This window comes from Capra hircus, unplaced genomic scaffold (assembly GCF_001704415.2).
Source record: "Capra hircus breed San Clemente unplaced genomic scaffold, ASM170441v1, whole genome shotgun sequence".
Classification (NCBI taxonomy): domain Eukaryota; kingdom Metazoa; phylum Chordata; class Mammalia; order Artiodactyla; family Bovidae; genus Capra; species Capra hircus.
The window spans coordinates 1-68,457 of NW_017189559.1; the positions used below are offsets into that span (position 1 = coordinate 1).

The following is a 68,457-nucleotide window of genomic DNA, read 5'->3' on the forward strand; positions in this document are numbered from 1 at the left end:
TGAAGGAACAAACTAGAAACACAATAGTCCCAAATAAGTGAAGAGGAAATAGGCAAACTACATGAAAAAGTATTTAGAATAATGATAGTAGAGATGATCAAAAACCTTGAAAACAGAATGCAGAAAATGTAAGAATCGATTAACAAAAACCTAGAAGAATTAAAGAATAAAAAAAAAGACAAACACTATTACTGAAAGTAAAAATATTCTAGAAGGAATGAATAGCAGAACAGCTGAAAGAGAAGAACGAATCATTAAGCTGGAAGATAAAATGGTGAAAATAACTTCTGAAGAGGAGAATATATTAAACAGAATGAAAATAACTGAGGATAGTCTCAGAGAACTCGGCAATATCAAACACCACCAACATTAGAATTATACAGGTCCCAGAAGAAGAACAGGAAAAGAAAGGGCATGTGAAAATTTTTGAAGAGATTATAGTTGAAAATTTCCCCAACATGGAAAAGGAAATAGTCAACCAAGTCCAAGAGGCTCAAAGAGCCTATGCAGGATAAACCCAAGGAGAAACACACCAAGACATATGCTAATAAAACTAAAAAAGATTAAACACAAAGAAAAAAATACTAAAAGCAGCAAAGTAACAAGTAACATACAAGGGAAATACCGTATGTTTAACAGCTGATCTTTCAGCACAAACTCTGCAGGAAGGGAATGGCAGGATATAATTAAAGCACTGGAAGCAAAAATCTACAACCAAGATTACTCTACTGAGCATGGATCTCATTCAGAATTAATGGAGAAATCAAAAGGTTTTCAGACAAGCAAAAGTTAAGAAAATTCAGTACCACCAAACCAGTTTTACAACAGATGTTAAAGGGACTTATATATTCAAGAAATACAAGAAAAGATTTACAAAATGAACCCCCCCAAAATTAAGAAAATGGCAACAGGAATATAGATATCAATAATTACTTTAAATGCAAACGAGTTAAAAGCCCCAACCCAAAGACACAGATTTGATGAATGGATACAAAAACAAGACCCATATACATGCTGTCTACAAGACACCCAGTTCAGACCTAAAGACACATACAAACTGAAAGTGAGAGGATGGAAAACTATATTCCATGCAAATGGAAAGCAAAAGAAAGCTGGAGTAGCAATCCTCATATCAGACAAAATAAACCTTAAAATGAAGAATACAAGAGATAAAGAATACTTAGGAATATATCTACCTAAAGAAACTAAAGACCTATATATAGAAAATTATAAAACACTGGTGAAAGAAATCAAAGAGGACACTAATAGATGGAGAAATATACCACGTTCATGGATAGGAAGAAATCAATACAGTGAAAACGAGTATACTACCCAAAGCAGTCTATAGATTCAATGCAATCCCTATTAAGTTACTAGTGGTATTTTTCACAGAGCTAGAACAAATAATTTCACAGTTTGTATGGAAATACAAAAAAAAAAAGAAACACTCGAATAGCCAAAGCAATCTTGAGAAAGAAGAATGGAACTGGAAGAATCAGCCTGCCTGACTTCAGGCTGTACTATAAAGCCACAGTCATCAAGACAGTATGGTACTGGCACAAAAAGAGAAACATAGATCAATGGAACAAAATAGAAAGCCCAGAGATAAATCCATGCACCTACGGACACCTTATCTTTGACAAAGGAGGCAAGAATATACAATGGAGAAAAGACAATCTCTTTAACAAGTAGTGCTGGGAAAACTGGTCAACCACTTGTAAAAGAATGAAACCAGAACACTTTCTAACACCATAACAAAAATAAATTCAAAATGGATTAAAGATCTAAATGTAAGACCAGAAACTATAAAACTCCTAGAGGAGAACATAGGCAAAACACTTTCTTACATAAATCACAGTAGGATCCTCTATGACCTACCTCCCAGAATACTGGAAATAAAAGCAAAAATAAACAAATGGGACCTAATTAAACTTAAAAGCTTCTGCACAACAAAGGAAACTCTAAGCAAGATGAAAAGACAGCCTTCAGAATGGGAGAAAATAATAGCAAATGAAGCAACTGACAAACAACTAATCTCAAAAATATACAAGCAACTCCTGAAGCTCAATTCCAGAAAAATAAATGACCCAATCAAAAAATGGGCGAAAGAACTAAACAGACATTTCTCCAAAGAAGACATACAGATGGCTAACAAATACATGAAAATATGCTCAACATCACTCATTATTAGAGAAACGCAAATCAAAACCACAATTAGGTTCCATTTCACGCCAGTCAGATGGCTGCTATCCGAAAGTCTACAAGCAATAAATGCTGGAGAGGGTGTGGAGAAAAGGGAAGCCTCTTGGACTGTTGGTGGGAATGCAAACTAGTACAGCCACTATGGAGAACAGTGTGGAGACTCCTTAAAAAACTGGAAACAGAACTACCTTATGACTCAGCAATCCCACTTCTGGGCGTATACACAGAGGAAACCAGAATTGAAAGAGACATGTGTACCCCAAAGTTCATCGCAGCACTGTTTACAATAGCCAGGACATGGAAGCAACCTAGATGTCCATCAGCAGATGAATGCATAAGAAAGCTGTGGTACACATAACACAATGGAGTATTACTCAGCCATTAAAAATAATACATTTGAATCAGTTGTAATGAGGTGGATGAAACTGGAGTCAATCATAAGGAGTGAAGTAAGCCAGAAAGAAAAACACCAATACAGTATACTAATGAAGAACATGGCATCTGGTCCCATCACTTCATGGGAAATAGATGGGGAAACAGTGTCAGACTTTATTTTTTGGGGCTTCAAAATCACTGCAGATGGTGATTGCAGCCATGAAATTAAAAGATGCTTATTCCTTGGAAGAAAAGTTATGACCAACCTAGATAGCATATTCAAAAGCAGAGACAACAAAGGTCTGTCTAGTCAAGGTTATGGTTTTTCCAGTGGTCATGTATGGATGTGAGAGTTGGACTGTAAAGAAAGCTGAGCACAGAAGAATTGATGCTTTTGAACTGTGGTGTTGCAGAATACTCTTGAGAGTCCCTTGGACTGCAAGGAGATCCAACCATTTCATTCTAAAGGAGATCAGTCCTGGGTGTTCTTTGGAAGAAACTAAAGCTGAAGCTCCAGTACTTTGGCCACCTCATGCGAAGAGTTGACTCATTGGAAAAGACTCTGATGCTGGGAGGGATTGGGGTCAGGAAGACAAGGGGACGACAGAGGATGAGATGGCTGGATGGCATCACTGACTCGATGGACATCAGTTTGAGTGAACTCCGGGAGACGGTGATGGACAGGGAGGCCTGGCGTGCTGCGATTCATGGGGTTGCAAAGAGTTGGACACAACTGAGTGACTGAACTGAAATGAACTGACATGAATGCATATATATGGAACTAGAAAGATGGTAATGATAGCCCTATATGCGAGACAGCAAAAGAGACACAGATGTACAGAACAGTCTTTTGGTCTCTGTGGGAGAGGGAGAGGGTGGGATGATTTGGGGGAATGTCATGGAAACATGTTAAATATCATATAAGAAACATATCACCAGTCCAGGTTCAATACAGGATCCTTGGGGCTGGTGCACTGGGATGATCCAGAGAGATGGTATCGGGAGGGAGGTGGGAGGGGTTTCAGGAAGGGGAACACGTGTATGCCCGTGGCGGATTCATGTTGATGTGTGGCAGAACCAATACAATATTGTAAAGTAATTAGCCTCCAATTAAAATAAATAAATTTAAATTTTAAAAATAACATTCCCTTAAAAAAAAAGGACACTACATAATGATCAGGGGATCAATTCAAGAGGAAGACATAACAATTATTAATATCTATGCACCCAACATAGGAACATCTCAATACATAAGAAAAACACTAACAGACAGAAAAGGAGAAACTGACAGTAACACAGTAATAGTAGGAGTCTTTAACACCCCACTAACACCAATGGACAGATCATCAAAACAGAAAATTAATATGGAAACACAAATCTTAAGTGATACATAAGATGAGAATCTGTCCTTGACTGACAGCCAACAGCCAGTGAAGGTTCAAATGCTCAACAAGAAGCAGCAGTAGGAAAGGCTGGGCACTAGGCATGTCATCAAGCTATGATGAGTGGCTGAAGGGCATTTTCCTGCCAGTTAGGGCTAACAAATATGTCACTATCAAAGTTCATACAGTCACTTTGGAAATTAATATGTATACAGACTAGACACATCAGTGTCTCCACTTGACAATGGAATGGCAAACTACTTAGTATTCTTGCCTTAAGAACCCCATGGACAGTATGGGAAGGCAAAAAGATATGACACTGAAAGAGCGACCCCACAGGTTGGTAGGTGCCCAGTATTATGTTGGGGTAGAGCAGAGATATAGCTACAGAAAGAATGAAGAGGGTGAGCCAAAGTGGAAATGACGTCCAGTTCTGGTTGTATCTGGTGGTGAAAGTAAAGTCAAATGCTGTAAAGAACAATATTGCATAGGATCCTGGAATGTTAGGTCCATGAAGCAAGGCAAACTGGATGTGGCCAAACATGAAATGGCAAAAGTTAATATTGCTATTTTAGCAATCAGTGAACTAAAATGGACGGAAATCTGATAATTTAATTCAGATGACCATTATATCTATTACTGTGGCAAAGAGTTCCATAGAAGGAATGGAGTAGCCCACATAGTCAACAAGAAAGTCTGAAATGCAGTACTTGGTTGAAATCTCAAAAATGACAGAATGATCTTAGATAGTTTTCATGGCAAACCATTCAACATCACAGTAAACCAGGTCTATGCCTCACCCTCTAATGCTGAAAAAGCTGAAGTTGAATGACTCCATGAAGACCTACAAGAACTCCTAGAACTAACATCAGAAAATATGCCCTTTTCATCATAGAGGAGTGGAATGCAAAAGTAGGAAGTCAAGAGATATTGGGAATAACAGGCAAGTTTAGCCTTGGAGTACAAAATGAAGCAAGGCAAAGGCAAAAGCAAAGCAAGGCAAAGAGTTTTGCCAAGAGAATGCACTGATCATAGCAGACACACTCTTCCAACAACACAAGAGAAGATTCTACACAGGCATTACCAGATGGTCTGTACAGAAATCAGATTGATTATATTCTTTGCAGCCAAAGATGGAAAAGCTCAATACAGTCATAGGAAAAAAAATAGAGAGAGAGAGATCTAGAATTGACTGTGGCTCAGATCACCAGCTTCTTATTGCAAAATTCAAGTTCAAAGTGAAGAAAGTAGGGAAGGACACAAGGCCATTCAGAAACAACCTAAATCAAAATCTTAAGATTATAAGGTAGAGGTGATAAAGTGATTCAAGGGGCTAGATCTAGTAGACAGAGTGCCTGAAGAACTATGGATGGAGATTCATAACATTGTATAGAAGGTGATGACCCAAAATCATTCCCAAGAAAAAGAAATTTAAGAAGGCAAAGTTGTTGTCTGAGGAGGCCTTACAAATAGCTGAGAAAAGAAGAGAAACGAAAGGCAATGGAGAAAGGGAAAGATATACCAAACTGAATGCAGAGTTTCAGAGACTAACAAGGAGAGATAAGAAAGCCTTCTTAAGTGACCAATGCAAATAAATAAGAGGAAAACAATAGAATGGGAAAGACAATAGATCTCTTAAAAAAAAAAACTGGAGAAGGGAAATTTTCATACAAAGTTAGGCACAACAAAGGACAAACAGGAGAACCTAACAGAAGCAGAAGAGAGGAAGAAAAGGTGGCAAGAATACACAGAAGAACTGTACAGAAAAGTTCTTAATGACCCAGTTAACCAAGATGGTGTGGTCACTCACCTAGAGCCAGACATCCTGGAGTGTGAAGTCAAGTGGACTTTAAGAAGCATTACTATGAACATAGCTAATGGAGGTGATGGAATTCAGGTTGAGCTATATCAATCTTAAAAGATGATGCTGATAAGGTGCTGTACTCTTTAGGCCAGCAAATTTGTAAAGTCAGCAGTGGTCACAGGACTGGGAAAGGTCAGTTTTCATTACAATCCCAAAGAAAGGCAATGCTAAAGAATGTTCAAATTACTGCACAATTGCATTCATTTCACATGCCAGCAGGATTATGCTCAAAATCCTTCAAACTAGGCTATGGAAAACGTGAACTGAGAACTTTCAGATGTACAAGCTGAATTTAGAGAAGGCACAGGAATGAGGAATCAAATAGCCAACATAGGCTGGATCATAGAAAAACCAAGGCAATTCCAAAAACATCACATCTACTTCTGCTTCATTGACTATGTTAAAGTATTTGTGTGGATCACAACAAACGGTGGAATATTCTTACAGAGATGGGAATACCAAACCACCTTACCTGCCTCCTGAGAAACCTGTATGCAGGTGAAGAAGCAACAGTTAGAACCGGACATGGAACAATGGACTGGCTCCAAATTGGGAAAGGAGTATGTCAAGGCTGTATATTGTTACCCCCTGCTTATTTAACTTATATGCAGAGTATATCATGCAAAATGCTGAGCTGGATGAAGCACAAGTTGGAATCGAGATTGTGGGGAAAAACATCAACAACCGCAGATATGCAGATGATACTACTTTAATGGCAGAAAGTGAAGGGAAACTAAAGAGCCTCTTGATGAAAGTGAAAGAGGAGAGTAAAAAAGCTGGCTTAAAACTCAACATTCAGAAAACAAAGATCATGGCATCCAGTCCCATTACTTCATGGCAAATAGATGGGGAAACAATGGAAACACTGACAGACTTATTTCTTTTTGGCTCCAAAATCAATGTGGACAGTGACTGCAGCCATGAAATTAAGGGACACTTGCCCCTTGGGCTTCCCTGGTGGCTCAGAGGTTAAAGCATCTGCCTCCAATGCGGGAGACCTGTGTTTGATCCCTGGGTCGGGAAGATCCCCTGGAGAAGGAAATGGCAACCCACTCCAGTATTCTTGCCTGGAGAATCCCCTGGACGGAGGAGCCTGGTAGGCTACAGTCCACAGGGTCGCACAGAGTCAGACACGACTGAGTGACTTCACCTTGCCCCTTGGAAGAATGGCTATGAAAAACCTGAACAGTGTATTAAAATAGAGATATCACTTGGCTGACAAAGTTCCATATATAGTCAAAGCTATGGTTTTTCCAGTAGTCATGTATGAATATGATAGTTGAACCATTAAGAAGGGTGACTGCCAAAGAATTGACATGTTCAAACTGTGGTGTTAGAGAAGACTGTTGAGAGTCCTTTGGACATCAAGGAGATCAAACCAGTCAATCTAAAGGAAATCAACCCTGAATATTCAGTGGAAGGACTGATGCTGAAGCTGAAGTTCCAATATTTTGGCCACCTGATTCAAAGAGCTGACTTACTGGAAAAGACCCTTATGCTGGGAAAAATAAGGGCAAGAGGAGAAGGAGGGACAGAGGATGGGATGGTTGGATGGCATCACTGACTCGACATGAGTTTGAGTAAACTCAGGGAGATAGTGATCAACAGAGAAGCTTGGTGTGCTGCAATGGGGTGACAGAGTCAGAAACGACTTAGCATCTGAACAACAATAACAAATCAGTCTTTTACTTGCCTAGTGGGACACAATTCATCTACAATCCATTATTAGAACCAGACAAAATGCTGAAAGTCAAGGAATTAATGCAGAGAATTTAGGTTTACCGGAGGATCCTCCTTTCTGCAACACTCACAGGCAGTGGTAAGACTAAGTTGTTCAAAGTATCTTCTCACAGTCTTGCTTAATAGTGAAGGCTTTAATAAAAAGAGTTTCCAAATGGCTCTCCAAATGGAGAATATGTTGACTCCACAATTTAGAGACAATGCCCCTCAAAAGCAGGAAGTAGTTTTGGAATGAAAATGATGCCCCTTTCCTTTGGCAACACAATTCTCCTAAAAGAAAAGGGGCGAGGGATGAGAGAGTCAATTCCTAAGTAGGTTGATAAGAAGTCTATGGTCCCCAAAGAGGAGCAAGGGGTCTGGGGCTCTCAAAGAAGAGACAGAGATCTGGAATTCTCAAGGAGGAAGAAAGGATGAACTTTTTTTCTACATTCCTTAGTCTTAGTAAGGATTATATAACAATAATGTATCCTGCTTGAGGACCTGTTTCTCCTTCTTGAGAACCTTCTGACTAGTCCTGTTAACTTAAAAAGTATATTATGGGAGTGGGTCTGGAAAAATCATTCTATTGTTAATTCTAATCCTGTCATCTTAAAATGAAAATTGTGCAAATGGGTCTAGTAAGATCTTTACAACCTTGAGACATTCTTTTGATTTATTGCAATAACCCATTAAAAAGTATACAGCTCCCTTGCTAAGAATAGTGAGGGGGGCCCTCTCTGTTCCCCTTCTGATGTCTATGTCAGAAGCTTTCTCTGTCCCTTTTTATACATTATTAAAACACTGTTAGACAAAAGCTCTTGAGCGATCAAGCCTACTCACTGGTCCTGAAGTTAAATCTTCTTCAGAGATCACAAATCCAACATTGTTCACTGTAAGCTATCATCTTGGGGGCTCATCTTCGTCTGGGATCTTCAGGACAAGGTAAGAACACTCAAGAGTTCTAACCCTCTGTTTTCTCAGTACACATGTTTTCTACTTTACTTCCCTAACTCTAGGGTGTGCCTGTGTGAATGAATGACATGCCCTGTGCAAAGCAAGGGACAAGCCCTGGTGGCTCATAATCACTGAAGGCAGCCCCAGAAAGGGCCACCTTGTCTGGGGTTTATACCGACCAGCCAATGCCAAGAGACTCCCAACATCCCTGCGAGGGGAGCAGCCAGAAATGGGCAAAGCGTGTGGACCGAACTTTCCTTTCTCAGTCAACTTTTCCTAGTCTCTTTGACCATTTTGTAATTGCGTGGGGAATTAGAACTACTAACCTAATCTAATTCTTAGAATATTGCTGTTCACTCTTGTTATCTCTTGTTTGATAAATTCCAATTTGCCTTGATTCATGGACCTAACATTCCAGGTTCCTATGCAATATTGCTCTTTACAACATCGAACCTTGCTTCTATCACCAGTCCCATCCACAATTGGGTGTTGTTTTTGCTTTGGCTGCATCCCCTCATTCTTTCTCGAGTTATTTCTCCACTGATCTCCAGTAGCATATTGGGCACCTACAGACGTGGGGAGTTCATCTTTCAGTGTCCTAACTTTTTGTCTTTTCATACTGTTCATGGGGTTCTCAAGGTAAGAATACTGAAGTGGTTTGCCATTCCCTTCTCCAGTGGACCAGATTCAGTCAGACACTCCACAGTGACATGTCCGTCTTGGGTGGTGCCACATGATCCTGAAGACATATATGCTGACAAAGCAAGAGATTTTATTGCAAAAGAGCACCCGGGCAGAGAGCAGCAGGGTAAGGGAACCCATAAAAGCTCTGCAACAGGAATCCCTTAGAAGAAAGATTCCTTCTAAGGCAGGAATCTCTTAGAAGAAATGGAGTAGCCATTATAGTCAACAAAAGAGTCTGAAATGCAATACATGGATTCAATCTCAAAAACGAAAGAATGATCTCTCTTCATTTCCAAGGCAAACCATTCAACACCACGGTAATCTAAGTCTATGCCCAACCAGTAACGCTGAAGAAGCTGAAGTTGAACAGTTCTATGAGGACCTACAAGACCTTCTAGAAATAACACCTAAAAAAGATGTCCTTTTCATTATAGGGGACTGGAATGCAAAAGTAGGAAGTCAAGAAATACCTGGAGTAACAGGCAAATTTGGCCTTGGAATACAGAATAAAGCAGGGCAAAGGCTCATAGAGTTCTACCAAGAGAAGGCACTGCTCATAGCAAACACCCTCTTCCAACAATATAAGAGAAGACTCTACACACGGACATCACCAGATGGTCAACACTGAAATCAGATTGATTATGTTCTTTGCAGCCAAAGATGGAGACGCTCTATGCAGTCAGCAAAAACAAGACTGGGAGCTGACTGTGGCTCAGATCATGAACTCCTTATTGCCAAATTCAGACGTAAATTGAAGGAAGTAGGGAAAACCACTAGACCATTCAGGTATGACCTAAATCAAATCCCTTATGACTATATAGTGGAACTGAGAAATATATTTAAGGGACTAGATCTGATAGACAGCATGCTTGATGAACTATGGACAGAGATTCAGGACATTGTACAGGAGAGAGGGATCAAGACCATCTCCCAAAAAAAGTGAAATGGCTGTCTGAGGAGGCCTTACAAATAGCTGTGAAAAGAAGAGAAGTGAAAAGCAAAGGAGAAAGGGAAAGATATACACATTTGAATGCCAAGTTCCAAAGAGTAGCAAGGAGAGATAAGAAAGCCTTCCTCAGTGATCAATGCAAAGAAATAGAGGGAAAAAAAGAATGGGAAAAACTAGAGATCTCTTCAAGAAAATTAGAGATATCAAGGGAACATTTCATGCAAAGATGGGCTCAATAAAGGACAGAAATGGTATGGACCTAACAGAAGCAGAAGATATTAAGAAGAGGTGGAAGGAATACACAGAACTGTACGAAAAAGATCTTCATGACCCAGATAATCATGATGGTGTGATCACTCACCTAGAGCCAGACATCCTGGAACAAGTAGGCCTTAGGAAGCCTCACTATGAACAAAGCTAGTGGAGGTGATGGAATTCCAGTGGAGCTATTTCAAATCCTAAAAGATGCTGCTGTGAAAGTGCTGCACTCAATATGCCAGCAGATTTGGAAAACTCAGCAGTGGCCACAGGACTGAAAAAGGTCAGTTTTCATTCCAATCCCAAAGGAAGGCAATGCCAAAGAATGCTCAAACTACCACACAATTGCACTCATCTCACACACTAGTAAAGTAATGCTTAAAATTCTCCAAGCCAGGCTTCAGGAATACGTGAACAGTGAACTTCCAGATGTTCAAGCTGGTTTTAGAAAATGCAGAGGAACCAGAGATCAAATTTCCAACATCTGCTGGATCATTGAAAAAGCAAGAGAGTTCCAGAAAAACATCTATTTCTGCTTTATTGACTATGCCAAAGCCTTTGACTGTGTGGATCACAATAAACTGTGGAAAATTCTGAAAAAAGAGATGGGAATACCACACCACCTGACCTGACTCTTGAGAAACCTGTATGCAGGTCAGGAAGCAACAGTTAGAACTGGACTGTTAAACAACAGACTGGTTCCAAATAGGAAAAGGAGTATGTCAAGGTTCTATATTGTCATCCTGCTTATTTATCTTATATGCAGAGTACATCATAAGAAATGCTGGGCTGGATGAAGCACAAGCTCGAATCAAGATTGCTGAGAGAAATATCAGTAACCTCAGATATGCAGATGATAACACCTTTATGGCAGAAAGCAAAGAAGAACTAAAGAGCCTCTTGATGAAAGTGAAAGAGAAGACTGAAAAAGTTGCCTTAAAGCTCAACATTCAGAAAACTAATATCATGGCATCTGGTCCCATCACTTCATGGGAAATACATGGAGAAACAGTGGAAACAGTGTCAGACTTTATTTTACTGGGCTCCAAAATCACTGCAAATGGTGACTGCATCCATGAAATTAAAAGGTGCTTACTGCTTGGAAGGAAAGTTATGACCAACCTAAACAGCATATTCAAAAGCGGAGACATTACTTTGCTGACTAAGGTCCGTCTAGTCAAGGCTATGGTTTTTCTAGTGGTCATGTATGGATGTGAGAGTTGGGCTATAAAGACAGCTGAGCTCCAAAGAATTGATACTTTTGAACTGTGGTGTTGGAGAAGACTCTTGAGAGTCCCTTGGACTGCAAGAAGATCCAACCTGTCCATCCTAAAGGAGATCAGTCCTGGGTGTTCTTTGGAAGGACTGATGCTGAAGCTGAAACTCCAATACTTTGGCCACCTCATGTGAAGAGCTGACTCATTTTAAAAGACCCTGATCCTGGGAAAGATTGAGGGCAGGAGGAGAAGGGGACGACAGAGATTGTTGCATGGCATCACCAACTCAGTGGTCATGGGTTTTGGTGGACTCCGGAAATTAATGATGGACATGGAGGCCTGGCGTGCTGCGATTCATGGGGTCGCAAAGATTGAGACACGACTGAGTGATGAACTGAACTGAACCTAACCTAATCTGCTGAATTATAGACTTCCAAGGGACTTGTGATCCATGCTGTTACTGTGTACTTTTACTTAGACCACCTGTATGGAAGCACCTAGCCTGGCTAAGAGCCAAAAGTTACTGTATGGAAGTACCTAGCCTTGCTAGGAGCCGAAAGTTACCAAGGCACATTTGGGAGCAAGGCAGAACTCTAGCTCCATGAATGTGTCTCAGGCTAGAGGGCACTCTCTTGGCTGCTTGCCTAAGGGGCCAATGACCTGAAAGTGAGTCTTTGTCATGGCTGTGTCTTGGATCTATATGCACAGAAGCATTGCTGGTGACCATGAGGTTTTTGAGGACACAGATCAGGAACTGCAGTATCTGTTCTGATTGGATTTGCAATGGGCCTCTTCCTTTGGTGGTGCTAGCTTTTAGCAGATGAGAGAAAGTGCTCCACTGGCTTCTGTCTCAACTCCTTAGATATTCTTTTGAGGAGTCTGTGGAAATGAACTGGAAGTATTGACCCTAGTAACTCGAGGATAAAAATAACTTTTTCCTTACTGGCCACCCTCCACTACCTCTTTTGCCATCACATATACTGATATAGTGATAACTCACCACTTCTACTGTGGTCAGGATTGTATTCAGAAATGTGCACAGGCACATGGAAGACAGATGCTTCCCCTAGCAGTCGTAGCTTTGGAAACATTCTGGGAAAGCTATACTGCTCCACCCCAGGTGGCATCAGTGGAAAAGGGTAAATCAAACAGAGGTCTTGGTGGTATGGAACTAGAAATCAATTGGGGATGCCGTCAGGTCTACTCCTGGTGCATTTCCACCCTACCTCGGTGGTAGAACCAGGAGGGATGAGTACGATGCCTGTGTTGGTAAGGGACCGACTAAGTCCAACCAGGGAAGGAAAGCTTCGGTGGAAAGTCTGTCCCCATCCCCATCTAGAGCAGGGAAGGACACTTCCAGAGGAGAGAAGCCGAGGCTGTGGATGCCACTTTTATCTCTCTTACAGATGGGAGCGAGCAGTTCCAAAAATACTCCTTTAAAACGTATTTTAAAGAACTGGGACAAGTTTGATCCCCAGAATTTAAAAAAGAAATACCTGATCTTCTTCTGTGATACTGAATGGCCATGGTATTCTTTGGAAGACAGAAACACTGGCCTGTTGAAGGGTTTCAATTATAATACTGTTTTACGATTAGTTGGTTCTATAGAGAACAAGAGAAATGGGTATACATGTCTTGAAGGCAAGGGAAACAGGGAACACAAAATAGCTCTCCTTCCTGTTGGAAGCCAAGCAGTTCCCATAACAGAACCACTTTGTCAGATGCATTCTTGAAGGACTAAAGTGAGCGTTCATAAGACTTTAAACTATGCTAAGTTGGCTGACATAGAACAGGGGGAGAAGGAAACTCCTGGTAAATTCTTAGATAGACTACAAGAAGCTCTCTGTAAGTTTACTGATGTTGATCCTGAAAGGGCAGAGGAGGAATGATCTTAAAAGAAGATTTCTCACTAAGTCAGCTCCAGATATCCACCATAAGTTACAAAAACAGGCATTGGAACCAAATAAGTCTTAAGAAAAACTGTTACAGCTGGCTCAGACAGTATATTACAGTAGAGAATATGAGGAGGAGAAACGACAACAGAAAAGAACAAAAGGAAAGGCCCAGGCTCTAGTGATGGCTGTGGAAACTTCTATAAATCAGTCTGAAGAGAAAAATGCCCAGAGGAACCCAGGTGAAAAGGGATGGGCTTGTTATTACGGTGGAAAGGAGGGTCATCTCATGTGAAGTTGCCCTCAGGCATCTAAGCTGCCCAAGTTCCATGTTCAGTTTGCAAAGGACCATACTGGAGAAGAGACTGCCCTCGAGGTGTAGGCCCCAGGGGTCAGACTCTCAAGACAATCAAGACTGAAGGTGCTTTAGGGTCCCCACACAAGCTCCCATCCTAATAACACCTGAGGAACCCCAGGTATTAATAATTGTGGCAGGCCAATCAGTCGACTTTCTTTTAGACCCTGAGGCAACTTTCTCAGTGTTGACTGAAGCCCCTGGTCCACTTTCCTCCCAATCCACTACTGTAATCGGACTGTTAAGATGAGCCAAATGCTATTATTTCAGTCATACTTTAAGCTGCAACTGGGACTCTGCTGTTTGCTCAGGAGTTTCTGATCGTGCCAGAGTCTCCCTCACCCCTTTTGGGGAGGAATATCCTGAACAAGGTCCAGGCCTCTGTTTTCATGAATATGGAACCTACTCTTTTAACTGAAGAAAACGTAAATCCTAAAGTGTGGGCTGATGGAAAAACTGTGGGTTAAGCACAAAATGTTCCTTTCCTTATTAAGCTCAAACACCCTCACTTATTTCCACATCAAAAGCAGTATCCATTAAAGCCTGAGGTTAAGGAAGAGTTAAAACCCATCATTGAAAATTTAAAGGAACAGGAGCTATTAATTCCTTGTAATAGTCCATGCAACACTCCTATTTTTGGTGTGAAAAAGTCAAATGATAAATGGAAACTAGTTCAAGATTTATGAATAATAAGTGCCTAATCCTTATATTTTGTTGTCTGAAATTCCTGAATGAGCCAAATATTTTTCAGTCATTGATTTGAAGAATGCTTTCTGGAGTTAAACCTATACTATACCATCCTCTACCTATGACTTTAAGACAACTGAGAGGATAATCCTCTTGGGCACTACAGGCTATTGGCACATTTGGATTCCGGGTTATGGGGAAATTGCCCAGCCTTTAATGAGGGCTTGAACTATCCCCCAAAGAAGAGACTGTCTCTATGACAGACTGTTTTTGCACACAGATATTGTCATAGATCCTAAAGCCTTAGAATTAACTATATAACTCAGATTTCAGCTTTTCAAGAGACATTACAAGAACTCCAGGAGGTGACCCCTGACCCAGCCTCCACAATCGTTCTAACTGCTGTGTCTGTGGAGCTCTCCCCTCCTCATCAATTGAAGGCTTAACATAGTTAGTTTCTCTCATTTAAGGAAAGGACTTTCTTCAAGTCTCCAAATACCTTCACCAACAACAATCATATGTGATGCCTCTTCTTGATCTGATTACATCTAACAAGCCTAAGATGGACTGATAACATATTGTACCTTAACTATGGACATAATGTAACTTTTAATATTGATTATGTTTTAACTTGGTTTAATGACTATTTTGCCTTATATCTGTAACTGTATAATGGGATATGTTTCTAACTGTCTGAAAACCTTTAAGTTACAAATAGTTGTACAGGCTCCTACAAGTGCCACAGCCTCCTCCAACTATTACTTGGGGCCCCTGGATCAGAGACACTCAATATGAGGGTTAGGTGAATATGTTACCTCCACAATTTAGGGATGACATCCCTCAAAAGCAAGAAGTAGTTACGGAATGAAAATGATGCTCCTTTCCCTTGGCAACACAATTCTTCTAAAAGAGAAGGGAGGAATGAGAGAGTCAATTTTTAGGTAGGTTGATAAGAAGTCCATGGTCCCTGAAGAGGAGCAAGGGGTCTGGGGCTCTCAAAGAGGAGATAGGGGTCTGGAATTCTCAAGAAGAAGGAAAGGATTAACATTTTTTCTACATTCCTTAGTCTTAGTGCAGTAGACCCGGGTTCTATCCCTGGGTTGGGAAGATCCCCTGGAGAAGGAAATGGTAACCCACTCCAGTACTCTTGCCTGAAAAACTCCATGGACTGTCTGCTGAGGAGCCTGGTAGCCGACAGTCCATGGAGTTGCAAAGAGTCACGACTGAGTGACTTTCACTAGTCTTAGTAAGGATTATATAACAGCAACGTATCCTGCTTGAGGACAAGTTTCTCCTTCTTGAGAACCTTCTGACTAATCTTGTTATCTTAAAATGTATATTATGAGAGTGGGTCTGGTAGAATCTTTCTATTGTTAATTCTAATCCTTTCATCTTAAAATGTAAATTTTGGGAGTGGGTCTAGTAAGATCTCTACAACCTTGAGACATTCTTTTGGTTTACTGTAATAACCAATTAAAAAGTACATAGCTCCCTTGCTAAGACTAGTTAGGGAAGCACTCTCCATCCCCCTTCCGATGTCTGAGTCAGAAACTTTCTCTGTCCCTTTTTATATTTTAATAAAATTCTGCTACAGAAAAGCTCTTGAGTGATCAAGCCTGGTCCCTGGTCCCAAAGCTAAATCTTCTTTGGAGATCACGAATCTGACATCATTCACTGTAAGCTATCAACTTCATGGCAAATAGATGGTAAAAAAGTGGAGACAGTGGCAGATTTTATATTCCTGGACTTCAACATCATTGCGGATGGTGACTACAGCCATGAAATTAAAAGACACTTCTTGGAAGAAAAGCCACGACAAACCTAGATGGCATGTTAAAAAGCAGAGACATCACTTTATTGATAAAAGTCCATATAGTCAATGCTATGGTTTTTCCAGTAGTCATGTACAGATGTAAGACCTGGACCATAAGGAAGGCTGAGTACCAAAGAAGTGATGCTTTCGAACTATGCTTCTGGAGAACACTCTTGAGAGTCCCTTGGACAGCAAGGAGATCAAACCAGTCAATCCTAAAAGAAATCAACCCTGAATATTCATTGCAAGGATTGATGCTGAAGCTCCAATACTTTGGCCACCTGATGCAAAGAGCTAACTTACTGGAAAAGACCCTGATGCTGGGAAAGATTGAGGGCAGGAGGAGAAGGGAGCAACAGAGGGTAAGATAGTTGGATGGCATCATCAACTCAATGGACATGAGTTTGAGCAACTTCCAGGAGATAGTGAAGGGCAGGTTAGCTTGGCGTGTTGCAGTCCATGGGGTCACAAAGAGTCGGAAATGACTTAGGGACTGAACAACAAGCCCATATGCACATATCCAACTTTCCCATTAAAACTGCAAAGCTCACTACATGGGGAGGGGCACTGCAGCATGAGTGAAACAGAAGTATTAGAGAGGGTTTTGACACATAGATACCTTTGGTCTTGTGTCTACAACATACAGGAACTGGCTCCCTGGGTTTGTCTGGCGAATAGCCTCTAGCAGGAGTTCATCATCTATGCAACGAGTATAAAATCCAGACAGAGGCTGGCTACAGCGGCAAATGGCAGCCTGTAAAGAAAAATGTGTCAGTTGAGTGATCATATTTACAGGTGGTCAAAAATCTTCCTTGTTCCCACGTTCAATGAGAAGAGGATGAGCCAACTCAGGATAGTGAAATTAAAAAAAAAATGTAGCTCTGAAATCCAACATTTCAGTAACATTGAGCTCAGCTTCCTTCCTCTCTCCCCACTCCAGCATGTGGGCTGTATTACTACAAACTGTTGCTCAGATAGTCTTTTCTTTCTTCTACACGGCTAAGATTCCCAACCCAGTCTTGACAAACCCAGACTACAATAAAATCACATCTTGAGATTTTTTAATAAAATTTTATCTATTTTTAATTTGTATTAGGCTAGTATTTTTTTTCAATTTTCTTGCTTTTTATAGTCCCAGTGATATCACTCATATACCAGAGGCTCACTTAAGAATTAAAGATAAAACAAAGATCTAGAGTTTCTTAAGAGAACAGAATTCACTCATTTTAGGAGTTAATGTCAAATCATAGTACTGGTTTAAAGCAATTTTAATATGAAAACAGCACAGCTATGTAGCAGGTACACCTAATAATGATCAGTTAATGAACTGCCTTACATTTTGGTGGTGTTGTTATATAGTCTGCTTACTTCGACAGTCTGACACAGACAACCACTTATATTACTATACTCTTTAGCATTTGCATACCTGAGAACTTGACTATTTGTCTAATTCCAGATCTCAGAGAGACCACAAGAGGAAAGAACTATTATCCCTTCTTATGGAAGGGGACTCAGAGGAGTCAAGTGCTTTCCCATAAGGCCCTAAATTATATGAAAAACAGTGAGAAAGAATAAGGAAATCTGTGTTATAGTGAGAGGCAACACTCTACAAATATTCTTCCATATGACTGTTCCCATTCTTTAACAGTTACTTGCCATCAAGCAGGAGCTGGCAGAGCAGGAAAGAAATAAATGAACACACTACAAATGCCACTTAACATCTGCATAGCACTTTAAAATTTACAAAGTACACATATATTTTTTCTGATGTGACCCACTTAAAACCCCTCAAAAGTACTAAAGTTCTGAGAAGTAACATGTTTGAGGTCACAAAGCTAGTAAGTGACAGTAGTGTGACTTAAACCCAGGTCTCCTAGAGCCAAGTTTAGTTCTCATCAGAGAAGTTTTGTCAACTCACATTGTTCTCTTTGTAGAAGTAGGAGAGCACAGGCACACGTTCTTTACTTCTGAATTTCGAACTTCCAACCACCGTTCCCAATGTAACAGATTTAGGAACCACTATTTCAGGAGGGTAGGTACTGCATATCTAAAAGAAAACAAACTCAATTTTTTAAATTTAATCTTCCTACATTTTTTTTTTTACCTGCTAGCAGCAACAGGTTGGAATAGCAACCACTCAAGCATTAGCTGTCCATTATTTATCAACTAGAATCATCGATTCCTCAAAAATAAGAACAAAAATATCCTTGATGTAAAAAGCTCTTCCAAGTATGCTATTATTTTCTAGAAATGAAAATATTGAGATCTATAAGGACAAAATGTACTTTAGGAATAAGTAACAATATAGGAAGAAACATTTTACACATGTCACATTGCTAGAGGAGTTGAAGCATGTCCTATATGACTACACTGGGAAAGGGCAAAAGCTTCAACTGTTGTCTGGTTTTCCCCAGACTTTACTCCTTTTCCCTTTGTTAATTTTTGCCTTCTATATTTTCACTGCAATGAACCACAGTCACAAGTGACTATATGCCAGGTCCTCCTAGTGAATCAATACACTTGAGAGCTTCTATATTTGGCCCAGAAATCTTTCTGGAGATCTAGGCTCAATGCTTGATATCAAATACCTGATTTTTTAAATCACCTTAAACTCACATCTAAAACTTAAGATGCTGTCTGACCCTCTTGTAATCCTTATCTTGCTAACATATCCATACCCACTTCGGTCATCTAAGCCAGAAACCAGGAAACCTGTGATGCCTACTAAACTTCCCCCTCTTTCTCCCAGCCACATTAAAGTGTCACCAGGTTCTTTAACTTCTACTACCTAAATATCTGTTAAAACTATCTCCTCCTCACCATCCATAGCCATTGCCTTACTTCAGGTTCTCATCACTTCTCATATCACTCTCCTGCATTCTTAACTCCAGCAAACCAATTCTTCATACCAATATCAAAGTTATCTTTTTAAAATACAAATATACTTACAGACATTTCCAGATCAAAATATTCTTGTGGTTACGGTCCTCAGGATAACGTTCAAATTCTTCAGTTTATCCCTGATCTGAGTTCACTTACTGACCTCTTTCCTTCGCTCCCTTATAAGTTAAGATAGAATCCCTTCTCTAGGCTATTCCCCAGCACTTAAGGCTCTTACTGGCATTCCAGTTTGAATTCCACATTCTTCACCTACGCTCCCATAGCACCCTATTCTTTAGACTATGAGAACTCTGAGTTGGTGTTTTAAATGCATTAGTTATTTAATAAAAATCTTGTTGAATGGCTGAATGCTGAATGAAAAGGAGAGATAATGGGTGGTTTTTTTCCCTTTTCAAAACTTTGTTTGCTGAAATACTTCTGTTTCAATTACGTGAACCAAAAGAAAACAGTAACAAAATTACCTCATAGTTTCTGTTGGCATCTGTTATGGTCCAGTACCTGTTAGGAATTCCCATACGTCCAAAATCTGATCTTTGGTCAATCAGCTTCCATCCACTTTCCCTCATGTCTTTTGAGAACTTGGGATTATATGAAAAAGCATACAGATCTTCAGGTAATTCTATAGAAGAAATATAGGCATGAAAACAAAGTAATAATGAATAAAACTTAACACCAAATAATGCAATAAAAGCTAGATTTTCTTCTCCCTAAGGGAGTATTTGTCATCAGCCTCTGAAAAAGGCAATAATTTGTGTACAAGGTTGCCTTTATTTGTGTACAAGGAATAAGAACTGAAATAATGCTTCACAATCTTCTTTTAAAAATATTTATATGATCCCAACACAAAGCAGGAACATTCTGCCTAGTTTCCAGTAAAATGCTGGATAATGGACAGAACTCAATTTTCCAGTTTTCACATGCTGAGAAAGTGGTCCTTACCAAAATTTTTAACTGATCTTCAATGTCCTAACTGCAGTATTTGTTGTAACATATAGAAAAACATTAGCAGTGTTCTTGCATTTTGTTTAGTCAAAACAAGTACTTGCTTCTGGCTGAAAAATGGCCATCTCTTCTTGTCAACCCCACTTCTTCTTTCACAAGATTCAACATATACTCAATAACTCATTTGATCAATTTATGTGGCAACAAATTGACTATGTGGCAATAAAAGAGAAACCCAAGTAAGACGGTAGGCAGTGAGAGAGGGCATCAGAGGAAAGACAAACTGGAACCACAATCACAGACAACTAGCCAATCTGATCACATGGACCACAGCCTTGTCTAACTCAGTGAAACTAAGCCATGCTGTGTGGGGCCACCCAACACTGACGGGTCATGGTGGAAAGGTCTGACAGAATGTGGTCCACTGGAGAAGGGAATGGCAAACCACTTCAGTATTCTTGCCTTGAGAACCCCATGAACAGTATGAAAAGGCAAAAAGATAGGAAACTAAAAAGATGAACTCCTCAGGTCAGTAGGTTCCCAATATGTTACTAGAGATCAGTGGAAAAATAACTCCAGAAAGAATGAAGGTATAGAGCCAGAGCAAAAACAACACTCAGTTGTGGATGTGACTGGTGACAGAAGCAAGGTCCAATGCTGTAAAAAACAATACTGCATAGGAGCCTGGAATGTTAGGTCCACGCACCAAGGCAAATTGGAAGTGGTCAAACAAGAGATGGAAAGAGTGAACACTGACATTCTAGGAATCATTGAACTAAACAACAGAATGAACTCTGTTAATTTCCAAGGCAAGCCATTCAACTTCACGGTAATGCAAGTCTATTCCCTGACCAGTAACGCTGAAGAAGCTGAAGTTGAACAGTTCTTTGAAGACCTACAGGACTTTTTAGAACTAACACCCAAAAAAAGATGTCCTTTTCATTATAGAGGACTGGAATGCAAAAGTAGGAAGTCAAGAAACACCTGGACTAACAGGCAAATTCAGCCTTGGAGTACAGAATAAAGCAGGGCAAAGGCTCATAGAGTTTTGCCAAGAGAATGCACTGGTTATAGCAAACACCCTCTTCCAACAACACAAGAAAAGACTCTACACATGGACATCACCAGATAGTCAACACCAAAATCAGATTGATTATATTCTTTGCAGCCAAAGATGGAGAAGCTCTATACAGTCAGCAAAAACAAGACTGGGAGCTGACTGTGGCTCAGATCATGAACTCCTTATTGCCAAATTCAGACTGGAATTGAAGAAAGTGAGCAAAACCACTGGACCATTCAGGTATGACCTAAATCAAGTCTCTTATGACTATAGAGTGGAAGTGAGAAATAGATTTAAGGGACTAGATCTGATAGAGTGCCTGATGAACTATGGACAGAGGTTCATGACACTATATATGAGACAGGGATCAAGACAATCCCCAAGAAAAATAAATGCAAAAAGGCAAAATGACTGTCTGAAAAGCCTAACAAATAGCTGTGAAAAGAAGAGGAGTGAAAAGCAAAGAAGAAAAGGAAAGATATACACATTTGAATGCAGAGTTCCAAAGAATAGAAAGGAGAGATAAGAAAGCTTTCCTCAGTGATCAGTGCAAAGAAATAGAGGAAAACAATAGAATGGTAAAGACTAGAGACCTCTTCAAGAAAATGAGAGATACCAAGGGAACATATCATGCAAAGATGGGCTCAATAAAGGACAGAAATGGTATGGACCGAACAGAAGCAGAAGATATTAAGAAGAGGTGGAAGGATTACACAGAAGAACTGTACAGAAAAGATCTTCATGACCCAAATAATCATGATGCTGTGATCACTCATCTAGAGCCAGACATCCTGGAATGGGAAGTCAAGTGGGTCTTAGGAAGCATCACTACAAAGCTAGTGGAGGTGATGGAATTCCAGTGGAGCTATTTCAAATCCTGGAAGACGCTGCTGTGAAAGTGCTGCACTCAATATGCCAGCAGATTTGGAAAACTCAGCAGTGGCCACAGGACTGAAAAAGGTCAGTTTTCATTCCAATCCCAAACAAAGGCAATGCCAAAGAATGCTCAAACTATCACACAATTGCACTCATCTCACATGCTAGTAAAGTAATGCTTAAAATTCTTCAAGCCAGGCTTCAAAAATACGTGAACTGACAACTTCCAGATGTTCAAGCTGGATTTAGAAAAGGCAGAGGAACCAGAGATCAGATTGTCAACATCCGCTGGATCATCGAAAGAGCAAGAGAGTTTCAGAAAAAACATCTATTTGTGCTTTATTGACTATGCCAAAGCCTTTGACTGTGTGAATCACAATAAACTGTGGAAAATTCTGAAAGAGATGGGAATAATAAACCACCTGACCTGCTTCTTGAGAAACATGTATGCAGGTCAGGAAGCAACAGTTAGAACTAGACATGGAACAACAGACTGGTTCCAAATAGGAAAAGGAGTACATCAAGGCTGTATATTGTCACCCTGCTTATTTAGCTTATATGCAGAGTACATCATGAGAAATGCTGGGCTGGAAGAAGCACAAGCTGGAACCAAGATTGCTGAGAGAAATATCAATAACCTCAGATATGCAGATGACACCACCCTTATGGCAGAAAGTGAAGAGGAACTAAAAAGCCTCTTGATGAAAGTGAAAGAGGAGAGTGAAAAAGTTGGCTCAAAGCTCAACATTCAGAAAACGAAGATCATGGCATCTGGTCCCATCACTTCATGGAAAATAGATGGGGAAACAGTGGAAACAGTGTCAGACTTTATTTTGGGGTGCTCCAAAATCACTGCAGATGGTGATTGCAGCCATGAAATCAAAAGACGCTTACACTTCTTAGAAGGAAATTTATGACCAACCTAGATAGCATATTAAAAAGCAGAGACATTACTTTGTCGACAAAGGTCCATCTAGTCAAGGCTATGGTTTTTCCTGTAGTCATGTATGGATGTGTGAGTTGGACTGTGAAGAAGGCTGAGTGCCGAAGAATTGATGCTTTTGAACTGTGGTGTTGGAGAAGACTCTTGAGAGTCCCTTGGACTGCGAGGAGATCCAACCAGTCCATCCTAAAAGAGATCAATAATGGGTGTTCATTGGAAGGACTGATGCTGAAGCTGAAACTCCAGTACTTTGGCCACCTGTTGCGAAGAGCTGACTCATTGGAAAAGACCCTGATGCTGGGAAAGATTGAGGGCAGGAGGAGAAGCAGACGACAATGCATGAGATGTTTGGATGGCATCACTGACTCAATGGACATGGGTTTGGGTGAACTCCGAGTGTTTGTGATGGACAGGGAGTCCTGGCGTGCTGTGGTTCATGGGGTCGCAAAGAGTCAGACACGACTGAGTGACTGAACTGGACTGATCTATGGCAATAACTTCCAGAGATGGATGGAGTATTCCAGAACCTTTTACAAAATGCTGGGGCAGCTAACAGATAGCCTCTGACAATAGAATACCAGCAAATTCTAAGAAATTATTCTAGGCCACAGGTAGAAGAAAATGTAAAGGGAAATATAATTCAAATCCAGAGGAAGCTTATGGGTTAGCCACCTGGAGCTGGGCTGGAAGATAAGAAGGTGAGGACAGAGGAAGTAGGGATAACTGTGTTAAGCACTCTGGTAAATTTCCCTAGTTTGTTAGTTGGAACCAAAGGTCGGGGTAGGAACAACAAGCAAAACATAGAGCTTGCAAGGCAACAACAAAAAATTTTGCTCCAAAGCAGTCTTACTTCCTGAACTGTGGAAAAATTTACAAGTTGATATTTAAGATGAAAGAAAGAGAAGGAAGTAACATCTGTCAAACATCTACAATATACCAAGTACTGAATGAAAATGCATGAAACAACTATCATGGGGAGCTTATACTATTACTATTTTTACAGGTGACAAAGCTGACTTCAAAGGTTATGCATGTTGCCCAAATACCATGGAGCTGTAAGAGACAGAGCCCAGATTCAAACTTATTTAGGTCTATTGAACTCCATAGCCCATGATCCTTCCATTATGCTGTTCTGGTGGAGGAGTGGATAATTAAAAAACTATCTAAAACAGATAAAAATACTATCATAACTACCTGGTTGAGAAAGCTTTAGCAGTGAAATATAAACCTCATGGCACACAATATCAGATTCTAAAACAAAGTGGGCCAACCGGAAATTCTTGCAGCGGAGGATTAGGGGACACCCCAGGCTAGTGACAGGCAATTTCTCCACAGTTGCAATATGATGCAGTGCAATCTACAAAACAGAAAAAGAACAACAACAAGTCAGTATGCTTGACTCTCAGTAATGGTAACAGCATAACCAGAGAAGTGGTCATATCTACAGCCTATGACCATCCATTGTAAGGTAAAACTGGGTTTCTGTCAAACAGAAGTAAATAGTGGTAAAAAAAAAAAATCTGCCTGCATTGAAGGAGACCTGGGTTCAATCCCTGCATTGGGAAGATCCTCTGGAGAAAGGAATGGCTATCCACTCCAGTATTCTTGCCTGGAGAATTCCATGGACAGAGGAGCCTGGTGGGCTACAGTCCATGCATTGCAAAGAGTCAGACACAACCAAGCGACTAACACTATCACTTTCACACTTTCAATGAAAAGCAAATTATGGTACTATAAAACTTCTCTCTCCTTAGGGATATAAGGTTAAGACATTTATCAGGCAATTGTGGTGAATTTGGGTCAGAACAGATGGCTTCTGGAACTACTATTATTGTTTAGTCTCTGGGTTATCATGTCTGACTGTGTCTGTGCAGAGAGTCGTGTCCATGCAGAGTCGTGTTCGACTGTTTGCAATTCCATGGACTATAGCCTACCAGACTGGTGGAGTTTAAAAATCATAGTAGAATGATTGTCACAGAGGAAAATAGAACTTCCTTTTGTTCTATCAAATTACTAGTTAAAATGATTAATAATTGGTATTTTGCTTTATTGCTCATGAAGTGTTCCATGAGAATTAACTATTTAACCCCTGTAACAATGCTTTAAGGTATAATAATCCCATTTCAGAAACAAAGAAACCAAAGCTCTGAAAAGCGAATTCTTCATCAAAGGCATTCAGCCAAAAAGTAGCACAGACAGAATTTGAACCATGGCAGTCTAACTTTGTTCACGGTTATTTCTCTAGAAATTCTAAAAACTCTAGTCCTGGAATTAAACTAGAGGAAGATTTATCTTCCACATCTTAGACTCTAGTGATAGTAAAGAAGAAATGAAGGAATTTTTTACCTAAGTGACTCAGGGAATAAGTAGAAACTATAAGACTAAGGACTAAAATAACTATACATAAGCACTGTACTGTAGTTAAGAAAGTTATTTCCCATGGGAGTACAGGTTAATAACTCTGATTTTTAAAAAAAATATGAAGAATTATTAAATCTTTAGTTTTATTATCCCTGCTCATGCTAATGCAGCAAAAAAGAAATGCATGGAAAAGGAACTGGTACAAGAAACTGCATACAAATAATGCAAGTCTCTCTTTATAATTTCAAAATGCCATGGAATCATAGTTTTACATTTTTAGTCTTTGATGTTCTCCCCTACTTGTGTCTCTGATGTTTCCTGCCACTAAAGCCTAAGTGTACTCTTCATTTTCTGGACTTCCTGACCTGCCTGGAATGGCCATCCTATCATCATTGTATTTTCTTTTCCTCCATCTCACACAATCTATGCCCCCGCTTCCATTTATTTTGAAAAGAAATATCTTTCAGGAAATCTTTTAATCATACCCATCATCTAAGAATGAGGTAGATGCAGGACTATTCACATATTCCAAGAAGGAATTTTTCATCTTAATGTCTGTCTTAACTATTTTGTCAAACTTAATTCCTGTTGTGGCAGTTTTGAAGGGTCAAAAAACTACTGATAATGTAACAGGAATTAATATATCAAATTTTAAGAAATTCAAAGCCCTCCTGATAAATATGGTAGATCTATGTTTGAGCAGTAAAACACCGACCACTGAGAACAGGTGCCAGGCAAAAAGCTGCTGACTTAGAAAGAGGCAGAAAGTGAAGCAGACTAAGGCTGGAAAGAGCTTCATTAACAGTACTAACTGGGTAAATATGCCTCCTTTGACATATAGAAAGTTAACATAAATTCTCCCTTCCTGATCTAGTTCATTAGATTTGAAATAATATCCAGTAGAAACAAATTTGGAGATGTATGCTGTCTGTAAATGCAGGTAGAAAGAGGAAAGGCTCATGACACAGTACTAAAGAACTGGTTCCCAAACTGTTAGAAACTAAAGAGTCCTTACTAAGTATATAATCTAACCACCTCATTTTACAGATGAGGAAACTGAAGGCCAGAAAGCAAGAGTCACTTGCCCAAGTTCATATAGCCAGTTAGTGTACAACTGAGTCCAGTTAAAACCAACTTTCCTGATTCTTCTTTTCTCAATCCTTTCATCATACCAAAGTGAACAAGATATAATGTCATATGGTAAAAGTCATGGTATTTTTTAAAAAGGAAGTATTAAAATACTTTTTAAAATGTATAGTCTGTTTAATTCATTTTATACTTATATAATAGTCTCTATCATGTGCCAGACATGATTTTAGGTACAACATTAACTTTTTTATTCCTATAACCAGGCATTATGATTTCCTTTATTTTATGGATAAGGGAAGTGAGCCTCAGAGAAGTTAAATAACTTGCCCAAGGTTACAAAGGTAGTAAATGTTGAAGCTGGGATTTCATTCTGAACACACTAGCTCTAGTCTTAATTGCTGTGCTATGCCATATACCAGAAGCATGTTTTACTTGTTACAGAGGTCTAAGCATAAATCTAGCTAATGATTAAGATTAAATGATGATACTCTAGGATAAGTAAAGCATAAAGTAATGTAAAGTAATGTTACTAGTGCTAAACTAATTAGAACTAATTAGAGAATATTATTTAAAGATGTAACAATACACACACACAAACACACACACCACTGTGTCTTAGGTCAGACAGCTGGTCTATATTATTGATACCCAAAATAGAGTCCATGGGCCACCAGCATCACCTGAGAGCATTTTAGAAATTTAAAATCTTAGGCCTGAGATTCTGCATTTTTAATAAGCTCCCAGGTTATACGGATGTTCTTAGTTGTTGAACCAACTTTATGTGTAGCAATTTTATGTGTTGCAAGGTTTTAAGTTACATCAGGATGCTTACCAAGTAGGCATCTTGAAAATAACTAGAGACCACTTTACCTTAAAATATTGAGGAAAAGTCTCATATAGTTTAAAATGACTATAGTGAACATCTTGGGGGAAGAGAAATCATATGATTCAATTTATGAAAAGATCCACCCAGAATAGAGTCTGTGAAGAAAAGGTTTTACAGCAATTTAACTGTAATTTCAAAAAACTGCCATGTGAGAAAGCATGTATACAAAATTCTTCAAGACTCTTTGATATTTCTTCTTATGAACATACATACCCATGTCTCTTTTCGGGCTGCACCAGAAGCTTCCACATAGATCAGGTGGGTTGCAGTAAGATACAGACTTCCATTTGCTGGTTTCTTACCTACATAACGATCCAGTAATTTCACGTTTTCTACCTGTTATAAGGGTGGGGTGGAGAAAAATGCTTAAGTTATCAACTCACCATCTGTGATTAAAGTGGGGTAACTCAAAGTAAAACAAATACTGTTAATTTACTACAAAATTTTGAGTTTTTCTAGTTTCTGTCATGGTAACAAACTAGTATGATCTGTGTTTCCTTTTCCTAAATCAACCATGAAGAAACTATAAAAGTGAGAGGGAAACATGGATTCTAAGAAGGATTAAAATTCTAGATGATGTTAGTATGATGGAGTAGATGTGTGTAAAAGATAAATAGGACATGGATGAGGTACTAATCTTATTGGAGAAAAGTAGCAGTTATTGTGCATGGAAAAATCAGTAAGGGTAAATAACATGAGATTAGATCTTAACTTTAAGATCTTAGGTTAAAGTGCAAGAAAATAGAATATATAAATTTCTAAAAAGCAGGAGAAATGTTGATTTATCCCAATGGAAAGTAGAAAGAAAAAACCCAAAAGAGTACCATAAATGGAAATTATAAAATTAAATGCCAGAAATAAGTCCTAATATAAGAGAAATTACAGCAAATATACACAAATTAAACTTAGCAATTAATAGACTTATAGAGTGAATTAAAACAAATACTCAACAATACTCAGTCTAAAAGATATATACCTAAAATAAAGAGATGTAAACAAGTTGAAAATAAAAAGATAGGGAAGATATACTGACAAATATGAACAAAGCTTGAGTAGCAGTCTTAAAATCTGACAAAATAGAATTAAGAGGCAAAGAACAGGACAAAATACATCTTGCATCATGTACTTGCTTATAGCAGAATTGCAGAGACAAAGGAAACACTTGGATATTTTAACACTTTAGTTAGGAATTGATAGATTAAACATACAAAAACAAAAAAACAAAAATGAAGAGAGATAGAGAATACTTTTACAGTACAACTATAAATTTCAAGTTATTATATATACAGAGAACTCTATATCCAACAAATAAAGAACATAAAATCATTCAAGGCAAATAACAGAACACTTCTAAAAAGACATCATGACAATGTCTATAAAGGAAGACTCAATAAATTCCAAAGGTTTGATATCACACAATCTGCATTCTTAAACCATAATACAATGATATTAGAAATTAATAACAGAATAATAGACAAAGTTAGCATATATTAGGAAACAAAATTATTAAATTAACCTTGGGTTAAAAGCAAGCCATAAATGAATTCATAAATATTTAAAATTGAAAAACAATAAAAACACAGCAAATGAAAAATTGTGGGATATAGCTGAAGCAGAACTAAGAAGGAAATGTACAGTTTTAAGTACACTTATTAAACAGAAATATTAATAAACTAATCATCCAATACAATGAAGAAAGCCAAAGAACAGAGAAAAAAGACAAATTACAGAAATTAATAATCAGATAATCACCCCAATATACACAGACACACCAAAAATAAACAACAGAAAAGATGAACAAAATTAGAATTTAATTCTTTAAAAAGCTTAATAGATCTTTGAGAAGACTGGTCAAGTAAAAAAAAAAAAGGGAAGAAGCAAATACACAAAATACAGAATGTAAAAGGAAAAACAATGCAACAAATTTCTTTAAATGAGAGTATTATGAACAATATGCTAATACACTGAAAAACCTACATGAAGTGAAAAAATTCCAAGGAGAATCCCTCAGGTCCAGAGGGATTTGCTAGTAAAATCCACCAAACTTTCATGAAACAAACTATCTTATCCAATTGATTCCAGTGTTAGAAAAAGAATGACAGTTAGTCTAATTTATCTATGAGGCTAGCATAATCCTCATTCTAAAACCAAAGAGACAACTATAAGAGATGAAAATTTGTATAATTTCACTTATGAAATATAGATGCAAAAATTCAAATAAAATTATTTAGTGAATCAACAGTGTATTTTCAAAAATATATTCATTTGATCAGGTATTTAACTCAAGAAAGTAGAGAGTTCAACACTGAAAAATTTCAAAGGAATATATCACATGAATAAATTAAAAGAAAAAAATCAAATGATTTACCTCAATTGATAGAAAAAAATACTTTTGAGTTCACTTCTATTTATGATGCTAACCCTTAGTGAATTAGGAACAGAAGTAAACATCCACAACTTGGTAAAGATTATATATTAAAAGCCTACAAACAATGTCATGTGTAATGGAGAAACTAAATGCATTACTTAAAAATCACAAACAAGATAAAGTGGACCCATCTGTCACTGCTACTCTTTTAAATATCCTGCTGCTGCTAAGTCACTTCAGTCCTGTCCGACTCCGTGCGACCCCATAGACAACAGCCCACCAGGCTCCCCCGTCCCTGGGATTCTCCAGGCAAGAGTACTGGAGTGGGTTGCCATTGCCTAAATAGAAGATTATAACCCCGTCAATAGCTAAATAAATTTTAAAAGAGAAGAGTGAAGAAAGGAAGATCTGCTCTACTAGATATTAAGATATAGGGTTAAAAAAAAAAAGCCTGAAATACTAGTACAAAACTATACAAATAGATCAGTGATAAAGGCTCACAGCTCAAAGGCAAACTTCCGTATGAATGGGCACTTCATATAGGATAAACGTGGCACTACTAATTGTGAACGAAAGATATAAGTACTTATCAAATGTGTGGGGAAAACTGTACCAATACATGAAGAAAAATAAAACTAGATCCTTATGTATTACCATATGCAAAAGTGTAATCTAGATATATCTATATGTAAGAAGAAAAACTATAAAGTTACTAGAAAATATAAACTATGTCAGATAGAGGGACAGGAAAAGACTTGAAAAATCAATCAGTAACAGAATGGAAAAGACTTGAAAAATCAATCAGTAACAGAATGGGAGAAAATATATAAAATGTCTAAAACTAACAACAGATCATTATCTAGACTATATAAGGGACTCTGTAACTCAATGAAAAAAAGACAGAAGCTCTAATAGAAAAGCGGGCAAAAATATAAGAACAGGCAAGTTACAGAATAGGAAATCCAATAGGCATACAACCATGAAGAGACACTCAAATACTGGTAATTACATAAGTGAAAATTAAAACTACAAGATATTTCTTTAAGTCTGTAAGACTGGAGAAAACTGGAAGGCTAGAAAATGCCACGTGTCAGTAGGGTGTTGGGGATAAAAGAACCCTCTTCTGTTACAACTGTCAGGGGGTGACAGGGTATAGACAGACTGAGACCACTTAGGAGATCAATCTGGTACCACATAGTTAAAGTAACAAAGTACACTCCATGATCCAGAAATTCTATTCCTAAAAACTAGTCCAAAGAAGTTTTATTATAGGTCCTAAAGAGGACACATACAATACAGAATATTTCCATCACAGGGAGAATAGATAACTCAAGATGTAGTGCAGCATTAAGCAGGCATTAGAAGCAATGGGTGGATTTAATTTAGATAACCATTATATCTACTGCTGTGGGCAAGAATCCCTTGGAAGAAATGGAGTTGCCCTCATAGTCAACAAGAGTCTGAAATGCAGTACTTGGGTGCAATCTCAGAAACGACAGAATAATCTTGGTTCATATCCAAGGCAAACCATTCAACATCACAGTAATCTAAGTCTATGCCCCAATCACTAATGCTGAAGAAGCTAAAGTTGACCAGCTCTATGAAGACCTACAACACTTTTTAGAACTAACATCAAAGAAGATATCCTTTTCATCATAGGTTATTGGAATGCAAAAGTAGGAGGTCAGGAGATACCTGCAATAACAGGCAAGTTTGGCCTTGGCATACAAAATGAAGCAGGGCAAAGGATAATAGAGTTTTGCTAAGAGAACACACTGGTTATAGCAAACACTCTGTTCCAACAACACAAGAGATGACTCTACACATGGACATTACCAGAAAGTCAATACCAAAATCATATTATGTTCTTTGCAGCTGAAGATGTAGAACTTTTTCTATACAGTCAGTAAAAACAAGACCTGGAGCTGACTATGGTTCAGATCATGAGCTCCTTATTGCAGAATTCAGGCTTAAATTGAAGGAAGTAGGGAAAACTAGGCCATTCAGGTATGACCTAAATCAAATTCTTATGACTACACAGTAGAGGCGACAAATAGAATCAAGGAATTAGATCTGGTAGATGGAGTGTCTGAGGGACTATGGACAAAGGTTGGTAAAACTGCACCAGGAGACAGTGACCAAAACCACCCCCTAGGAAAAGAAATTCAAGGCAAAGTGGTTGTCTGAGAAGGCTTTACAAATAGCTGAGAAAAGAAGATAAGTGAAAGACAAGGGAGAAAGGGAAAGATATACTCAACTGAATGCAGAGTTCCAGAGGATAGCAAGGAGAGATAAGAAGGCCTTCTTATATGAACAATGCAAAGAAATAGAGGAAAACAATAGAATGGGAAAGATTTCTTCAAGAAAATTAGTGATATCAAGGGAAAATTTCTTGCAAGGATGGGCACGATAAAGGACAGAAACAGTAGGACCTAACAGAAACAAAAGAGGTTAAGAAGAGGTGGCAATAATATATACAAGAATTATACAAGAAAGGTCTTAATGGCCCAGAAAACCACAATGGTGTGGTTATTCAACTAGAGCCAGACATCCTGAAATGTGAAGACAAGTAAGCCTTAGGAAGTATTACTACAAACAAAGTTAGTGGAGATGACAGAATTCTAGCTGAGCTATTTCAAATCCTAAAATATGATGATGCTAAAGTGCTGCACTCAATATGCCACAAATTTGGAAAACTCGGCAGTGGCCACAGCACTGGAAAAGGTTAGTTTTCATTCAAATCCCAAAGAAGGACAATGTGAAATAATGTTCAAACTACTGTACAGTTGCGCTCATTTCACATCCTAGCTAGGTTTCGTTCAAAATATTTCAAGCTAGGCTTCAGCAGCTCATGAACCAAGAACTCCAGATGTACAAGCTGGGTTTTGAAGGGCAGAGGAACCAAAGATCAAATTGCCATTATTTATTGGATCATGGAGTAAGCAAAAGAGTTCCAGAAAAACTTCTGCTTCATTGACTAAACTACGGCCTTTGACTGGGTGGATGAAAACAAACTGGAAAATTCTAAAAGAGATGGGAGTACCAGACCACATTACCTGTTTCCTGAGAAACCTGTATGAGGGTGAAGAAGCAAGTTAGAACCGGACATAGACTGGTTCCAAATTGGGAAAGGAGTATATCAAGGCTGTATATTGTCACCCTGCTTATTTAGCTTAAGCAGAGTACATCTATGCAAAATGCTTGGCTGGATGAATCATAAGCTGAAATCAAGATTACTGGAAGAAATATCAATAACCTCAGATATGCAGATAATACCACTCTAATGGCAAAAAGTGAAGAGGAACTAAAGAGACTCTTGATAAAGGTGAAAGAGGAGAGTGAAAAAGCTGGCTTAAAACACAACATTAAAAAAACTAAGATAATGGCATCTGGTCCCATCTCTTCATGCCAAATAGAAGAGGAAAAAGGGGAAGCAGACAGATTTTCTTTTCTTGGGCTTCAAAATCCCTGTGGACAGTGACTGCAGCCATGAAATTAAAAGTCCCTTCCTCCTTGGATAGAAAGCTATGACAAACCCACACAGGATGTTAAAAAGCAGAGACATCACTTTGCCAACCAAGGTCCATATAATAAAAGCTATGGCTTTTCCAGTAGTCATGTACATATGTGAGAGTTGGTCCATAAAGAAAGCTGAGCACCAGAGAATTGATGCCTTCTGCTTGTTGCACTGAAGAAAACTCTTGAGTCTCCTGGACAGAAAGGAATTCAAACCAGTCAATCCTAAAGGAAATCAAACCTAAATATTCATTGGAAGGACTGTTCGTGCAGTTGAAGCTCCAATACTTTGGCCACCTGATGCAAAGAGTCAACTCACTGGAAAAGACTGATGGTGGGAAACCCAGAAGGCAAAAGGAGAAGGGGACGACAGAGGATGAGGTCCTTAGATAGCATCACTGACTCAATGGACATGAATTTGAGCAAACTCCGGGAGACAGTGGAGGACAGAGGAGCCTAGCATACTACAGTTCATGGAGTCCCGAAGAGTAGGACACAAGTTAATAACCAAACAACAAGAAAAGGAGCAACAGGTTAGAGGTACACATAGAAACATGAATAGATGCAAAAATGAATGGCTTAGTGAAAAAATAAGAAGCAGAGTGAAATACTGAAGATATCACTAGTTACATAAATACAAATTCATGCAATTCCATCATGCTTGGAAGGATATATTCAAATATTCAGTTGAGTTCAGTTACTCAGTCATGTCCGACCCTTTGCAATCCCCTGAACCACAGCACGCCAGGCTTCCCTGTCCATCACCAACTGCGGGAGCTTGCTCAAACTCATATCCATTGAGTCAGTGATGCCATCCAACCATCTCATCCTCTGTCATCCCCATCTCCTCATGCCTTCAGTCTCTCCCATCATGAAGGTCTTTTCAAATGAGTCAGTTCTTCCTATCAGGTGGCCAAAGTATTAGAGCTTCAGCTTCAGCATCAGTCCTTCCAATGAATATTCAGGACTGATTTCCTTTAGGATGGACTGGTTGGATCTCCTTGCAATCCAAGAGAATCTCAAGAGACTTTCCCAACACCACAGTTCAAAACCATCAATTCTTTGGCACTCAGCTTTCTTTATACTCCAACTCTCATATCCATACATGAATAATGGAAAAAAACATAGCTTTGACTAGATGGACTTTTGCCAGAAAGTAATGTCTCTGCTTTTTAATATGCTGTCTAGGTTGGTCATAAGTTTTCTTCCAAGGAGCAAGCTTTTTTTAATTTCATGACTGCAGTCACCATCTGAAGTGATTTTGGGATCCAAGAATATAAATCTGTCACTTTTTCCATTGTTTCCTCATCTATTTGCCGTGAAGTGATGGCACCAAAAGCCATGACCTTAGTTTTTATATACTGAGGTTTAAGCCAGCTTTTTCATTCTCTTCTTTCACTTTCATCAAGAGGCTCTTCAATTCTTCTTCACTTTCCACCGTAAGGGTGGTGTCATCTGCATATATGAAGTTATCGATATTTCTCCTGGCAATTGTGATTCCAGCTTGTGCTTCATCCAGCCTGGCATTTCACATGATGTACCCTGCATATAAGTTAAATAAGCAGGGGAACAACATACAGCCTTGACATACTCCTTTTCCAATTTGCAACCAATCTGCTGTTCCATGTCCGGTTGTAACTATTGCTTCTTCACCTGCATACAGATTTTTCAGGAGGCAGGTAAGGTGGTTTAGTATTACCAACTCTTTCAGAATTTTCCACAGTTTTTTGTGATCCACACAGTCAAAGTCTTTGGCATAGTCAATAAAGCAGAAATAGATGTTTATCTGGAACTCTCTTGCTTTTCCCATGATCCAGTGGATGTTGGCAATTTAATCTCTGGTTCCTTTGCCCTTTCTAAAACCAGCTTGAACATCTGGAAGTTCATGGTTCATGTATTGCTAAAACCTGGCTTAGAGAATTTTGAGCATTACTTTACTAGCATGTGAGATGAGTGCAATTGTGCAGTAGTTTGAACATTCTTTGGCATTGCCTTTCTTTAGGATTGGAATGAAAACTGACCTTTTCTAGTCCTGTGGCCACTGCTGACTTTTCCAAGTTTGCTGGCATACTGAGTGCAGCACTTTCACAGCATCACCTTTCAAGATTTGAAATAGCTCAACTGGAATTCCATCACCTCCACTAGCTTTGTTTGTAGTGATGCTTCCTAAGGCCCACCTACATTCACATTCCAGGAAGTCTGGCTCTAGGTGAGTGATAACACCATCGTGATGATCTGGGTAGTGAAGATCTTTTTTGTATAGTTCTGCTGTGTATTCCTGCCACCTCTTCTTAATATCTTCTGCTTCTGTTAGGTCCATATCATTTCTGTCCTTTATTGACCCATCTTTGCATGAAATGTTCCCTTGGTATCTCTAATTTTTTTGAAGAGATCTCTAGTCTTTCTCATTCTATTGTTTTCCTCTATTTCTTTGCACTGATCACTGAGGAAGACTTTCTTATCTTTCCTTGATATTCTTTGGAACTTTGCATTCAAATGAGTACATCTTTCCTTTTCTCCTTTGCTTTTGGCTTCTCTTCTTTTCACAGCTATTTGAAAGGCCTTCTCAGACAGTCATTTTGCTTTTTTGCATTTCTTTTTCTTGGGGATGGTTTTGATCCCTGTCTCTTGGATAATGTCATGAACCTTCATCCACAGTTCATCAGGCACTCTATCAGATCTAGTCCCTTAAATATATTTCCTACTTCCACTGTATAATCATACAGGATTTGATTTAGGTCATACCTGAACAGTCTGGTGGTTTTCCCTACTTTCTTCAGTTTAAGTCTGAATTTGGCAATAAGGAGTTCAAAATCTGAGCCAAGATCAGCTCCCAGTCTTGCTTTGGCTGACTGTATAGAGCTTCTCTATCTTTGGCTCTAAAGAATATAATCAATCAGATTTTGGTGTTGACCATCTGGTGATGTCCATGTGTAGAGTCCTTTCTTGTGTTGTTCGAAGAGGGTGTTTGCTATGACCAGTGCATCCTCTTGGGAAAACTCTATGAGCCTTTTCCCTGCTTCATTCTGTACTCCAAGGCCAAATTTACCTGTTACTCCAGGTGTTTCTTGACTTCCTACTTTTGCATTCCCATCCCCTATAATATAAAGGGTATCTATTTTGTGTATTAGTTTTAAAAGATCTTGTAGGTCTTCATAGAAACGTTCAACTTCAGCTTCTTCAGCATTACTGGTTGGGGCATAGACTTGGATTACCGTGATATTGAATGGTTTGCCTTGGATACGAACAGACATCATTCTGTCGTTTCTGAGATTGCATCCAAGTACTGCACGTCAGGCTATTTTGTTGACCATGATGACTCCTCCATTTCTTCTAAGGGATTCCTGCCTGCAGTAGTAGATATAATGGTCATCTGAGTTAAATTCACCCATTCCAGTCCATTTCAGTTTGCTGATTCCTAGAATGTCGACGTTCACTCTTGCCATCTCCTGTTTGACCACTTCCAATTTGCCTTGATTCATGGACCTGACATTCCAGGTTCCTATGCAATACTGCTCTTTACAGTATTGGACCGTGCTTCCATCACCAGTCACACCTGCAACAGGATGTTGTCTTCGCTTTGGCTCTGTCACTTAATTCTTTCTGGAGTTATTTCTCCACTGATCTCCAGGAGCATGTTGGGCACCTACTGACCTGGGGAGTTCCTCTTTCAGTGTCCTATCTTTTTGCCTTTTCATACTGTTCATGGGGTTCTCAAGGCCAGAATACTGAAGTGGTTTGCCATTCCCTTCTCCAGTGGACCACATTTTGTCTGAACTCTCCACCATGACCCGTCTATCTTGTGTGGCCCTACATGGTATGGCTCATAGTTTCATTGAATTAGATAAGGCTGTGGTCCATGTGATTAGATTGGTTAGTTTTCTGTGACTGTGGTTTCTGTCTGCCCTCTGATGCCCTCTCTCAGTGCCTACCATCTTACTGGAGCTTCTCTGACCTAGGATGTGGGGCATCTCTTCACAGCCCCCGCTCCTGACCTTGGACATGGGGTATCTTCTCAAGGCCCTTGCTCCTGATCTTGTTGCCTGCATTGCACTGAGTGGTGAGTGGCCAAGAGGAGATATCCCACATCTAAGGAGGCAAGGGGGAAAGTGGGTAAGAAAACCAGAAGAGAGACAAAAGGGTACCCTTAAGGGGTGGCTGGGGGAGGGGAGGGTCTCCCACACTGAGAGTGACCCACCCATACTGATGGGATCAGCAGGGACTAGGAGAGACTTTTCAGGGATTGGATTGGAGCAGTCAGTATTTCCCCTGCCTGCTCGGGCCCAAGCAAGTCTTCTGGGGTCCCTGGCTTAAACCTCCACCCTCTTAGGCCCCCTCCAACTGTGCTGAGACTAAGCCCCACCCCCAAATGCCACTGTAGGGCCTTTTCATGCAGCACTGGTTCTGAACCTAGCCAACCATCTAAGCCCCAATCCCCAGGCCAAGGCTCCACTCCTGTATAATCACCACTGCCCCACAGTCAAGGCTTTTTCTGGCCTTTTTAAAAAAATTATTTATTTATTGCTATTGTGTACTTGTTGCTGTTTCATTTACATTTTTTTTCTAATATATATATATTTTATTTTTCTAATTATGTTCTTTATGCTTTGTTATTGATTGGCTCTTTTTCTTCTGCACTGCATAGCTTGTGGAATCTTGGTTTCCAGGCCAAAGGTTAGGCCTCAGCTCCTGTGGTGGGAGAACTGACTCCAAGTCATTGAATGAATTTAGAACCTCAGACCCCAGGGAATATTAATTACAGTGCATTCTCCTGGAGGTCCTCATCTCACCACTGAGACCTGGCTCTACCCAACCACCTGAAAACTCTAATGCTAAATGTCTCAGGCCAAACCAGTAAGACACAAACACAGCCCTATTCATCAAAAAACAAACAACAACAACAACAAAATAAGACAAAAAAAAATAGGTTACAGATGAAGGAACAATGTAAAAACCTACAAGACCAAATAAATGAAGAGGAAATATGCAACATACCTGAAAAGGAATTCAGAATGATGATTGAAGATGATCCATAATCTCAGAAATAGAATGGAGGCAACAGATTAAGAAAATACAACAAATGTTTAACAAGAGCCAAGAAGAACTAAAGAACAAACAAGCAGTGATAAACAACTCAATGTGGGCAAGCTCAGTCATTCAGTCATGTCTGACTCTTTGTGACCCCATGGACTGCAGCTTGCCAGGCTCCTCTGTTTATGGGATTTTGCCAACCAAGAATACTGGAGGGGATTGTCATTTCCTTCTGCAGGGGATCTTCCTGACCAAGGGATCAAACCTGCAGCTCCTGCAGCTCCTGCTCTGACAGGCAGATGTTTTACCACTGAGCCACCTGGGAAGGCAAACAACCCAGTAGCTGAAATGAAAAAAAAAATACACTATAAGGAATCAATAGCAGGTTAATTCGGAGAAGGCAATGGCAACTCACTCCAGTACTCTTGCCTGGAAAATCCCATGGATGGAGGAGCCTGGAAGGCTGCGGTCCATGGGGTTGCTGAGTCAGACACAACTGAGCGACTTCACTTTCACTTTTCACTTTCATGCACTGGAGAAGGAAATGGCAACCCACTCCAGTGTTCTTGCCTGGAGAATCCCAGGGACGGGGGAGCCTGGTGGGCTGCCATCTATGGGGTTGCACAGAGTCAGACACGACTGACACAACTTAGCAGCAGCAGCAGTAGCAGCAGCTTAATTGAAGCAAAAAATGAATAAGTGAGCTGGAAGATAGAATAGTGTTAAAAACTGCTAAGGAGCAAAATAAAGAAAAAAGAATGGAGAAAATTGAAGACAGTCTCACAGACATATGTGCAACAACATTAAACACACCAACATTCAAATTATAGGGGTCCCAGAAGAAGACAAGAAAGAGAAAGGATCAAGAAAATATTTCAAGAGCTTATCATCAAAACATTCCCTAACATGGGAAAGGAAATAGCCTCCCAAGTACAGGAAGAGGAGAGAGTCCCATACAGGATAAACCCTAGGAGAAATACAAGAAGACACATAATCAAACCAACAAAAACTAAATAGAAAGAAAAAATGTTAAAAGCAGCAAGAGAAAAGCAAAAAAATAACATACAAGGGAATCCCCACAAGGTTAACTGATTTCTCAGCAGAAACTCTGCAGGCCAGAGGGAGTGGCAGGACATATTTAAAGTGATGAAACAGAAAAACTTACAACCAAGATTATTCTACCCAACAAGGATCTAATTCAGATTCAACAGAGAAATCAAAAGCATTACAGAGAAGCAAAAGCTAAGAGAATTCAGCACCACCAGACCAGATTCACAGGAAATGCTAAAGTAACTTCCATAAACAGGAAGCACAAAAGAAGAAAATGACCTACAAAAACAAACCCAGAACAGTTATAAAAATTGTAATAGAAACTTGCATATCGATAATTACCTTAAATGTAAATGGATCAAATGCTCCAATGAAAAGACAAAGATTGGTTGAATGGATACAAAAAGAAAACCCATATATATATATATATATATATATATATATATATATATGTATGTATGTATGTCTACATGAGACTCACTTCAAACCTAGGAATATATATCACATATATATTCAGAATGTGAGAGGATGGAAAAAGATACTCCATGTAAATCAAAAGAAATCTGGAGTAGCAATTCTCTTATCAGTTAACATACACTTTAAAATAAAGACTATAACAACAGATAAGGAAGGACACTACATAATGATCAAGGGATCAATCTAAGAAGATATAACAATTTTAAATATTTATGCACCCAACATAGGAGCATCTCAATACACAAGGAAAATGCTAACAGCTGTAAAAGGGGAAATTGACAGTAACATGATAATAGTGAGGGGATTTACTACCCCAATTACACCAATGGACAGATCATCCAGACATAAAATTAATAAAGAAAACAGAAGTTTTAAATGACACAATGGACCATAAAAATTTAATTGATATTTATAGGACAATCCACCCAAAAGCAGCAGAATACACTTTCTTCTGAAGTGCCCATGGAACATTGTCCAGGATAGATCATATCATAAGTCAAAAACAAAGCCTCAGAAAATTTAAGAAAATTGAAATTTATCAAGAATCTTTTCTAACCACAATGCTATGAAATTAGAAATCAATCACAGGGGAAAAAAACTGTAGAAAATATAAACACATGGAAGTTTGTAACACTGTGCTGCTGAATATTCAACAGATTACTAAAAAAAAAATCAGAGGAAACTAAAAATATATTAAAACAAATGATAATGAAAACATGACGACCCAAAACCTATGGGATGCAGCAAAAGCAGTTCTAAGACAGAAGCTTATAGCAATTTAATCTCATCTCAACAAATAAGTAAAACATCATATAAACAATATTAACCTTACATTTAAAGCCACTAGAGAAAGAAGAACAACAAAAAATACTCCAAAATTAGTAGAAGGAAAGAGATCATAAAGATCATAGCAGAAATAAGTGAAATATAAACAAAGATAATAGCAAAGATCAATAAAACTAAAAGCTGATTCTTTAAGATAAAATTAATAAAACTTGACACAGAATCATCAAGAAGGGGGGAGAATTCAAATCAATAAAATTAGAAATGAAAAAGAAGAAGTTACAACTGAAACCACAGAAACACTAATGATCACAAGATACTATTCATAAGCAACTAAATGACAACAAAATGGACAACCTGGAAGAAATGAACAAATTCTAAGAAAGGTACAACTTTCAAAGACTGAATCAGGAAGAATTAGAAGATATAAACAAACCAATAAAACGTAATGAAATTGAAAGTGTAATTTAAAATCTTCCAACAAACAAAAGCCCAGAACCAGAGGACTTAACAAGCAGATTCTATCAAACATTTAGAGAAGAAATAACACCTAACCTCTCAAACTCTTCCAAATAATTACAGAAGGAGGAAAATTCCCAAACTCATTCTACAAGGCCACCATCACCCTGATACCAAAACCAGAAAAAGACATCACAAAGAAAGAAAGTTACAGACCAATATCACTGATAAATATAGATGCTGAAAATCCTCAACAAAATAATAACAAACAGAATCCAACAACACATTAAAAAGATCATACAACATGATCAAGTGAGATTTATCCCAGGGATGCGAGGATTTTTCAGTATATGCAAATCAATCCATGTGATACACTATAGTAACAAATTAAAGAACAGAAACCATGTGATCATCCCAATAGATACAGAAAAAGCTTTTAACAAATTCAACATCCATTTATGATAAAATTTTCTAGAAATTTAGCATAGAGGGAATCTGCCTCCACATAATAATAAACATATATGACAAACACAGTAAACATCATTCTCAAAGCTGAAAAACTGAAAGCATTTCCTCTAAGATCAGGAACAAGACAAGGATATGCACTCTCTTCACTATTATTCAACATAGTTTTGGGAGCCCTAACTGTGGCAATCAGAGAAGAAAAAGAAATGAAAGGAATTCAAATTGGAAAAGAAGTCAAACTGTCACTGTTTGTAGGTGACATGATACTATACATAGTAAAGCTTCAAGATGCCACTAGAAAACTACTAATCAATGAATTTGGTAAAATTGCAGGATACAAAATTAATGCATAGAGATCTCTTGCCTTCCTATAGACTAACAATGAAAGATCAGAAAGGGAAATTAAGGAAACAACCCCATTTACCATTACAACAAAAAGAAAAACAATACCTAGGAATAAACCTACCTAATGAGCCAAAACACCTGTACTCAAAACTATAAAACACCAATGAAAGAAATCAAAGATAATACAAACAGATGAAGAGATACACCATGTTCTTAGACGGGAAGAAGCAATATTTGAAAATGACTATACTGCCCAAAGCAATCTATAGATTCAATGTGATCTCTATCAAATTACCAAAAACACTTTTCACAGAATTTTTTTAAAATTACAATTTCTATGAAAACACAAAAGCCACTAATAAAACAATCTTGACAAAGAAAAATGGAGCTAGAGGAATTACGCTCCCTAACTTCAGACTATACTATAAAGCTGTAGTAATCAAGACAGTATGGTTTTGGCACAAAAAACAGAAATATAGATCAGTGGTACAGTGCAGAAAGCCCAGAGATAAACTCACACACCTATGGTCATCTAATCTATGACAAAGGAGGCAAGAACATACAAAGGAGAAAAGACAGCCTATACAATAAGTGGTGCTGGGAGAACTGGCCAGCCACATACAAAAGAATGAAATTAGAACACTACCTAACACCATACATAAAAATAAACTCAAAATGGTTTAAAGATCTAAATATATGGTGAACACTATAAAACAGAGGAAAACATAGGAAACAAACTCTGACATAAATCAAAGTAAGATCTTTTTTTACTCATCTCCTAGACTAGAGCTATCACAATATTGTAAAGTAATTATCCTCCAATTAAAACAAATTTAAACCCCCCCCAAAAGAAAAACAAAAATAAGCAAATGGGACCTAATTAATATCTTTTAAACAGCCTAGGAAACCATAAAGAAGATGAGAAGACAATCCTCAGGATCGGAAAATATATTTGCAAACAAAACAATGGATAAAAAATTAACTTCTAAAATATACAAGCAACTCATGCAGCTCAATGTCAAAAAAAAAAAAAAAAAAACCAGCCCAATCAAAAAATGGGCAGAAGACACAAATAGACATTTCTGCTTTATTGACTATGCCAAAGACTTTGACTGTGTGGATCACAATAAACTGGAGAATTCTGAAAGAGATGGGAATACCAGACCACCTAACTTGCCTCTTGAGAAACCTATACGCAGGTCAGGAAGCAACAGTTAGAACTGGACATGGAACAACAGACTGGTTCCAAATAGGAAAAGGAGTACGTCAAGGCTGTATATTGTCACCCTGCTTATTTAACTTACATGCAGAGTACATCATGAGAAACGCTGGGCTGGAAGAAACACAAGCTGGAATCAAGACTGCTTGATCAACAACCTCACATATTCAGATAACACCACCCTTATGGCAGAAAGTGAAGAGGAACTAAAAAGCCTCTTGATGAAAGTGAAAGAGGAGAGTGAAAAAGTTGGCTTAAAGTTCAACATTCAGAAAACAAAGATCATGGCATCTGATCCCATCACTTCATGGGAAATAAATGGGGAAACAGTGGAAACAGTGTCAGACTTTATTTTTTGAGGGTACTCTCAAATCACTGTAGATGGTGACTGCAGCCATGAAATTAAAAGACTCTTACTCCTTGGAAGAACAGTTATGACCAACCTAGATAGCATATTCAAAAGCAGAGACATTACTTTGCCAACAAAGGTCCATCTAGTCAAGGCTATGGTTTTTCCAGTAGTGATGTCTGGATGTGAGAGTTGGACTGTGAAGAAAGCTGAGTGCCAATGAATTGATGCTTTTGAACTGTGGTGTAGGAGAAGACTCTTGAGAGTCCCTTGGACTGCAAGGAGATCCAATCAGTCCATCCTAAAGGAGATCAGTCCTGGGTGTACTTTGGAAGGACTAATGCTAAAGCTGAAACTCCAATAGTCTGGCCACCTCATGCAAAGAGTTGACTCATTGGAAAAGACTCTGATGCTGGGAGGGATTGGGGGCAGGAGGAGAAGGGGACGACAAAGGATGAAATGGCTGGATGGCTTCACTGAGTCGATGGGTATGAGTTTGGGTGAGCTCCAGGAGTTGGTAATAGACAGGGAGACCTGGCGTGTTGTGGTTCAAGTGGTCACAAAGGGTCGGACACGACTGAGCAACTGAACTAAACTGACATACAAATGGCCTAGAAGCAAATGGAAAGATGCTTGACAGCATTAATTATTAGAGAAATGCCAATCAAAAGTACAATGAAAGACTTCCCTGTTGGTACAATGGATGGGAAAACACCCGCTAATGCAGAGGACACTAGTTCGATCCCTGCTACGGAAGAATTCCACATGCCATGGATCACCTAAAGGCCATGTGCCACAACTACTGAACTCCCACTGTAGAGCCCAAGAGCCACAACTACTGGGCCCACAACTACTGAAGTCTGTGTGCCTAGCGTCTGTGTTCCATAAGAGAAGACACTGCAATGAGAAGCCCCCGTACACCACAACAAAGAGTAGCTCCCATTCACTACAACTAGAGAAAGTCTGCATGCAGCAATGAAAACCCAGTACAACCAAAAAGAAATAAATTATATCTGTTCAGTTCAGTTCAGTCACTCAGTCGTGTCTGACTCTTTGCGACCCCATGAATCGCAGCACGCCAGGCCTCCCTGTCCATCACCAACTCCCGGAGTTCTCTCAGATTCACGTCCATCCAGTCAGTGATGCCATCCAGCCATCTCATCCTCTGTCATCCCCTTTTCCTCCTGCCCCCAATAAACTACAATGAGGTTTTATCTCACACCAGCTAGAACAGTCATCATCAAAAAATCTATAAACAGCAAGTGCTGGAAATGGTGTGGAGAAAAGGGAATCCTCTTGCACTGTAGGTGAGAATGAATGTAAAGTGATACAGCCTCTATGGAGAACAGTATGGAGGTTCCTTAAAAAACTAAACATAGAACTACCATACAACCTAGCAACTCCACTACTGGGCATATACCCTGAGAAACACCATAATTCAAACAGACACATGTACTCCAGTGTTCACTGCAGCTCTATTTACAGAAGCCAGGACATGGAAACAATTTAAGTGTGCATCAATAGATAAATGAATAAAGAAGATGTGGTACATATCCACATTGGAATATTAGTCAGCCATAAAAAGGAACAAAATTGGGTCATTTGTAGAGATGTGGATGAACCTAGATTCTGTCATACAGAGTGCAGTAAGTCAGAAAAAGAAAAAGTATCATATATTAACACATGTATGTAGAATCTAGAAAAATCGTACCAATAAACTTAGGTCCAGGGCAGGAATAAAGAGGCAGATGTAGGAAATGGACATGTGGACACAAGCAGAAAGGGGAGGCTGGGATGAACTGGAAGATTAGGTTTGACATAAATGTACTATCATGTGCAAAATAGATAGCTAGTGGGAACCTGCAGTGTAGCAAAGAGAGTTCAGGTCAGTGCTCTGTGATGACCTAGATTGGTGGGATGGGGGTGGGGGTGGGAGGAAGGTCCAAGAGGGAGGGGATATAGGTATAAATATGGTTGATTCACTTCATTGTACAGCAGAAACTAACATTGTAAAGCAATTATACTCCCATAAAAATAAATAGCCCCTTTGTTTTAGCTGCTACAACAACTGGCAATTATAAAAGTCTGAAGACATTCCAAAGACAACACTGAAGAAGGAAAGGAGAATTGACAGACCAGTAGAGCTGCTATGGCAGCAGCATTACAAGATTCAAGCTTCATACTTGGGAGGACACCTGCTGCCCATCTAAGGAACAGAGATGAGATTCTGAATGATGCATATTTGATCAACATACTGGGCTTTGGTATATGCTAAAGCGCAACTCTACTCTTAGTGAAGTCACTCAAGAAACCACACTAAAATTAATACATTAAATTATTCATTGTGGGAACTGATAAAATGACTGCCTGGGAAAAATAATACTTTTGGAAACCTTCTCCCAAAGTAATGGCTGAAATATGTCCGAAGTGTCAGATCTATCCTAAGTAGAACCCAGAAATACCTATTCATACTTCTCACAGCCACTTTCATACTTCTCACAGCCACTTTCTTTTGCTTCCTGGTCATTTTGAAATCTGGCAAGTGGATTTTACCTCACTATCTCCCTTTCAGGGATGCAAATATGTTCTGATGATAGTATGCATGTATTCCCATTGGGTGGAAGCCTTTCCTTGCAGATGAGTAACTCCCTTTATAGTAGCCAAAACACTGTTGAAAAGGATTATTCCTACTGAGGGAATTCCCCTGGAATTACATAGTGATAATGGTGCCCATTTCATTGTACAAATTCTAAATGCTATTGTAAAATCTGGCCTCTGCTACATTTCCACTGTAACTATCATCCTCAATCTTCTGGTACAGAGGAAAGAAACAAAGATGTAATCAAAACTGAACTGGCAAAAATCTCTGAGGCTATAGGCCTTCCTTGGCCTAAATTGCCATATTAAGTTCTATTAAACTTAATATCTATAACCTTTGGAAAATACAAACTGTCGCTATTTGAAAAAAAATTATTGAAAAATCCATGATTCTTGATTTAGGACTATAAAATCCCCTTCTAGTCAAGGGAGATCTTTTACATTATTGGCAAAGTCTCATTAAAACTGACCCCGAAGTGAGGCAAATGGCCCCTAATAAGGATGGCTTTCCCAAGACTTTGGACAAGGCTGGTACTCTCTATGATCCCCATCAATGAAATCCCTCAAGTTAACCTTGTTCTAATTGCTGCCATCATAGAGTTGTTACATCTCCTTCATTATGTAATAATTGATGATGCATCAACTTGCTTCTCCTTATAGACATATTGTCAAGGAGTGAAATTTTTCATGAATAGGTTTATGGCCAGGAAAGAACATTTAGAGGAAGTGACCCTGGTCTTTTGGTTCTTCGATTTTGACTATAAAGGACTGGACAATTGAACTTTTGGGACTCCTCATTGAAGCTACAGTTTTATTAATGTGCTTTGTCCTACTACATAGAGTAGGCATCCTCCATGAATGGTAATTCTATCTTATATTAACCCTGCTGGGAATAAGCCTGTGGCTCCAATTCTTGGCCATTTAATTACTCTATTTCACTTGGGACTCTTTCACTCACCAAGGCCATGAGTTACCCTTAGTCCTCTTTATATTAAAATGGCTGATTTTTCTTGGGATAGTTTTTACTAGAGTTATATTATTAGCTCTCTTAATATCCATCTGGACTCTTTATACCTGGGAAAATAATGCCTTATTCTGCATTTCCGAAAGTCTAGCCACTGGAGGAAATCTAACAAACTGTTGGATATGCCATCAGCACCCTAATCACTCGCTGAACACTGGGACCCCCTTGCTTTGGCTATCTCTAATCTTACTGGTAACTCTCTACCATATGTTATTCAGAACTCATTTACTTGAATTCACAGTTCCCTTTCCTTGTTTTCCTTGTTTGGAACCAAATAACCCCTCAAACAGTTCCTTAGGAATATGTGTTCCAATGAGAACCTGTGGTTATCCAGAAACATGAGCTCCAACTTCCAAACACCCACTTTTATTTCACTGTTCAACAACAAAATATGTTCTCATGATAACCCCCATATATTCCAATAAGGAAGGCTTCTAGGCTGCTCATATATAACCAGCCCATGGTTGAATTTCACCTTTGACGTCTCCTTTCTCTGTGCTCCAGTGAAGTTGCTCAGTCATATCCAACTCATTGCGACCCCATGGACTGTAGCCTACCAGGCTCCTCCATCCATGGAATTTTCCAGGCAAGAGTACTGGAGTGGGATGCCATTTCCTTCTCCAGGGGATCTTCCCAACCCAGGGTTCAAACCCAGGTCTCCCGCATTACGGGCAGATATTTTACCATTTGAGCCACTGGGGAAGCCCTCCATCTATGTATTTATGGTTGGAAGGTCGCCACCTAGGGCATATCCTGCCTCAATGCCCTAACACCAAGTTCTAATGTGCCCTAGGACTTTTAATCAGAGAAGGCAATGGCAACCCACTCCAGTACTCTTGCGTGGAAAATCCCATGGGCGGAGGAGCCTGGTAGGCTGCGGCCAATGGGGTCCTGAAGAGTCAGACACGACTCAGCGACTTCACTTTCGCTTTTCACTTTCATGCATTGGAGAAAGAAATGGCAACCCACTCCAGTGTTCTTGCCTGGAGAATCCCAGGGACAAGGGAGCCTGGTGGGCTGCCGTCTATGGGATCGCACAGAGTCGGACACGACTGAAGTGACACAGCAGCAACAGAAGCAGCAGGACTTTTAATAGTTCATTTGACTGTTAAATTTGTCAGAAATTACCAAATGGCACATATAGTCTACTTTCTGCCTCTGCCAAGAAACCCCTTCTGAGGGATTTCAAAGGTTCCCAAGATTTATCTAAACTACACGTGAGTTGGTGCCACAGACAAAATTATTCAAAACCCCTCTGCTATCATAGCAGACACAGCTAATGCCACAGCTAAAACATTAAGCGCCCAAAAAGACTTCCTGAATCTGCTTGCTCATCTTGTGTTAGATAAAAGTTTTTCCTTGGATTACCTTCTAGCAGAACTTGGAAGAGTCTGTGTCATCTTAAATACCACCTGTTGTACCTGGATAAATGCCTCTGGTACAGTAGAAACTCAGATTGGAACCTTACAAAACAAGGTCACTTGACTTCATTCTGATAGTGTTAATACCTCCCTAATGTTTGGTTTGTTTAGTTGATTACCCTCAAACACTGGATCTTGGTTCAAAACTGTTTTGCAAACTGGGTTATTACTGTTAATAACTGCTGTCAGCTTCTTTATATTGATAAAGTGCTTGCTTAAATTGATTACTTCTATATTTAACCATTCTACTGCTCAGCTGACACTCATCCAAATCGATATACTTGAGGCAGCACAACATCATGTTGCTTCCAGTGAATTTTCCAATCTATCCACTGATTCATCACAAACCACCCTCTAAAGGACATGATGGACCTGGAGCAGACAACCAATTCTGGCTACGTGGGAATAAGAATTGCTCCAATGATGTTTTCTTCAGGAAAAGGCACGGGCAAAAGGGGGAACTGTGAAAATAACTATGTCAGGAATGACTAAGACATGACCTGAAGACCTCCGTGTTTGCTACCAATGCTGCACTTTCGCTGAACACTCTAAATTAAAACTGCTGAATAGTTGCTGAGTTGCTAAAAGGAAAGATTGATGTTTGAAACTAGACTTTATCTTCCTAAGAAAACACAACTGTCCCTAGTAATGACTCAGATGCATTCCATAACTCAATCTATGTATAATTTTACCCTCCAATCCAAATTATTGGTAAACAACTTGCATAACTCTGCATTGATTTCCCTCTTCCTGTAAAAACCCTAGCCATTTTCCCCTAGTGGGACACTATTCTGGTTTCTTCTAGACTTTCTGTGATCCCTGAATTGCAATTCTAAGACCCCAAATAAACTACCTTTATGCCTCTTCACAGTTAGTAATCCTTATGTTGATATGAATTTAAATTAGCCTGGGCCATATCTCCTACGATTGATAGAAAAAATTAAGCAGAAACTAGTTGTAACCCTTCCCTGTTCTCAGCCTGATAGTAGAAAGAAAACTGACAGGAAGGAAGTGAGTTCGCAAAGAGGCTGCAGTTGGGGTAATGAAGAGTAGTATCTGGAAAGAAAAGACGTAGAAGAGGCTCTAACTATGGTCAGCTGTACGCAGACACCAACTGGCCTAGCAATGTCACCTCTACGTTTTTTCTTCCGGGATGAGCAGAGCCAGGTCCACTCTGTTACACCTCTTTCCTATAGCCCAGCTCGGGGCTGGACAGATGCTTTTGCCCCCAAACCCACACGTGCAAGCTGGGGAGCTGGAGTGATGGTCTGAGCAACCGTTGGGGCAGAAGTCAAGAGGAGGGCAGGGGAACCCTGGATAAAGGAAGTAACCCTCTGGGAGGCAATGCCATGCGGGGTATTCAAGAAAGGCTGTTAAAAGTGCAGCAAGTCTGTATAAAAGGCTGGAGTAAAGGGGTGTATGAGGTAACCGCTGGGGAGCCAGGAGGAGCTGGGATCGGAGGAGACAGGACAGAGAGGGACCCAGTAGGCAACCACCCAACGCGGAGGCGGCGTCAAGTGAGAGAACAATTGGTACAGAACCACCTCTCCTTTGCGTGCCGCAGCCGCCTGTAGGCAGGTCCCAAGGAGAAGTTCAGTTTGGGTGAAACGGGTTTGAACCGAGGAATATTACTCCGGTCCCGCGCGGAAGAGGGCGTCAAAGAGCACCCTAAGGGTTGAGAGGGTGTACCTGGGCTTGCGGCTGAGCATCGAGAGGGAATCCCCGGCTCCCAGCCTCGCTGATCTCTTCTCCTTACCTTGGGCACCGTGATATGGTCCATGGCCGCGGTTCCCCACACCCGAAAGCCTTAGTGCAACTCAGGCTGCTGCCGCCACCACGGTTCTAGCAACCTTCTTGCCCAACCATGGTTCTAGACCCCGCCCTCCCTCTCGTGCTTCAAGTTCTCGTCACCTGATCCTCGCGGAGGCTTCTCTCGCGACACTTCGCCTTCAGCCGCTAACGCCATCTTGCTTCCTGGCAATGCCCTTTTATTTGTGCGGTCCTGTCAAAATGCCATTCCTTTGCTAGGGGTGTGTACCCAGTAACATCCGACTCTTAGCGACCCTTTGGATTATAACCCACCAGGCTGCTCTGTCCATGGGATTATCCAGGCAAGAATACTGGAGTGGGTTGCTATTTTTTACTCCAAGGGATCTTCTCTACCCAGGGATGGAACCGGAGTCTCTTGCATCTCCTGCTTTGGCAGGCAGATTATTTACCACTGCACCATTTGGGAAGATAAACTACTAAATATACATTCTAGCTTTCTAAGAACACTTGGTTTAAATAAAATCCAGTGATTGGGAGCTTTTTTCCTATAGTTTAAGGGCAAAACTATTAGGATTGTAGACAGGAGGCAGAACAGTAACATTAGGCTCACAAATATTTCTAGGACTGCTTCCATTTTCTTAAGAGAGAGGGAGAGGGTGAGATGATTTGGGAGAATGGCATTGAAACATGTATAATATCATATAAGAAATGAATCGCCAGTCTAGGTTCGATGCAAGGTGCAGGATGCTTGGGGCTGGTGCACTGGGATGACCCGGAGGGATGGTGTGGGGGGAAGGTGGGAGGGGGGTTCGGGATTGGGAACACGTGTACACCCTTGGCAGATTCATGTTGATGTGTGGCAAAACCAATACAATATAGTAAAGTAAAATAATAATAATAATAAATAATTTTTTAAAAACTTCAATTAAAAAAACAACAACAGTTTGTCCTAGTTCAGACTTCAGGTTTGGCCCAGGAATTCTTAAGTCCCAGACTCAAGTGCTGGCACCCTTCTCACAACCCATGATGCTGTAAGGATTCTGAGTACCGATATCATTCCACTATTCTTTAATGTTAACAGAGATGGCACCAGTCAGAGATAACATAGACTACTCTGTGGTGATGACTGAGTTTCTGAAGAGCTTCCTGTGAGACCTTGGACAAGTCACTATAGCATATTTTTGAGATGGTTTATATTTTCTTTTCACTCCTCTCAACCAGGGGGAGTCTACTTCCATAAACCTAGTTAAAGCCTGAACTATTAGAGTAGCCTCATAACTTTGTCATCAAAGATGTGGGAAAAGGACCAGAGACCCACAAGACCTCTCAGATGAGGTGCAGCTACTCTGTAGTGTTCTCTGAATCAGGTTTATGATGGCAAAAAGAACAGTCTGGGAGTCGAAAAACCTGGATTTTACTCTCAGGTCTGCTACTAACTTGCTGTGTGACCTTGGGCAAATCATGTCACCTCTCTGGGCCCTGTATTCTAGGTGAAACCTCTATCTTCCCTAAATTATTGACATAGTTTGGTCACCATGTTTTGGCCCTGGTTCCCCTAGAATCTGTCCTCAATATGGCATCTTCCAGACTCTAGAATCTATAGTGATGTCACTCCTTTGCTTGAAACCTACCAGTGGCTCTCCATTTTGGAGTAAAATCCAAATCTTTACATGGCTTAAAATAAGCCTACATATGATCTAAGCCTAGTGCCTCTCTGACTATATCTTCTATGACCCTTTTCTTTCTCTCTTTATGTTATATTGATCTTCTTTTTGTTTCTCAAATATACCAGACCTTCTCCTGTCTCAGAAGCACTTGCTGTTCCCTTTGCCTAGAATGCTCTTCCCCCAGATATCCATATGCTCACTCCCTCATCTCTGTTGGGTCTCTGGTCAAATTCACAATGTCAGAGAATCCTACTTGAGCACTTTATATCAAATAAAACCACCACTAATTCTTCCCCAGAATTCTCTATTGTCTTAGCCTTTGTTCTTTATATTAATAATTGTGAACACCACCTGATATACTATAAATGTCCTTGTCAGTTATTTGTCTCCCCTCTAGGATGTCAGCTTCATGAGGCCAGGGACTTTTTGTTCACTGATAGATCTTCAGAGTCTGGAACAGACCTGGAACACAGTAGGTATTCAATAAATATTTGTTGAATAAGTAAATTTTCTAAACCACCCCAAATTTTCTCTCCATTAACTTTAGCCATTCCTCCTAACAGTCCCTACTTAAGGCAAGTTAGTGTCATTTCAGAGGAAATTAAGGTGGAGATGGTGATTTGTCAAAGGTTTCAGAATAATCACATGTCAGATTGGACCCCCACAGAGGTAGATAGCACCTGGGACTAAGAAGGAATATGTGGAAAGAAAAAGTATTAGATTCATAAAAAAATTCTGTGAAAGGGATTCTATTATCATTTATTATTTTTTTGTCTTCTACCATTATGATGTCAGCTCTGTGAGATTTTTCTCTGTTCACTGCTGTAAACCAGTGCTTGGAAAAGTACTTGGCAAATAGTAACTGCTTGATAAATGCTTGCTGAATGACTAGATGAAAACGAATTACTCTAGACTCACAGCTGGTGTGGGCCAGAGGATAAACAACTAGATGGAAAAAATCTGAAGACAGGAAATCATGAGGAGGCTATTATGTCCATCCAAAAAGAGGTGTAAGCCAGTGGGGCGGTGGGTTTTTTTTTACTTTGTACCTAGAGCTCAGGTCTCAGATTAGCCAACATCTGCATACTAGTTGCTGCACTAAATCTCACTTGTCCTGCTTTATATCCAAACCTCCAACTCAAATATTACTCAGTTATATTCTACATTGAGGGATTTTCTGATGTTGGGGGTTGGTGTTTCTCCCATGGTATCTTAGGGAAGTAAGTAGATGTGCTTTGTCCCAATATCTCACTAGCTGGAGATACAACTGCTGAAAGCTACTGCCAAAGGTCACCCATGATGTGGTGAATTATGACTGTTTAACAAGTCACAAAGCCTTTGTGACCTCACTCCTGCTCCAAAGATAGCTTGATAAGTCACAACAGAGGGCAGCTGGGGCATAACTTCACACAAGTCATCAAGACCTCCTCCACTGTGCTGCTGGGGAGAGGCCATCAAAAACAGACTATATTTTTAGCTTATTTCAGTCTCTTCTTGAGCCAACTACCAACAAACTTCTTTTGAAGACCTACTTGCCAGAAATCACTTTATTCATCATTTAGAGACAGCTTACCTGAATCATGCAGTGCATAGGGGATATCAGTGAAGAAGTCTGGCAAGACTGCATCACCCTCTTCCTACAGACTGGGATGTGCTGTGATGCGGCAATAATCACCAATTCCCCACCTTGGTTGTTAGCTTCTTATCCTGAAGGCAACCTGTTCCAACTGACCCAGGAAGAAATTCAGATCTTGCTGGCAAGAGAAGGGAGAGAGAAGTTGTTTCTTCAGGGAATCACTCTTGCAGGGACCAAATGCTTGTTGATCCGGGACAACCTATACACTGAGGGCAACAACACCATGGATCTCCGCACCAAAGGCCAGAGTCGGGGCAGCCAAGCAGTGACAGTAGTTCAGATCGAGTCTGTATACCTTGTGGTGATGGGACAAAAAGGAACAGAAGGAGGGCCTCTCAACCTCAAGGCTTTTGAGATGGCAGGTTACATCAAAGAGGCCATTCATCAACACATGGCCCATTTCTAAGTAAATAAAAAGGCCTTGGTGTTTGACCTGGAATTTGAATTCAATGTTATCTGATTCACCTTCCAGATTAACAGTCTTGAAGAAAATAAAGGGAAATTCCAGATCAGGTTTGGAGATGTGTGTGAGTGTGTGTGTGTGTGTGTGTGTGTGTGTTTAAGCTTGTTAGGAGAGGAGCAGACTGGGGAGTGAGTATTCAAGCATTTGAGTTTCTGCACTTTTTTTACACCTAGAACAACATCTCTCCCATCTCAGCACTTGGAGAGAAGAGTACTGGACTTGGAACTAGAAAATCTTGGTTGCACTCCCAACTTTTTTCTAACTATGGTATCTTTCTCTCTCTGTAACTCAGTTTCCTTATCTGTACAGTGAGGAATGTACTATGTCTCTAAGGGCCCTATAAGTTCTGGAAATCTATGATTTTGTAACAATCATATTTATCCTTTGAAATTCAGCACAAGTACTACCTCCTCAAGGAATCTTTCTTTGCCTGCATCAACCTTTAGGGCTGATCCTAATTTGAATTACTATAGTACTAACTCTATGGGTAATTTGTATGTACTTAATCTTACTCTGTCCAGCATGTCTTGGATGATTGTCCCATAATCTTGTTTAACTTTTCACACACATATTAGTTTTGTTTCCCAACTTTATTATAATCTGCAAAAAAAAAAAGCAAAACAAACAAACAAACAAACAAAAAACGACAGATGGTTTGCCTTCTACTTCTCTCTTTCCCTTCTAGGGTAACCCATCATGGGGCTTTGGGAGGGGAGTTGGCTATATGGAAAAAATCAATTATCAGGAAAAGAGAAATTTTTCAAAGTGGGGATTCTGCTACATGTGGATGATCCAGGGTATTTGTGGGTAGATTTTATTCTTCCAATTTGTGACTCATCTTTGGACTATTTATCTGCTCATTGTTGTCACCATCAGGGAAAACATGGGTGGGCAGAAGCTAAGAAAGGAGGTAAAAAGCTCTAACTATTCCATCTGGCTTGTTGCTAGCTACTCTGGACAAGCTGGTGTGAAAGAAGACAGGAATGAGAAAGATGAGATTGAATAATAAACCATAGCACGTCTTGTCTGGAGAATTCCATGGACAGAAGAGCTGGGCAGGCTACAGTCTATGAGGTCACAAAGAGTTAGACATGATTGAGTGACTATCACTCATTTGACCCTACTGCCATCAGGAGAAACTTCTTCTCGGTCAATTTCAGGGAACGGCTTCAATATATATTCTCACAAGCCTATAAAGGTTGAAATTTAAAAATGGAGGTTGTCAAAAATCTGTTCTATTCAATACAGATATAATGTTAGTCATGCTGCTGCCAAGTCGCTTCAGTTGTGTCTGACTCTGTGCGATCCCATAGACCACAGCCCCACAGGCTCCCTCGTCCCTGGGATTCTCCAGGCAAGAACACTGGAGTGGGTTGCCATTTCCTTCTCCAATGCATGAAAGTGAAAAGGGAAAGGGAAGTCGCTCAATCGTGTCTGACTCTTAGCAACCCCATAGACTGCAGCCCACCCATGGGATTTTCCAGGCAAAAGTACTGGAGTGGGGTGCCATTGCTTTCTCCAATGTTAGTCATATATGTACTGTATTTTAACTTATTTTAATATTTACTTTAAAAAGGAAAAAAATGATACAGTTACGTTCAATTTTAAGAATGTAGAATGTGTTTTGTTTAACCCACTATATCCAAAATATTATTATTTAAACATATAATCAACAAAAATATTATTGATGAGCTATTTCACATGTTTTCATGCCAAGGCTTCAAAATCTGGTGTGCATGGGTTCTCTGGTGGCTCAGTGGTAAAGCATCCACTTGCGAAGCAGGAGAAGCGAGTTTGATACCTGGGTCTGGAAGATTCCCTGGAGAAGGAAATGGCAACCCACTCCAGTATTCTTGCCTGGAAAATCCCATGGACAGAAGAGGCTGGCAGGCTACAGTCCTTGCCGTTGCAAAAGAATCAGACACAACTTAGCAACTAAACAAAATCTGGTGTGCATTTTACATTTGTAACACATCTCAATTCAAACAAGCTTAATTTCAAATGCTCAGTAATCATAAGTATCTAGTAGCTACTGTATTTGGCAATGTGAATCTAGGCCAACCTCATCCAGCTTTTGAAACCTCTCTACGATATCCCTGCCAGCACATTCATCCATCCATCCAACACTCTTCATGCCAAATATTGGCTAGATAATTAATAAAAAATGTCAAAAATTAGAGAAAAGAAATTTCTTAAATAAAATTCTAGTGGGGACAAGACAAATGAAAAAAATAAGTTGCAATACAATGAGGTAGATGGCATGAAAAAGTTTGTTTGTATAAATATGTATTGAGCTCGTGCTACGTAAACAAAGTACACAATAACGCTGTGTTCATGGAGCTTATATTCTAATGGAAGAAACAGAATATGTGTAAGGAGATGATAAGTGTCATGCAACAAAGCAGTGAAAAGAGAGGTAGAGAGTGATGGGAAGGACTGTTTTAAATGGGAGATCAGGGGCAGCTTCTCAGGAGAGGTGATATCTGCACAGGGGCCTAATGAAGTGAGGAATTAAGTGATGTCGAGAACTAGGGGAAGTGCTGCAGGTAGAGAGAAGAACCATTCAAAGGCCCTGAGGCAGGAGTGTGCCTGTTCTTTTGAGGAACTATCAGGAGACCCATGTGGTTGCAGCCTCCCAGGACAATGCTCCTTTCCCTTCTCACTTGCAGCATTCTCAAAACTGGTGGTGAGACAGTAGATGCTCTCTTCTGGGGGTAGAACAGCAAAGCAGAGCAAATAGTCTCATTGCCCTCCTTTTGGATCCTCTCTTTCTAATGATATTGCTGTAACTTTTATCTTGGCAGCCATGTTATACTTCTGACTCACACTGAGCTCTTGGTTAACTAAACCCCCTTGTGCTTTTTAACATTGGCTAATGTTAAGAAAAGAGCTTGAAATAGTGGTAGGGCAATAAGCCAGGGAAAAAAATTAAATATGAAAGTGGCTTCAGTAGAACCTTTATCTTGGATAGAGCCTCAATGTGGCTTAATACATACCCCTGAAGGGAAAGAAAAGAGAGGTGAGATGGAGGGTAAAGAAGGAAAATTCTTAAGATAATTGAGCCTTCTACAGTATTCTTTACAGCCTGAATCTCTAAAACATAAAGACATGTTCAGAAATTAGGGCCATTGAGGAAAATGGCCTTGCCAATTAGAAAGGCCCAAGCAAATCTTTCATTAGAGGATAAGCTACTCAGATTCCCAAATGAACAAGAGACTTAATTGCATGTATGACTGACTGAGGACCAGGGTGTTAAGCTGGGAACAGGAAGGGAACCTACATGGTGGCCACCTAGCAGAGATCCTGTTCTTTTGAGCCAGAAAGAAGCGCTTTACTGTGGTACCAGACCATGCTTGCCTGTTGCCATGGTGAAGTCTTTCCCTAGAAACGGAATGTGCCTTGTACAAGCAAGGTACAACTGAATGAAGAGAAAAATTCATTTGGACTGTTCTATTACCAGAAGGGATAAGGACAGGCTACATGAGAGCTCAGGGTCAGTACAGAGAAACTTGAGCCTTGCTATGAGGATTCATTTCCCCTCTTCATCCACCTTATATGCCCTTCCTGTTTTGGGTTCTCACAGTGAATTCTGAAGCTAGCCTTAACCTTCATCTGCCACCTTAATGCCCACTTATTCTTTCTTGTCCTCTGCAGTACAGTCACACTGAATAACTCATTGTTTTCATCACATGCTTCACAATTTCCTGAACAGTGTTCTCAGAACTCACTATTACTTGCCCTCCCCTTCTCTAACAATCGCAAGCCAGTGCCCAACTTATTTGTCTAGACCCAGCCACCAGGCCCATTTCTATAAGGATATTTCTTATTCTCCAGGTTTGAATATATTTCCCCCTGACTTGGAATCACTCACTTTGTGCTTTGCACCTTTCTCGTAACACTGAACTCTTTCAGCTTTCAGTCCTTACTATGCATGTGTATGTTTTCTTTACCTTATTGCGCTTCAAGGTCCCCTAGAGATGACTATTTGGTTGTAATCCCTACTAGCAGGCTTTTGTGCTAGGAAGTTCTCATGAATATACGACCTCCTGGATGATTAATAAATGATAGACATAATGAATGAATAAAGGTTAATTTTCCAGCCAAGCCACTTCTTTGATTTCCTACAGTTTAAATTAGTGGAGAATGAAGGAAGGTTGTTGAGCACTCTTTGTCCTTCCTATCCCCAGCACTTATCACATTTCTTTGCTTCTGGGCAGCAGAGTGTCTCACTCTGGGAAATCTTTAGTTCTGGCTTTGAGGCTTTATGTGATTATTATATTTCTTGAATAGGGTGAGGTCCATGCCAATTGAATGGTATACACAATTAATGGTGTAGGAATTAAGTGGAAGAACTCCAATGAGTGCTGTCCTTATTCATTGTTACGGGAAACGTGCATTCTCTCTGCTAACTAGGAGTTCTACATGCAGTATATTCATTTATTAATGTTTATTTTCTTCTTGGATATTTTATACAGTCATTTACAATGGGGTGAAAAGAACTGAATTCTAAGAATCTGATTCCCAGCCCTGAACTATCATTTATTAGGTATATATTCTTGGCTAATCACTTTATGGTCCTCTGGTTTCTCATCTAAAAAAAAATGGAGATATTGATACTTGCAGGATTAGTGTGGAGATCAAATTTAAAAATGGACACAAACTGCTTTGGAAAATATGAAGTGCTTTAAATATCAGATCAGGTGTGGGGATATGCGTGTGGGGGTTAAGTTAGAGATACTTGTCTTCAGGCAAGTACTTGGAGGTGTGGGGAGCAGACTGAGCTCCCATGCAATTGACAACAGAGACAAGAAACTTTGGGTCTGAGATGCTAGTTATAACAATAAGCTTTAACTGATTTGGAGATGGCCAGGATGGGGGTGGGTTGAGAATAAAATGTTGCCCCCTATGGAAAGGGTAGAGGCATTTCTTAGGAACAGCAGTAAACAGCTTCATATTTGTGGTCTAGAGGGAAACAGGGCAACTATTTCCTAATGATAAAGTGCTGAGTGTCTTACAGTTTATAGAAGGCTTTTGCCATTCATTCAGCAGATATTTATTTTGTGCCTACTGTGTGTTTACTGTGAACAGATAAATGATAATGCAATAGAGTAAGTGGTATTAAAGAGTATATTCATTCATTCATTCAAATATTTATTAACTGTCCACTTATGTTTAAGCACGATTGTAAGTACTGACAATACAATTGTGAATAAAATAGAGAAAACTCCCTGCTCTCATGGAGCTTACATTCTAATATGGGAGACAGCTACTACAAAAAATTAAGTAAAATACATAGTATACTAGATGGCAATAAGTGCCAAGAAAGAAAAAAGGGGAAGCAGAGAATGAAGCAGGAAATGGTGAAGCAAAATAGGGGAGCTTTACAATTTTAAATAAGATAAAGAGTGCTGTCTTAGTTTTATTCAGGCTGATACAAGAAAATAGCACAAACTAGATAGCTTATAAACAACAGAAGTTTATTTCTTACAGTTCTGGAGTCTGGAAAGTCCAAGATCAAGGCACCAGGATGTTGTGTTTTGGTAAGAACATTTTCCTGGTTCATAGCCAGTACCTTTTCACTGTGTCCTCACATTGTGGAAGGACCTAGGTAGCTCTGTGGGATCTCTTTTATAGGAACCACAATCCGAATCATGAGGGTTCCAGTGAGCCTAATCACTGCCCAAAGGTCCCACTTACTAATACCATCACATTTGCAAGGTTAGGATTTCAACGAATTTTGGGGGGACACAAACATTCAGACCACAGCAAGTACCTTACCCATAGACAATGTAAAGAAAAGACCCAAAAGGGGTAAGGAAGCAAGTCATGTGATTATCTCGGGGTAGAGGAAAAAACTATGAGGTAAAAGCAGAATTGCTATGTTTGAACCTGGGGTGAAGGTTGGAGTAAAGTGAGCAAGGAAGGAAAGGGAATTGTATGAGTTGAGATGAGAAAAGTTATGTGGGTTAGATCTTATAAGGCCTTGTAGGAATTTAGGTTTTATGCTGAATTAATTGGGGAACTTTGGGAGAATTTTCAGCAGATGGTTTAAATGACCTGATTGTGTTTCAGTGAGAGCACTCTGGCTACTATATTGAGAATAGATTGTAAGAGGGCAAAGGAGGAAGAGAGAGAGCAGTCATAGGGTTACTGCAATATCCAGGTAAGAGATGGTGATTGCAAAGTAGAGTGGTAGGAGGGAAGATGGGAATTAGGAGTCAGATTCTGGGTACTTCTTTTAAATTGCAGTATAGTTAATTTACAGTGTTGAGTTAGTCTCAAGTGTACAGCAAAGTAATTCATATATATATATGTATATATATCAATATGTAGATATATTCCTTATCAGATTCTCTTCCATTATAGGTTATTACAAGATATTAAGTATAGTTCCTTGTACTATACAGTAGGTCTTTGTTGTTTACTTGTTTTATATATATTGGTGTATATATGTTAATCCCAAACTCCTAATTTATCTCCTCCCTCCTGCTGTCCTCTTTGGTAACCATAAGTTTGTTTTCTATATTTCTGAGTCTATTTCTGTTTTGCAAATAAGTTCATTTGTGTCAGTGTTTTAGATTCCACATATAAGTGATATGAAATTATTCTGTCTTTGTTTGACTTATTTTACTTAATATGATGATCTCTAGGTCCATTCATGTTGCTACAAATGGCATTATTTCACTTTTTATGGCTATACATATGTGTGTATGTATACAAGCCACATTTCTTTATCCATTCATCTGCTAATGGACATTCAGGTTGTTTCCATATCTTGGCTATTGTGAATAGTGCTGCTATAAACATAGAGGTACATGATATGTTTTGAAAGTAAAGCGAGCAGAATTTGATGACAGATTGGATGTGGGACATGAGAGAAAGTGAACATTCAGTGATAGCTCCTGAGGAGACAACTGTCTCCAAAAAAATTGTTACTAAGAATTATATTAAAGAATGTACTGTCTGTTTTCTTCTAGGAGTTTTATGGTTTGTAATCTTACATTTAGGTCTTTAATACATTTTTATTTTATTTTTGTATATAATGTTATAGAATGTTCTAGTTTCATTCTTTTACATATAGCTGTCCAGTTTTCCCAGAAACACTTATTGAAGAGACTGTCTTTTTCCCACTGTACATTCTTGCCTCCTTTCTTGTATCAGATGACCATATGCATATGTGTTTATTTCTGGGTTCTCTAATCTGATCCATTGATCTATTTATCTGTCTTTGTGCCAATATCATACTGTTTTGCTTACTTTGTAGTATAGCCTGAAGGGCATGATAGCTCCATCTTTGTTCTTTATTCTTAATATTTCTTTGGCTAGTTGGGGTCTTTTGTGGTTCCATACATACTGTAGGAATATTTCTTGTAGTTCTGTAAGAATGTCATGGGTATTTTGAGAGAAATTGCATTAAATCTGTAGGTTTCTTGGGTGGCATCACCATTTCACTGAAATTAATTTTCCTCATTCATGAACATGGAATATTTTTCCATTTATTTGTATCATCTTCAATTTCTTTCATCATTGTCTCAGTTTCAGAGTATAGATTATTCACCCCCAAGGTTAGGTTTATTCCTAGATATTTTATTCTTTTTGATGCTATTTCATTTTTTTAATTTTAATTTTTAATTGAAAGATAATTACTTTATAATGTTGTATTGGTTTCTGCCAAAAAATTGATGCTATTTTAAATGGGATGTGATTTTTTTTTGCTTTCTCTTTCTGATAGTTCATTATTGTATAGGGTATAGAAAAGAAACAAGTTTCTGTATATTAATATTATAACTTGCAAATGTACCAAATTCATTTATTAGTTTAATAGTTTTTTTTTTGGTGGAGACTTTAACATTTTTCATATGTAGTATTATGTCATTTGCAAATAATGACAGCTTTACTTCTTTCCTTACAATTTGGATGCCTTTTATTTCTTTTCCTTGTCTGATTGCTATGTCAAGGACTCCTAGTACTATGTTAAATAGAAGTGACAAGAGTGCGGATCCTTGTCTTCCTCCTGATTTTAAAGGAAAAGCTTTCAGTTTTTTATCATTGAATATGATGTTAACTGTAGGTTTGTTCTAAATGGTCTTTCTTATGTTCCTTCTATACCAAATTTGATGAGAATTTTTATCATGGATTGAAGTTGAATTTGGTCAAATCTTTTTTTTTTCCTCCATCTATTGAGATGATCATGTGATTTTATTCTTCATTTTGTTACTGTGGTGTATTTCATTAATTGATATACAAATAGTGAACCATCCTTGCATCCCTGGAATAAATCACACTTGATCATGGTGTATGGCCCTTTTTACATGTCATTAAAATTTTGATTTGCGGATATTTACATCTATATTTACCAGAGATGTTGGCCTGTAATTTTCTTTTTCTTTTCTTTTTTTGTAGTGTTTTTCTCTGATTTTGGTTTCAGGGTAATAGTAGTCTTGTAGAATAAATTTGGGAAATTCCCTCCTCTTTCAATTTTTTGGAATAATTTGGGGAGGATAAATATTAACTCTTCTTTATATGTTTCATAGAATTCCCCCATGAAGCCACCTATTCCTGGACTTTTGTTTGTTAGAAATTTTGTTTTCATTTGAACTTTTTATTTTGTATTGGGATATAGCCTATTAACAATGTTGTGATAGTTTCAGGTGAACAGTGAAGGGACTCAGCCATATGTATACAAATATCCATTCACCCCCTCCCAGGCTGGCACATAACACTGGGCAGAGTTCCATGTATTACACAATAAGTCCTTGTTGTTGTCTGTTTTAAATATAGCAGTGTCCACATGACACTCTCAAACTCCCTAAGTGTCTCTTCCCTCTGGCAACCATAAGTTTATTTTATGTCTGTGAGTCTCTTTCTTTTTCGTAAGTTTATTTGTATCATTTCTTTTCAGATTCCACATATAGAGGATGTCATATGATATTTCTCCTTTATCTGACTTACTTCACTCATTATGACACTCTCTAGGTCCATCCATGTGGCTGTAAATGACATTATTTCATTCTTTTCAATGGCTGAATATATATATATACACCACATCTTCTTCTTTTTTTTTCTTTTTATTTTTTATTTATTTATTTATTTATTTTTAATTTATACTTTATTTTACTTTACAATACTGTATTGGTTTTGCCATACATTGACTTGAATCCACCACGGGTGCACATGCGATCCCAAACATGAACCCCCCTCCCACCTCCTCCCCATAACATCTCTCTGGGTCATCACCATGCACCAGCCCCAAGCATGCTGGGTCCTGCATCGGACATAGACTGGCGATTCGATTCTTACATGATAGTATACATGTTTCAATGCCATTCTGCCAAATCATCCCACCCTCTCCCTCTCCCTCTCTCTCTGAGTCCAAAAGTCCATTATACACATCTATGTCTTTTTTGTTGTCTTGCATACAGGGTCATCATTGCCATCTTTCTAAATTCCATATATATGTGTTAGTATACTGTATTGGTGTTTTTCTTTCTGGTTTACTTCACTCTGTATAATAGGCTCCAGTTTCATCCATCTCATCAGAACTGATTCAAATGTATTCTTTTTAACAGCTGAGTAATACTCCATTGTGTATATGTACCACAGCTTTCTTATCCATTCATCTGCTGATGAACATCTAGGTTTTTTCCATGTCTTGGCTATTATAAACAGTGCTACGATGAACATTGGGGTACATGTGTCTCTTTCAATTCTGGTTTCCTTGGTGTGTATGCCCAGCAGTGAGATTACTGGGTCATAAGGCAGTCCTATTTGCAATTTTTTAAGGAATCTCCACACTCTTCTCCATAGTGGCTGTACTAGTTTGCATTCCCACCAACAGTGTAGGAGGGTTCCCTTTTCTCCACACCCTCTCCAGCATTTATTGCTTGCAGATTTTTGGATCGCAGACATTCTGACTGGTGTGAAGTGGTACCTCATTGTGGTTTTGATTTGCATTTCTCTAATAATGAGTGATGTTGAGCATCTTTTCATGTGTTTGTTAGCCATCCATATGTCTTCTTTGGAGAAATGTCTATTTAGTTCTTTGGCCCATTTTTTGATTGGGTCTTTTATTTTTCTGGAATTGAGCTGCATAAGTTGCTTGTATATTTTTGAGATTAGTTGTTTGTCAGTTGCTTCATTTGCTATTATTTTCTCCCATTCAGAAGGCTGTCTTTTCACCTTGCTTATATTTTTCTTTGTTGTGCAGAAGCTTTTAATTTTAATTAGATCCCATTTGTTCATTTTTGCTTTTATTTCCAGAATTCTGGGAGACACCACATCTTCTTTATCCATTACACTGTCAACAGACATCTAAGTTCCTTCCATGTCTTCCATGTCTTGGCTATGATAAACAGTGCTGCAATGAACATTGGTGTGCATATGTCCTTTTGAGTCATGTTTTTTCTCCAGATATATGCCCAGGAGTGGGATTGTAGGGTCATATGGTAACTCTATTTTTAGTTTTTAAAAGAACCTTCATACTGTTCTTCTTAGTAGCTGTATGAATTTACATTCCTACCAACAGTGTAGGAGGGTTACCTTCTTTCCACACCCTCTCCAGCATTTGTTCTTGGTGGATTTTTTTGACGATGGCCATTCTGGCTGGTGTGAGGTGATATCTCATTATAGATTTGATTTGCATTTCTCTAATAATTAGCAACATTGAACATATTTCCATGTGAATATTGGCCATCTGTATGTCTTCTTTGGAGAAATTGTTTAGGTCTTCTGCCCATTTTTTGAGTGAGTTGTTTGTTTTGATGCTGTTAAATCATCATAAACTGTGAATTTTGGGAACTAATACCTTATTGGTCACATCATTTGCAAATATTTTCTCCCTATCTGTGGGCCGTCTTTCCATTTTATGTATTGTTTCCTTTGTTGTTAAAAAATATTTGCATTTAAGTAGGTCACACTTGTTTAATTTTGCTTTTATTTCCATGATTCTGGGAGACAGATTGAAAAAGATGTTGCTGTGATTTATGTCAGAGAGTGTTCTGTCTATGTTTTCCTCTAGGAGTTTTATAGTTTCCGGCTCATAATAGATCTTTAATTCATCTTGAGCTTATTTTTTGTGTATAATGTTAAAGAATGAACTAATCTCATTTTTTACAAGTCATTGTCCAGTTTTCCCAGCACCATTTATTGAAGAGACTTTCTTTCCAACATTGTGGAGTCTTGCCTCTTTGTCATAGATTAATTGACCGTAGATGCATGGGCTTATTCTGGGTTTCTATTCTGTTTCATTGATTTATATTTCTATTTTTGTGCCAGTACCATGTTATTTTGATGACCATAGTAGGTAGTCGGAGATCAGGGAGCCTGATTCCTCCAGCTCCACTTTTCTTTCTTAAGATTACTTTGGATATTCGGATTCTTTTGTGTCTCCATACAAAATTTGAGATTCTTTGTTCTAGTTCTGTGAAAAATGCCATTGGTAATTTGATAGGGATTCCATTCAATCTGTAGATTGACTTGGGTATTATAGCCATTTTGATAATATTGATTCATCCAGTCTATGAACATGGAATATCTTTCCATCTGTTTATGTCTTCTTTGATTTCTTTCATCATCTTAAAGTTTTTGGAGTACAGGTCTTTTGTCTCCTTAAGAATGTTTATTCCTAGGTGTTTTATTCCTTTTGATGTGATGGCAAATGAAATTATTTCTTGAATTTCTCTTTGTAATATTTCATTGTTAGTATATAGAAATGAAACATATTACTGTGTATTACTTTTGTAACCTGAAATTTTAACAAATTCATGGATGATTTCTAGTTGTTTTCTGGTGGCATCTTTAGGATCTTCTATGCATGGTATCATATCATATGTATATAGTGACAGTTTAACTTATTTTCCAGTTTGGATTCCCTTTACTTCTTTGTCTTCTTTGATTGCTGTAGCTGGGAATTCCAAAATTATGTTGAATAAGAGTGTAAAGAGTGACCATTCTTGTCTTGTTCCTGGTGTTAGAGGAGAGGATTTCAGCTTTTCACAACTGAATATGATTCTAGCTGTAGGTTTGTCATATATGGCCTTATTATGTCAAGGTGCTGAAGAACTGATGCTTTTGAACTGTGGTGTTGGAGAAGACTCTTGAGAGTCCCTTGGACAGCAAGGAGATCCAGCCAGTCCATCCTAAAGGAAATAAGTCCTGGATATTCCTTAGAAGGACTGATGCTGAAGCTGAAACTCCAATACTTTGGCCACCTGATGCATGCAAAGATGTTATTCATTTGAAAAGACCCTGATGCTGGGAAAAATTGAAGGTGGTAGGAGAAGAGGATGACAGAGGATGAGATGGTTGGATGGCATCACTGACTCAATGGACAGGAGTTTGAGTAAACTCCAGGAATTGGTGATGGACAGGGAGACCTGGTGTGCTGCAGTCCAAGGGGTTGCAAAGAGTCAGACACAACTGAGTGACTGAAATGAGCTGAACTGATATCGAGGTATGTTCCCTCCATGCCCACTTTCTGTAGAGTTTTTATAATAAATGAATGCTGAATTTTTTCAAAATCTTTTTCTGCCTCCAATTGAGATGATCATATGTCTTCTATTCTTCCATTTGTTAATGTGATATATCGCATTGATTGATTTGTGGATGTTGAAAAATCCTCACGTCACTTGGATGAATCCCACTTGATCATGGTATATGATCTTTTTAATGTATTGTTGGATACAGATTGCTAGTATTTTGTTGAAGATTTTTGTGTCTATGTTCATCAGTAATATTGGCCTGCAATTTTCTTTTTTTGTGGTACCTTTGTCTGGTTTTGGTATCTGGGTGATGTTGGCCTCATAAAATGATTATCAAAGTTTTCCTTCCCCTGCAATTTTTTGGAACAGTTTCAGAAGGATTGGAGTTAACTGTTCTCTAAATGTTTGATAAAATTTGCCTGTGAAGCCATCAGGTCGAGGACTTTTTTTTGTTGGAAAGTTTTCAATCAGTTTCAATTGCAGTGCTTGTGATTGATCTGGTCATATTTTCTATTTCTTCCTGGTTCAGTCTAGGGAGACTGTACCTTTCTAAGAGTTTGTCCATATCTTCCAGATTGCCCATTAATGTCCAATAGTGGCATACAACTGTTCACAGTAGTCTCTTATGATCTTTTCTATTTCTATGGTGTCCATTGTAACTTCCCCTTTTTCTTTTCTAATTTTATTGATTTGAGTTCTCTCCCTTTTTATCTTGATGAATCTGGCTAAAGGTTTATTAATTATGTCTACCTTTTCAAAGAAGCAGCTTTTAGTTTCTTTGATCTTTGTGTTTGCTTTTTGTCTCTATTTCATTTCTTTCTGCTCTGACCTCTATGATATCTTTCCATCCACTAACTTTAGGTTTGTTTGTTCTTCTTTCTCTAGTATTTTAAAGTGTAAGGTTAGGTTGTTTATTTGAGAGTTTTCTTGTTTCTTGACATAAGATTGTATTGCTATGTACTTCCCTCTTAGAACTTCTTTTGCTGCATCCATTAAGTTTTCAACCATTGTGGTCTCGTTTTCATTTGTCTGTAGGTATTTTCTAATTTCCTCTTTGACTTCTTTAGTGATCCATTTGTTCTTTTGTAGGAGTGGTGGCTGCGCAGGCACAGGAGGGCCTAGAGGAGCTATCCCACATTGAAGGTCAGGAATAGTGGTGGTAAGGAGATACTCCTCATCCAAGGTAAGGAACAGTGGCTGTGCTTTGCTGGAGCAGCCGTGAAGAGATACCCCATGCCAAGGTAAGAGAAACCCAAGTAAGATGGTAAGTGTTGCAAGAGGGCATCAGAGGGCAGACACACTGAAACCATACTCACAGAAAACTAGTCAATCTAATCACACTAGGACCACAGCCTTGTCTAACTCAATGAAACCAAGCCATGCCTGTGGGGCAACCCAAGACGGGCGGGTCATGGTGGAGAGGTCTGACAGAATGTGGTCCACTGGAGAAGGGAATGGCAAACCACTTCAGTATTCTTGCCTTGAGAACCCCATGAACAGTATGAAAAGGAAAAATGATAGGATACTGAAAGAGGAACTCCCCAGGTCAGTAGGTGCCCAATATGCTACTGGAGATCAGTGGAGAAATAACTCTAGAAAGAATGAAGGGATGGAGCCAAAGCAAAAACAATACCCAGTTGTGGATGTGACTAGTGATAGAAGCAAGGTCTGATGCTGTAAAGAGCAATATTGCATAGGAGCCTGGAATGTCAGGTCCATGAATCAAGGCAAATTTGAAGTGGTCAAGCAAGAGATGGCAAGAGTGAACGTCGACATTCTAGCATCCAAGTACTGCATTTTGGACTCTTTTGTTGACTATGATGGCTCCTCCAATTCTTCTGAGGGATTCCTGCCCACAGTAGTAGATGTAATGGTCATCTGAGTTAAATTTACCATTCAGTCCATTTTTAGTTCGCTATGTTCCTAGA

General features: G+C 39.1%; 2 protein-coding genes across 2 annotated transcripts; one reads left to right on the forward strand and one right to left on the reverse strand.

Annotated features, from left to right (window-relative positions):
- Positions 1 to 15,353: 15,353 nt before the first annotated feature.
- On the reverse strand, positions 15,354 to 50,387 carry LOC102177151 (myotubularin-related protein 8). Its single transcript, XM_018044466.1, has 7 exons — positions 50,271 to 50,387; positions 27,623 to 27,745; positions 24,268 to 24,430; positions 19,714 to 19,871; positions 18,270 to 18,398; positions 16,971 to 17,105; positions 15,354 to 15,441 (listed from the first exon to the last, which is right to left on the reverse strand). Exons 1-7 carry the CDS (start codon positions 50,292 to 50,294, stop codon positions 15,379 to 15,381), a joined length of 795 nt encoding a protein of 264 aa, XP_017899955.1. The 5' UTR covers positions 50,295 to 50,387; the 3' UTR covers positions 15,354 to 15,378.
- Positions 50,388 to 53,305: 2,918 nt separating this feature from the next.
- On the forward strand, positions 53,306 to 54,026 carry LOC102176115 (profilin-2-like). The gene has a single exon (XM_005701467.1). It carries the CDS (start codon positions 53,532 to 53,534, stop codon positions 53,991 to 53,993), a length of 462 nt encoding a protein of 153 aa, XP_005701524.1. The 5' UTR covers positions 53,306 to 53,531; the 3' UTR covers positions 53,994 to 54,026.
- Positions 54,027 to 68,457: the final 14,431 nt, after the last annotated feature.

Coding starts and splice junctions, on each gene's coding strand:
- LOC102177151 (XM_018044466.1), bottom strand. CDS start 50,294: ATGGACCATATCACGGTGCCCAAG. Junction 19,872..24,267: donor GCTAAAGCTTTCTCAACCAG/GTAGTTATGATA, acceptor TTTCTTCTATAG/AATTACCTGAAGATCTGTAT. Junction 15,442..16,970: donor TTGTAGACACAAGACCAAAG/GTATCTATGTGT, acceptor CTTCTCTTTTAG/AAGAATTGTGTTGCCAAGGG.
- LOC102176115 (XM_005701467.1), top strand. CDS start 53,532: ATGCAGTGCATAGGGGATATCAGTGAAGAAGTCTGGCAAGACTGCATC.